Genomic DNA, 60948 nt, shown 5'->3' on the forward strand with positions numbered 1-60948 from the left:
ACACTGACATGATGATATGATATTATAAACATCATGAACGATTTAATTACATGTTTTCTACGGACCATCAATAACTTTCATTCGTCCACCAGCACCCTGAAACAACATTGATCTGTCGCTGAGTATAACGGCGATTGCTCTGTAATTAACACCACCGCCTGGTTTACACAACCTCGAAAATGGACATCAACAACAGACTGTCAAGTTAAATCAAGATGTCCAAAGAGAAGTAATAGATCGGATACCGATTTATGAAATCTATCTGTGATATTTGCAAAGCAGTATGTATCTTCTGATCACGTCCCGTAAATCATCAAACGATGATATGCGCGCGTTACCTGATTATTTTCAAAATTCAATAATATATTTTCAGATGGTTCCTGATGTCCGTTTATTCTTAATGAAACCTCACTTACTCCAAGATCATCAAATATGATTATGATCCGGGTCGTTAGAAGCATCTTTGGCGAACATCATTGACGGACCAGCTGATCTTGTATAATCATCTGAGTATCTTGCTAAACCTATTATTGTTGTAGCAACATCAATGTCTTTCTGTATCGTTTAAATACTCCTCCCATCAATCATATACGTAGTACTGTCAAACAGCGCGATAATACCATTATTGACAAAACCGATGCCATAATTAGCTTCGTATGCAGTATCATCTGTTTTTATAACGTCACCTTTTACTTCGATCAAAGCCTCAGCGGCTAGAAAGTATCTGCTTGTATCACGAACTTGAAATGTAATCCTTCCAAGCTGATCTTGTTGTAGTGCATCATGAGAATAGAATTGATAATCACGCACTGATTCTTCTTTAAGGACTGATGCGTCCATATCAAACGCTGGATCGGATATACGCTTAAGCATTTTTATTATATTTATTATCATCTAAAACGATGACGATCTCCTGAAATAAAACTTGTACTCATTTTTTTGTTGTTGGTGGTGTTGATATTCCTACTCCATCAGTCATCTCTGCTAGTTTTTGATTTGCGGCCTGATTTATTATTTTACTGGTCTTTGCAGGCATAACCTCAGTGCTGGCCATTTTCACTGGTAGCTGAGGTTTTCGTTGTACTAACCGTGATAGTCTATCCTTGATTGCCGAAAATGATTTACCGGCAACATTACTAATTGCGTCGGGAATTTGTTCACGAACAAAATAAACAGCTTTCGTTCCATGTTTTGCAATCGGTGTTGCTTTTGGGGCAATCCTTCTAAATAGACCTTGAACAACATCACCGAGTCCATCTCCGTAAATCGCTCTATAGACTGTTAATCGCGAATTTAACATTCTGACCATAATCGGTCTGTATTGAACATTATGTATAATCATCTTATTTGTTATTCATTTATCTAATCGCTGTGATAATCATCAGCAATTTCATCGATGAGAGATTGAAAAACATTAACGTCCATGATACCGCCTGTAAATAATCGTTGACAAATATCAAAGATTTCATTAATGATTTTTGAGAAATTTTTTCCAACACGTTTTCCTCCAATCACAATTTATAATCTATCTACGTCGGTAAGAACATTATTAACTGGGAGAAGCAATAACACCGCTTCCTCCTGGTGTGGTCGATGAAGAAAAACCCACTTCCAGTGGCGCCGAAAGAATCATCGCCATTATCTTTTCCTTAATAAGTTGTATAGTTAATAATGATTTAAGTTATCATTGTCTTTTTACATATTGGAAAAAGTCATGATAATCACGGCCATATGTGAAAGGTCAATTTTTAAGTATGTAATATACATCTTTAGTCCAATCATCTTCAATTTGCCAGGATTCAACAAATTTAGGTTTTACATATTTTGATATTTCATTATATCCCCATGCGGCAATCATTACTGCATCGTCATAATTTCTAATAAGATTAATCCCTTTAGTTGTAAATTTAGTCTTAATATTAATAAATTCTGGATGTTCTCCAGAATATTGTGGTTTTTGTTGTTGTGGTCGGGGAATTTTTGAAGGAGATTTTGTGGGTTTTTTTCTGTTGTGGAAGTTGTGCCACTGCCATATCATAAAGTCTTTTACTTCATTAACAAGATTTGTATACCTTAAATCATCAACATCATTAATTCTGGCTTGTTTTTTGTTGTAAAATACTCGATATATTCATTTAATAAGATTAGCATCAGTTACATTTTTGTGACCGGGTTTTAAGTATTTAGATTTATCTGAAAAACACTTTAACATTGTTATCGGTAATTTATTTTCCTTAATAGTTCTAAGTTTTTCAGTAAAGTTATCTCTAATTTTTTCAATCAGTTCAATATTTTCTTTTTTTACTGTGGGTTTAGCTGTAAGTTTTTTTTTAATTCAGCAATACCTTCAAGTATTTCTTCACCTACAGGAGGAGGTTGTGCGGCAGCTATCTCTGTTGGAAGATCTCGCAAAATCTTTTTTGTTTGGTTAGTTCTTTTTGCTATTTTTACAGTTTGCTCAGCAATTTTGTCTCACTAGTGGAAGAAGACCTTCAGTAGCTTCTGCAACTCTTTCAGTAATTTTTGTAACAGGTCTAAATAACTGTTCTGTATCTTCTGAAAATTCAGCTTTCGTTTCTTGTTGTTCTTGCAATTTTTGTTTGACAGAATCACGAACAGGAAGAAATTTCTTTATTGCCTCTAGTCGCTCTCGAACTAAACTAGCTGTATAAGATTCCGCAGCTGGTGTCATTATTATATCAATCAAAGCCATGTTTCATCACAAGAGAAAATCTTGCAAAAGGTTTCTGGTCACTCTGTTCACATTTGGTCAGTAACTGTCTGTCTGGTTTTGATTAGCCATCAATAATGTGATCACACTTGCACAAATCTTTCTGAGCTTTGAATGGTTCTTCAGTTTATTAAAAATAGCTGATAACAGAAATATCTTCCTCCGTATATCGGGCATTTCCATCATTTTTCTTTTTCACTTCAGCCATTTCCAGCTCGCCAATCGCAGTCAACGGTCATCGAGAACGTGCGTCATTTTCCATGGATTTGCAACCATCCTTATACCATGTCACCATCTCAAAATTGTAGGATATGACAGAGAATTAAAATGTATTCAAGTCGGTCTCGATATCAGCTTGGGATTAGTCTGAGAGCACATTGACTTTACAGTATGTTTTTGTTCAGTAGTTGATCTATTCTCCTCCGCTGACATTGTACGTCACTGACATTTACCTATGCTATTCACACACACACACACACACACACACAAATATATATATATATATATATATATATATATATATATATATATATATATATATATATATATATATATATATATATATATATATATATATATATATATATATATATATATATAAAGAGAGGGGGGAACGTGCTCGATTTGTAGCTACGGCTGATTTTATAGAACTTTTCATTTTGTCTATCAATCTGCATTAAAAGTTCTGACCTGCTAAAGGAAACAAAATTTTTCAAGAAAATATTCAAACCTGTTCGAATACCTCTCATAACGTTTACATAGTTTAAAGTGAAAATATTAACTGGTTAGATATCTGGATTGGGAAAGAGTTACGTTTTGCGGGATGGAATGGAAATATTACGTTTTTGAGACAAGGAGAGATTGACTCCTGTATTTGCTTGCGCAAAACATGATGAAGCAAACTAAATAGGAAAGAAAAATCTTATTATTTAATTGTTTTTCATTACATAAATCCCCCCAACCCCAACCCCCATGTCATTTTCATGATAATACATACCAATGAAATTACAAGAGTCACGAGTTTGGAAAAATACTACATTAATCATCTCTTCTGTATCGACTTATGGTTAGTTAATATCACGAATGACGTTACTGAGAACATTATGGATTTTAACATCTTCACTACTGGACATGCAGTTCTAGCCAATTTAAACGTCAGACTTTTGAATACATGTCAAATGCAGTTATACAGTTGATTCTACTTTTCCTTAGGATCTTGTGTGAAAAATACATTGTTATACGCAAGGGTTCCTCTACCGAGCGAATCAAACACCTGCAAGAGCGTGGACTGAAGTCCGTTGGTTCCCGCTGTTTCCAAGGATCTCAAGAAAACAATGGTTGTCAATCGAGATGTTCTTAAACGCGCAAATACTCCAGATTATTGTGCTCTAATCTTCTAATGAGCACTCATCAAGAAACTCCCATTTTTACGCTTGAGTATTTTTTATTTTCTTATTTCACATTTGTATGATTTACCAGTAAGTCTTTCCAAGCCGAATATTAGTAATTCACGCCAAGCAATACAAAAAACGACCCAAACACCTACTACAAAGAATTATTCCTATTTCAAATTACTAAACACATGTATATACAAATATCCAGATAATTTCCTTTATTAAGAAATTAGGGAGGGTTCATTTTAATCCATACCATTATAAAGTCTCTTGAATACTGTACATTTTGACGTCTGTTCCTTTGAAACTGTCTAATTACTCGGGCTGAGAAATATCTTCCAAGACCGACTTCAATCAACGAACAACAAAATCCTAAAATCTAACGAAGCGTTGAACGGATACGTAAATACAAATATCACATATTTTAGGTTAATTAAATTAATTTTAGAACACTAAATGACTACCTTTCAAAAATCTATTGAATTGATGTTCGATAACTTTCATATTAATTCTTTACATATTTCAGGTGAGTAAATTGCCAATGATTCGTAGCAAAAGATGTCAGTGTGGTGTCAAAAATAACAATAGCTGCTTTGCATGAAAATCTAATACGTGTTATCCATAAATCGCCCCACCAGTTACGTTCAAATTTTACTGTTACTGCCCTGGTCGTGCAGAGTTTTGCATTTATATACACGACGTAGAACTTTGGTTTTATATATTCGCCTATTTACAAAATGTCATTTCTCATTCACCGCCCCATCGTCACGTGCTTCCTAAGCCATTATATATGCTTTTTCAGACAGTTATGTGTGATCGCGTCTGTTATTTTGTAATTGTTACGCCTAAATATTCCATTATTCATTCACAAAAAAAACGTAGACTTGTTTCGATAGGCCTCATTGGAATGTTGATTCATGTGGAACACTTTTTTCCACGCTACGATGTGTTATCCACGTATGCTGTAAGAGAGGCATTTTTAACTGAATATCAACTTTATCACGCACCTTGTCTATTTACATCTTAAGTGTATGATGTCTTGAATATTTAACATTTCATTATTAGTCATTCATGTTTAATTTATATATAATTTATTCTAAAGTGAATCATGTTTTTAGGTCTTCGTGTTTATATGTTGCACAACGGCGACACCTAATCATTTGCTGTATTTGTACTCATGTCGAATTTTATCAGCAGCTGAAATTGGTAATTATTTACCAGGGATGGGCAAATAAATCTACCATTATTTTATTCGATTATACTGATGCAAACACGGTTAGATTTATCAATATGTGGTAACCTTGTTGTTCAAGCGTCGTGTGCAATTGAGCGTTGACCAACACCGCAAACACTTATTCATTTCACATTAAAGTAGGCTTAATATTATACAAATGGTATATTAATATTTACGGACGTTGCTGAGTCCCATGACATGGTGCTGATGTATGTCTGAGTCGGTTTGTCACCAGAGCGGATTAGACTGATTTTTCAAGTAGTCTAGTTAATTTTGGTGAGCTCGTAATGTTTGAAGAAAGAACTGGTAAACTGAAAACGTCTAACATGGGCATTCAAGATATTGTTTATAGGTTGAAAGGCACTGTCGCAGATATCTTGTTGTGATTAATGAAGTCGGAGGAATCAAAGAGTCTGGCGTGTAGGTTGCGTATATCAGACACTAAGTTGATTCAAATACGGTCTTGCCGGTTACTGAGATTACTGCCTATAATCTTGTATAACTATGTCCATTTTTTGGTCCACTTCACTTTTGTGCATTGTAATCGATTTGTTGCATATAGTATTTATCTGTAATGCTAAAATGAATACAAATCACGGGGAATAGAAGGTCGTGACCTTTATAGAAGCAAGAAAAGACAAAACAATTTAACACAATACTCCTTCTACCAAATTAACAATATACAGAGAAACAGTTGATATAGTCATACCTATTACAATGATAATTTATAACAAATATCTCGTTTTTCCCCCTCATGTTTTTACCGTAAACCCTGTATAGCTATGTTACATGTCCAATTATCTATGTGCCCTGTTTAATGCTTTCAGCATTGCATATGTTTGTGGTTTGGGACTATGGCTAACGCAGATAATGTTACATAATTTTCTTCGAGCAGTTGCAACCTTTCACCTAATGGTCATTTGGAACTATCTTTCTCATTCCAGCTGTGTTAGATATCCAACAAACAAATGCGCTTTCTTCATGTGCGTCCTCTGAATTTTCGGGGTGGGGTGGGTGATGGAAAAGGACAGCTTCTACACCATTTATCCCTAAACTGTCATTCTTGTGTAGTATATAATCTCTTCACTGCCAAATATTTCACTTCATGTAAAGAAATTCACCTAAATTCAAACTCAAAATGAGCGAATTAATGAATGCATGTTAATTTTATTCACATTCTGAAAAACGTTAATGGGCCAGTCTCTCCGTCATTTCATGCCATTCTCAAGTTGACATGGATTTAGGGAAAGAACCGTTTTTTGTTGAGGCTGACCCTGATACTTTATTTTACAGTGTACTCTACGTGTTGATCTGGGCAATGATTCAGTGAAACAATGTGACGACCGGATATAACCAGTTACTCTAATCCCACTAAGGCTACTGCTGCTAGTATTTGCGATGTATTAATAAATTGTCATATGGGAACATTTAGTCGCGACCATTGATTGAACTAATCGAATTGAGTACCATACTAGATTGATTTGACTGGTGAAGCACATTGTCTGGATAGATTAGGCGGGTTTAGTCTCAGAACTATGTTATTTTCAGTCAGTGGCTATTGCAACATAAGGAAGGACTTGTACATGTAATGATATAACATCCCTTGGGAGTGTTTTCTGGCTCTGGGATTTGTTTGATGCAAATTTGTTTAGGCTTTGTAGTATATAGTACACACACACACACACACACACACACACACACACACACACAAACTATCCTGCCACCTTTGCAAAGATATTCGGAGATCTCATGGGGGACCTTAGAAGGAAAGGTTACAGAAGGAGCTACATTGAGAAGGCTATTAACAAAACTAGACTCATGGACAGCGGAACCCTTCTGAAATATTAAACTAAGTAAACCAACAACAGTGTCCTTTCGTGCTAACTCTCCACCCTGATGCCCCAAAAATTACACGAGATCATACATTAGCATTGGCACCATACTGAATCCTCCGAACATCTCAATGGTGTATGTCAAGAAAAAGTTCCTATGGCTGGGTGCCAGAGACCTAAAAATGTCAAGGACCATCTGGTACTTGACAGGGTAACTTCAAACAAGACCACAGATTCAGGCACATGCAGCTGCAGAGACAAGCGTTGCCTAATTGGCAAATATTTGAACGTGACCGACGGTCCACTTTGTAGAAACGTTGCACAAAGTCCACTCTTCTTGCAAGAGGTTTGTGGGTTGGCGGATTGTACCTTCTTTCAAGGTGTCCGCTTAATTTGGTTTTCGTTATCTAGAGGTTGACCGCCCTCGATGTTATTGCCCGGTTCGAGTAAATATAAATATAAGTGGTGAAACTTATAGGTGGAATAGATAGAGATCTGAGCAGATATATAGAACAGACCAACACGAGTCCCCGTACATGTAAACGACAATTAAATAAATAACATAAAACAACTGTGAGAATTCATTACATCAGGAATATACTCTGATTGCTAGAAATAAAACTTTCACAGAATTACAAAACACAAATATATTTAAATAAAGTAACCGAACTGTTTTACTGATAGATTTAGTTCATCATAGGATCGAGTGAACAATGCCTTGTACAATTGCATAACCTGCTTATCCGGTTCACTCCACTTCCACTGTAGCTGTTCCTTCGACTTCCCTCTGTCTGGTCTCTTTCGGTCCTCAACTCTGTGCGTAGCACGTAGATTCACAGATACCTGATCTCAGGATAATACGTCTCACTATACGTCTCAGGATATGTCTCAGAATACGTCTCAGAGATAAGACGTCACAGGATACGTCTCAGAGTTAATACGTCACAGGAGCTATGTTCTCCTTTTAAAAATAAATAAATAGAGACAACCTAAATTTTCTGTTGTTTATGATACGGGAGTTTGCATTATTCCCTCTCATTATCAGCTGTTACTATCGGTGCTAAACAGATGTCAAGGCTATCAGTCGGCTCCACATGTCCTATAACGACCCTAGTTAGTGTAATGGCTAATTCATCACGCATTAACACCACACGAGGCATAACGGTTCCGAGCCAGCCTCAATTTACACAAGTGAATGATTGAAATACATTATATGAATTACTGCGTCATGTTCGGCGAATACACACTCAACCTTAATCATACGTGAAATCTAAATTCGGTGAATTCACACGGATTTTCGTAACTCATGCTAACTAATGTAATGCATGAAATTCTTAGAATCTAATTCTTATGTAAACAAGACGACAAATTTAAACAATTCGTCAAACTTATCTAAAGATTAATGTACGATTTCCTATGCATAAACTCAACACAGTTATACTTCATAAAGCAAATTGATATACGAATGTGGAAAATAGATTCATGCAAATATAAGTAAATAAATTCAGCAAAGCATTATATATGGGCATCAACAAATTACATGGAATTGTCACAAATACGTTAGAGCTTTCAGCGTTCCTCGCTTCTACCGCCAAATTTGTTCGTCCGTTTTTCCTCGACAACAGTTCTCTTTAACAACAGTTTTACGAGAGAATTTCTCCCAAATTTACTCTCGCAGTCTTCTTACACATGTTTTCTCTTGCAGAAAAGCTTAGACTAATTACATTTTCGATTTGGCGATATTAAAACTAGGAAATTTAGTGTGGGAAACACGCTTCTTATTTAGCGTAACCAATCAGGATTAAATATATTTGCCGCCTTTTTATAACTAGGCGCCAAAATCTGGGGTCAATTTGACCTTCTACGTTGCGACTACTGGTTCATGGAAATTTTCAATTTGTGACAGTTCCACTATGAAATCGAAGTTTACCGTGTCCCTATTAGTCCGTCTGGCTCCTATATAAACAAAAGTGTAATTAGGCTCATTACCGTCCCCGACCAGATATTTAGAAATTCTCGCAGTATAGCGATTTAACAAGCCGCCAGTCTCCATAAATCTAATTAATTGTTCTCTGGTCTCAAACTAATGTGTTCTGCATAGATTGCCAGAAATTTGCCCCTTCACACTATTTTCTCACATGCAGGATCTGTGCCATTCAAAATGTTGGCGAAACCATTGATTTCATATAGCTAATGAATAATCACAAATACTACACTCGCAGCAAAATCGTTACTGAAGTCCACGGGGCCCCGAGTGGCCGAGTGGTCTAAAACGCTCACCGTCCGGATCACTGCCATCTCACCACTGTCTGCGTGGGTTCGAGTCCAAGGCTCGGCTAGCGTGAGAACGTGGGAAAACCTGCCAGTATCTTCTCGTGGGTCGGTGGTTCTTCCCTGGGTTTTCCAGGATTCTTCCTCCACCAGTTATACTGGCCGCCATATATAGCCTATCTTGTGCTGAAAAATGGCGTTTAACCCTAGAACAACAACAACTAAAGTCGACAACAACTATCACTCGAATCAGTCGAGTCCCTCGTTACAGATTGAATCTAACCAGGGGTGGACAGACAGGATGCACACATAATGAGCAATACTGGATACTGCAATTGGAAACTTATGGTGAATTCGGGAGAACTGCGAAAATGTTACCTTCCCGTTGGGGTGTTATCAAAAATACACTCATCAATTTTGCACCGGACTCGAATTTTGCGCCAATATCTACCCAAGTAATTACATTTTTTATGACTGTATTGTCTTGTATTATTATTATAATTATTATTATCCTGATACACAATTATATTAACACTTTTCCATCAGAACCTCCTTGCAGAACTCTACGGGGATATAATTTATTTACCAAACCTTGTAGTTCGCATTGATCTCTCGCTACGATGTCTTTCCGTCCTTTGTTCACAACTTGGAATTAAGTCAAAACATACTGGTTTGCAGGGCTGTAGAGAGCGATCACGGGGTGTGGGGTATGAAACACCCGGGCCTCTCCTAGTTCTTGTTCAAACAAAACTTTTCTTTTATGAAATTAAAGTGTTTTTCGGCCCGGGCCACCTTACTGGCCCATGCGCTGGGGATATATCTCCAGGTGCCCCCCCCCCCTTGTTGGTCCTGCTGGTTTGTCTATTAATTTTGCACAAGTTGGTATTATTAAATGCTAGAACATGCACTACTCGATTCCCTGAAAGTACTTATCCACACCACATCCAGTCCTATTTCTCTGTTACAAAATCTCAGATAAATTGTACAAACTTGACATAGATTTAACAGTCATGGGGGCCCCGAGTGGCCGAGTGGTCTAAAGCGCTGACCGTTCCTGATCACTGCCATCTCACCTCTGTCTGCGTGGGTTCGAGTCCAAGGCTGGGCTAGCGTGGGAACGTGGGAAAGCCTGCCAGTAGCTTCTCGTGGGTCGGTGGTTCTTCCCTGGGTTTTCCAGGGTTCTTCCTCCACCAGCTATACTGGCCGCCATATATAGCCTATCTTGTGCTGAAAAATGGCGTTAAACCCTAGAACAACAATAAGAACAACAGTCATGACTTATACCCAGACAATGAAATATGCGAAGTCCGTTTTTCGTACTCCGTGTAACATAAAAACGGAACCACACTAAATGCTAAGCAATGCAATGAAGCCCAACATAACAGTAATATCGCACTATCCATTGGCGTATTTCTTTTTTAAATGAGGTTAAAACAAAAATCTTCTTTATACATTTAGTGGTGCCGTTCATTTGTTTACTACGGCAATTGAAACGCTCAAATACAGGAATGCACACAGTATTAAGGAGATATCACTTCAACTGTGTGTACTAGACACTGGCATAACGGCCATACCTTGTGATGTCTTATCTCGGTTCATGTGGCCTATGTATACAATATTACACCGTCATCAGTCGTCACGTGGTTTCGTACCTTAATTCACTCTATGTAATGACTGGTCTATAAAGAAAAACAATTTACAAGGGGAAAAGTGCATTTTCTCCAACGGAACTTATTTTGTTCCCTTGGTTTATATTGCACTAGTCATATGCCTGTTGAATATAACAGAGAGGAAGGAGATGGAGAATAAAAAAAAAATAAAGTGAATTCTCCAAAAAACGAAAGATTGAAATATATTTTGCATCCAGTATTGCATCGAAAGAAAACTTTATAGTCTGTCCACTGGCCCACTGAGGCCGACCTTGTTTATTATATGGTAACGAAGGTTCCTCAGTACATTAAACAGTGCTGAAACAATGTTATGAGGTGTGTTTTATGACGATTACTACAAAAGTTTATCATTACTGATGTCCTTTCCGCTAGTGGAAATTAGACTTCTATATCTCGCTTTCGATAAAATCATGCGAGACAGAAAAATCACTTCAGTGACGAAATGATAGATAAGAGGGTATAAATTCAATGTAAATTTCATGCTGTAAAACTTGCGAATACTGTAACTATTTTACGATAGCTTGTAATATTTCTTACCTTTCACATTACATGCAACAAGTTAAGGTTTTATTTCCTTGTCCGATTCTTTGGTTTATTTTCATACAGCTTTTCTATGCATACATGTTATGTGATAGTTTGTGTGTTCTTTTAAGCACCAGACTGTGTGATTTTTCTCAAAAGATCTCATACCACCAGCTCAGATTCTGGCTATCTGCCGCCGTTCTCTACACAGACTAATTTATACGTACATATTGATGCGCCGTGAAAAACAACCAGTGGACTAACGTTGTCATCGATAAAAATACACTTAGATGGTGAAGATGGAGGTGTTTGGGTTGTTCAGTGTGCCTAGCTGGCTAATGGTGATTTTGATGGTTATTGTCTTATTGCTGATGTGAGTTAATATCTTTATTATGAAACTTGTATTCAAATCTATATAACATTCATCCAGAGCGTGTAATATAACGTATTTGCTTTGAGTAGCGACATATATATCTGCCTAAAGTGCTTTGGTAGCCATTGTTTTTATGTGACACTACAAAGTGTTTTGTGCATATCTCTATCAAATACTCACTTTTCTGCGAAAGAGATACGGCGTTTAGAGATAAAGAAAGCGTTGTTAGTGATTTAGTACCACAGGAATGGGTTTCTGCCACTTAAATAGGGAAGCTATTGACGACATTGACTCCTGCATTGTGAATTACCACATTGTGGATAACGGTTTGAAACCTGTCCATCTACCTCACACCCCTTTTCCGTGTTAATTGTCGCATACAGTCGGAGTTTTCAGCCGCTCACAATTTGTATCACTTAAAGAGGACATTCCATACTTTTGCCTAAGTACGATTTAAGTATTTCACTGATCATTTAATGGTCACTGTTACTCAAAGTTATTCTGTTGTTTCTTGCCTAGTTGTATCGAGTTGGAGAGGATACCATATATAATTATGGAATGTCGCGCGGTGCATTGGTTACATTTAGTTTAAATTAGAAGCTAAGTTTTACCCTCGACTAGAACAAACAATAACCACTAATCAGAATTGAATGTAGTCTGTTCACCGTGTGAGTTAGTCATCTTATATTAACGAGTAGAATGAGAGTGTGTTATGTTGTCAGTAGAATGAGAGTGTGTGTTATGTTGTTAGTAGAATGAGAGTTGGTGTTATGTTGTCAGTAGAATGAGAGTTGGTGTTATGTTGTCAGTAGAATGAGAGTGGGTTTTATGTTGTCAGTTGAATGAGAGTGGGTGTTATGTTATCAGTAGAATGAGAGTGGGTGTTATGTTGTAAGTAGAATGAGAGTGGGTGTTATGTTGTCGATAGAATGAGAGTATGTGTTATGTTATCAGTAGAATGAGAGTGGGTGTTATGTTGTCTGTAGAATGAGAGTTGGTGTTATGTTGTCAGTAGTTTCCCTTTTCTTTTTTACGTACATAAAGAGTGCCTCTTGTTAGCAATAATGGTTCAGAGATGCTATTTGACATCGGGAAACTATATCACAAACAATAAACATTTTGTACCGTGTTATCTTTGTTATAAGAAAATCGTTTGCTTCATGTCGTTGACTTTGCATATCTTTAGCGTAGTGGTTTTTCATGAAGAACAGGTTTCACAAAATAATATCGTTTGCTGTTATCGTGACAAAGCTTCTTTCACAAGAAATTGTTTTCTTCAAGAAAACGTGTCTGTCTAAAACTGGTAAGCTCAACACGAAAAAGTTGTCACTTAAATAGTGTTTCACACTGAGATATTATGACAGATATGAGGATTTTTGCCAAAGAAAAGTATTTTGATCAATCCTCGTCGTTCACCTTAAAATCACACTTTCATGAAGATTGTTGCCTTTATATTTGGTTAACCTTTGCGTGTCCTCGAATAGGGTGTTTATAACTGATTCGATTGCATATTAGAAATGTTTATTGTCGTTGTTTTAGACATTAAGGTAAACACTTTTCTGTGATTCACCCAATCAGGCATAATGAGAAAAATACACAACAGTATCTTCGACAATCCTGAAATATTGATTTATTGTACTATAATTTCTTTAATATTTATTTCTCTAGCAGATATTCTCATTTATATGTTTTATAATTTGTGGGTTTTTTTCTACTGAGAAAATTGTATTAGGATCAAATTGTTTCGCTCTGTTACTGTCATTTAGTACTAAAAGTGACAGATAGTGAAATTAGTATGTTACTTCCTGTACTTTTATGTGGTAATTACTAAATCAAATTTTGACTCGTTTTGTAACTCCATTTTACTTACCTAGGTGGTAAATAATGCCTAAACAACACCCATATTGCCATGTGGAATTTAACAAATGCTTGTTAAAGGAAAATATCCAAACAATCTAGAAGGCTATAAAAGATTGTAACTGGCACGTCTTTCCACCAAAACAAGAGATGCACAATAACACGAGGGAAGAAAGGGAAAATAAAACAATCTGAAATGCAATGCCAGTGAGGAAGGTTTTACTAAATCAGATAACTCATTTCAATAAAAGCAGCTTAAAGTTTGTTTTCAAACGAATTAAAAATTTAGAAAGAGATAGGTGAATTAGAAGGAAGCATGAACCGACTCTGTGTAATGGAGAACATACTTACGCCATAGTGAATTAGAAGAGGATATCAAAGAGTCGGAAAATGAATAACTTTGGAAATTTTTCTTGAAAAAAATGATTGAGTAGTTAAGGGTCAACACAACCTTTACTATATTTAATTTTTTACACATTCGGTGGCAAAATGAAGATCATCTTCAATATATTGTATCATTTTTCACTCGATGCAGCTTTCATCGTATTCATCACTCGATAGTTTTCATCGTGTCATTTTATAGCATTCATCAATCGATACAGCTTTCATCGTGTTATATCTTTCGTCACTTGTTACAGCTATCATAGTGTCATATCATATCATTCATCACTCGATACAGTTTTCATCATGTAATTTTATATTAGTCATCACTCGATAGTTTTCATCGTGTCATCATATATCATTCATCACTCGATACAGTTTTCATCATATCAGCTTATTCATCACTCGATACAGCTTTCATCGTGTCATCTTATATCTTTCGTCACTTGTTACAGCTCTCATAGTGTCATCTTATATCATTCATCACTCGATACAGTTTTTATCGTGTCATCTTATATCATTTATCACTCAATACAGCTTTCATCGTGTCATCTTATATCATTCATCACTAGATACAGCTTTCATCGTGTCATATTATATTATTGATCACTCGATACAGCTCTCATGGTGTTATATTATATCATTCATCACTCGATACAGTTTTCATCGTGTCATTTTATAGCATTCATCATTCGATACAGCATTCATCTTGTGATCGTATATTATTCGTCACTTGTTACAGCTTGTTACGTTGCCTGTCCGCGATTACCTAAGTCAAGAACAAAAGAATTGGTTAGAAGCCATGTGTATATGTTAGACCCCGCGGCGACAGTGGTCCGGTTCGTATTTGCTACGAGAGCCCAGATTTGTTGGGTGTCAACAATCACACGTAGACGTTGAAAGCTTTGTTCAAGAACAAAGGACCCTTATTGGTGTCGTAAATATCACCACGCTGACAGACGGCCAGAGCATTGTCTGCTAAGTTGAATAGAACAGGGTAGAATCGATATCCAGTCAGAATTGAGAGAGGGTGTCGTCACCATTTCAACCCGAATTTAACTGAGTATGTTAGACTAGAAACCCCAGTCATTGTGAAACATCGTGCTGAGAAGTTGTAGCAATAACTCTGGGGATCCACTCGTGAATTGGCGGGAAAACTTAGGAAAATCTAAGGAAAGACAAAGCTTTGTAAAGGAAGGTTTTAGGGGACAGACTTCCGGTGTGGTTTAGTCCCAGTTCTCTAGGAGAGAGACGAAATAGAGGCTAGTGGAGAAATCGATTGTGAATTGAGGGCTAGTCGGAGATCAGAGTCAAGGAGGAGGAGGAAAAGGAGAAAGGAGTCGAGGAGGAAAAATTGGAGGAGGAGACATCAAGAAGAAGGAGTTAGGAGGGAAGTCGGAAGGAGATACGGAATTGGCGGGATAGGAGAGCTACAGATGAGTAGAAAGCAAGGACAGGTGGAAAAGCGATCTCACACTATAAATCACAGGATGCAATAGGCTATCACTTGGTCGAGAGGAAGAAGAATGATTGGGAAATTATTATCATTTGAATATTGAACTGTGTTAATGTGTTATTCCTTTGAATTTCACCTTTGTTTTCTCAATAATTTAACTGTCAGCCATGCTGACTGGGGACTCGGAGCTTTACCTCTCTCTATCACTAATATCACTTCCCACAAAATCGAGCCTGGGTGGGACTTGCATAGTAATTTAAATAATATATTGGGAGCACCACACCCCAACCATACCAAACGCCACAGTAGACGCTTCATCTGGGATATGAATTATACATAAATATTATCTTTATGACCTAAAGTTTTACATGTTAGGAAGTATTAGTGCGATTGTTGTGAGATATTTTCCGTACTGTGTTTTTTGAATTTTTATGATTTTTCATCTTGTGTATATTATATTTGATATTTGCATGCTTGGTAGATCTTTAATTACTTGTAGTAACTGTGAAGCAAATATCGGGCAAATTATCTCACCTGAGCGAAGTTAGTGGTGTCAACAGGTAAATATTTGGTTAGGAACGTGTAACATCTGTCAATTATTTAGTAAATTGAGACAATGTATCACTTACTGTTAGTATCATAATAAAATGGCTACAGAAAGACAGATGATTAAGGAGTACCGTGCCATAGGCTCGGAAGATTTCGGGCACGAGGGAGATCGCCTGGCAGCATTTATAGAGGAACAAATCAAGGAATGGAAGGCAGAAAAAGCAGCGGACAGAGAGCTGGCCAAGATAGCAGCGGACAAAGAAACACAGAAAAAGCTGGCCAAGATAGCAGCGGACAGAGAAAAACAGAAAGACCTAGCCCAGATAGCAGCGGACAGAGAAACACAAAAAGAGCTAGAGCTGGCCAAACTCGCTCACGCTATCGAAATGGAGAAGGTAAGGTTATCAGCTAGAATCACCGATAGGGACGACCCCAGTACGAACATTTATAGACCACCGAATAGTACAAATAAGTATTCCGCGGTTCAACGACAAAGAAGAGTCCATTGACGATGTCCTCGTGCAATTTGATAAACTCGCGAGCGCTCATAAAATTTCCTCGTAGCATTGGGCGATTATCGTCTCCGCCTTTTTGCAAGGTGCAGCTCACGAAGTTTACAAAAGCTTAGCTGCAGACGACGCTGACGACTACGGCGCGCTCAAAAAAGCCCTCCTTTGCCATTATTGGCTGACCGCCGAAATGTACCGTAAACATTTTCGGGATTCGACGAAAAAGACAACGGAAACCCACTCTCAGTTCCACACCAGTGTTTGAGGGTTAATTGAGAAGTGGATGAAGATGGCCGACGCCGAACGATCGTACGACGGGCTACGCGAGGTCATATTCAAGGACCATGTCCTGGGTACCTACCGTCGCGAGTTGACAGTCTTTCTAGCAAAGTAGGAACATCGGACGCTCGAAGAGATTACCAGCATGGCGGAGAGATGCGAGCAGGCAAACTGGAAGAGTGGAGGTTCCGGGGGTGCGGACCAACCCCGACCGACTGAGTCGCACCAGGTGGGTGAGGGAGTGCCGGCTGTCCGTAACCGTCAGGGCGACGGGAAGGTCGGAGGGGGATTCGCAGGTAAGGATGCCATCCATAGACCAGGACAGGCCTCACCCACGAGAACGGGCCTTGCAGGTCAATGAGGGCCGCCGACGTGTTACAATCGCAAGCGCCTGGGGCATTTTGCCAGGGACTGTCCCAAGGGCAGGCAGACCCATGTGAATGCCGCCGCTAGGAAAGAGTGCGAGCCGGAGACAAGCTGTAACACAGCAAACCTCGCGTCTGCAACTGTCAACGGAGAAGGTGCCACCATCTTGTATGATACTGGGTGTAGCGTTCCAGCCATTGTCAACAAGAAAGACGTGAAGCCTGAGGATTACACAGAGAAGGTAATTGAAGTCTAGTACGCGAACAGCGCGCGTGACTCGTTGCCAGTGGCAGTCATCGATTTCGATTCACCGTACGTAAAGGGGGAAAATTGAAGTTGCGTGCTTGGCTCGACTATCATATGACGTCATACTGGGATGTCGTTATGTGTTGCCACAACCGAACCCCGAAACCTGCACACCGAGAACCGAGAACATATGCGCTGGTTTCATGAGTAAGGGCACTGAAATGACATGGGTCGCTCTGTAGATAACCGTATGTTGTGTATATATTAGTGTCCGTAGTCAGCGAGTAGCATCATTATGATTTTGTTGTTTTATTTCGTGTAGTAACGCGTATTTGCATTTGAAGCAATTTTGGGGGAATAAAATCCCAATTGTTTCTAAAGCATGGGGAAGTTGTCACGTGCCCTTCCGCGATTACGTAACTCAAGAACAAAGGAAGTGGTTAGAAGCGATGTGTTTATGTTAGACCCCGTGGCTATAGTGGTCCGGTTCATATTTGTTACGAAAGCCCAGCTTGTTCGGTGTCAAAAATCACATGTGAACGTTGAAAGCTTTGTTCAAGAACAAAGGACACTTATTGACGTCGTAAATCCCACCACGCTGACAGACAGCCAGAGCATTGTCTGCTAAGTTGAATAGAACAGGGTAGAATCAATATCCAGTCGGAATTGAGAGAGGGTGTCGTCACCATTTCAACCCGAATTTAACTGAGTATGTTAGACTAGAAACCCCAGTCATTGTGAAACATCGTGCTAAGAAGTTGTAGCAATAACTCCGGGAGCCACTCCTGAATTGGCAGGAAAACTTCGGAAATTCTAAGGAAAGGCAAAGTTTCGTAAAGGAAGCTTTATGGGGACAGACTTCCGGTGTGATTTAGTTCCGAGTCTCTAGGAGAGAGACGGAGTATAGACTAGTGGAGAAGTCGATTGTGAATCGAGGGCTAGTCGGAGATCACAGTCAAGGAGGAGGAGGAAAAGGAGTCGAGGAGGAGAAATTGGAGAAGGAGCAGACAAGGAGAAGGATTTAGGAGGGAAGTCGGAAAGAGAGAAGGAATTGACGGGATGGGAGAGACACAGATGAGTAGAAAACAAGGACAAGTGGAAAAGCGATCTCACACTATAAATCACAGGATGCAATAGGCTATCACTTGGTTGAGAGGAAGAAGATCGATTGGGAAATTATTATCATTTGAATATTGAATTGTATTAAATTGTTATTCCTTTGAATTTCACCTTTGTGTTCTCAATAATTTAACTGTCGGGATTGCTGACTGGGGGCTCGGAGCTTTACCTCTCTCTATCACTAATATCACTTCTTACAAAATCAAGCCTGGGTGGGACTTGCATAGTAATTTAAATAATATATTGGGAGCACCCCACCCCAACCCTCCCTAACGCCACACAGCTATCATAGTGTCATATTATATCATTCATCACTCGATACAGTTTTCATCGTGTCATATTATATTATTCATCACTCGATACAGCTCTCATCGTGTCATCTTATATCATTCATCACTTGTTACAGCTATCATAGTGTCATTCGATATCATTTATCACTCGATACAGCTTACATCACTCGATACAGCTCTCATGGTGTCATATTATATCATTCATCAGTCGATGTAGCTTTTTGTCGTGTCATATTATAACATGCATCACTCGACACAGCTTTGGTTGTGTCATATATCATGTGTCACTTGATGCAATTTTCATCGAGTCAGAGTATTTCATTCATCACTCGATAGCTTTCATCATGTCATTTTACATCATTCATCACTCGGTACAGATTTCATCGTGTCATATTTATATATTTCATCACTCGATACAGCTTTCATCACGCCACACAGTATATTGCTATACAAAATTTTGGGATTTAACATAGCACCGCCCTACAGTCGAAGGTTTTCCAACCGCCCTACAATTGAAGGTTTGAAGAAATTTTAAAGTTATTTGTGGCAGTAGGTTTGGCTGATCAAAAGCTATCTAATTGGTGGTGGTTTGTTACCTCAAAAGATTCTGTCAAAGTAGGATAGAAATGGGGAGTGTCAACATACTACAGAGTAGGATTGCTAAATGCGAATTTACACTCGTCGGCCTATTTCTCAAAGAGAACAGCACTTACGCATTCTATATGTATTGATTAACCCTAATATCATATTTCTGGCGTCTACAGTGCATAGTCGTTGCTGTTATGGGTTTAACACTATTTTCCAGCACATAATGGGCTTTAAATGGCGGTCAGTATATTTGATGAAGGATGAAACCGGGAACCACCGATCCAAGGAAAGCTGCTGGCAAGCTTTCTCATATACCCATGTTAACCTAGCCCGAGACTCGAACTCGCATGGGTATGTTGACATATCGGTGATCTGTAAAGGTGAGCGCCTTAGACCACTCGGCCTCCCGGGGCGTAGGCAGTGCTTTGTACAAACACAGAAGTGAGAGAGATATTTTACCATTCATGCCATCATTAGCATTCTCTTGTATGTATTTAAAGTTTGCTTTATCTTATATGATTACAAAATGTGAACATATTCAGAAATTGGAGGAAATAAAGACAATTGATCAATTTAGTGCAGGCGAGATATCAGGAAGTATGGAGGTAACGAGTTGTAGATAGTACAGGTATTTGTTTTACTTTTTGTATAACATACACTAAGTTTGATGATAGATAAGGCACAGTTTTTACAGACTTCACAGGAACTCATTCAAAACTGTTCTTTTTTTTTATTTTAATAAAGGGAACATCGAGAGCATTGATGAAGTTAATTTTATTTGTTATCTCTGTACAATTTGAACACAGCTGACCCACCCGTTTAGGAAAAGCAAACCTTTCATTTTTTTGACACAGGGAGTTACTCCAGTTGTTTGTAGAGGACAGTACGTATCAGATTTAACAGACATGTTTGTTTTCGTGTTAGTGCGTTAAGGTATATCGAATATATACCAGTCGCTGTCGTCGTGTGTGTGTGTGTGTGTGTGTGTGTGTGTGTGAGAGAGAGAGAGAGACAGACAGACAGACAGATACAGATTCCTTATATACTAGTATTGCAAGGACGAGTAGGTGAGTTCGTTACATTTTCAGTCGCATATCATAAGACTCGTGAAAAAGAATAGGCCACTAACCTCCCATATTTCATGTAATTCATCATGTCTAACATCATTAAAAGTCACGTTGTCCTGTGTTGTGAAGGACATATGACCAGACAAATTAACCATGTCAAATGACACATTCTATCTGTGATCAAATTCTTAAATGGTATTGTGAAATGCGATTTAATATCCTTTGTCGAAGGCCTACTCACTCTTTCCTATATAAATAAGTGAAAGAAGCATCACATTACAACAATTTGTGTATACACTTAGATACGAAGAGACGTGAAAGAAAAACAGCATTAATAGAATTTATATATGGACTTACATACCAAAGCATGTCAAAGAAACACGATATGAATTTAATTTATAAATACACTTACATATAAAACACGTCACAGTAATGCAACATTAATAATATAATTTTTACATACAAAAACAAATCAAAGAAACAACACTTATAGAATTTGTATGTACATGTAGATATAAAACAAGAATTAGAAACATGTCATTATTAGAATTTGAATATACACTTACATATAAAACAAGTCAAGGACACGCACCATTAATATAAGTTATATATACCCATACATATAAAATAAGTCAAAGAAACACAGCATTAATATAATTTGTATCTTTTTTCACGCATATATTAACTTGTCTCTATCTTTTCAACCAGGCATAGACATTTGCATGATTTCGAGATAAAGGGAAATTGTTATGCATAAATATTTCTCATATCTTAAAAAAGCATAAAATGAAATATCAACACAAAATTTAATAAATAAAAAATTACAGAAGTAATCTCTGAGAGATGTAGTCTCGTATAAAAATGTGTAGACCCTAAACCATAGTCAGCAGCGGGATGGGCCAGTCCGACGCACTGGCAGAGTAAGGGAGTTAATTCAGTTACTCTTGGAGTGCCAAGCCCGATAAATCAAACCCCAAAATTATATTGGTACTGATGGACGATTTGTGGGTGTGATGTCACCTGTTTAGTAAACTGGGCAATTTTCCTGCATGTAAATCTTTTCGGAACACACCTGCGTACAGGGTGGACACTTTCCAGTATTTTCAAAATGGCCACAGGATATAGAGCTGTACTATTCCACTTGGGTTTACAAATCGTCAAAAATAGGATTTGATACCGAAATAATATGTATATATCACCAAAATAACCCTTCAACCTACGGTAAATCAATAGTCTCGAGAAATGCTGGTAAGTGTATAAAATGTACACCGATGGGTGCAGACGATAGTATTTGCATGGTCTAAGAGAGCAGCCGCTAAGCCTTCATTTTACAGGTGTGAGGCTAAATTTTTGGCCTATGGAGTGACATGCCTGAACCTTGTAAAAATTAACTTTTCATCTACGTTTTGATTATTTAATTAACAATAGCTTTGATAATTGTTATTATATATGTAGTTTAGCATATAATAGGGATTAATATATTTAAATGCATTATTATTACAATTTTATAGTGTAGTTATTATAAGGCAATAGTTTTTCCTTCAAAGAAATGAGTGAGATATATATCTCGTAATTTTGCCACAGGTACACCATTCACAAGCAGAGATACTTCAAGCGGCTAGAAATACCAGGGCCAACACCTATTCCCTTTCTGGGTCACTTACATCATGTAATAAGAAAGGTATATTTACGTTTTTATAATCTCGCTGCTTAAACTAGTAGAGTGGGAATATTGGCATAATAATCGACTGCGTCCGTTCACCTGTATGTGATTAGCTTCACTAACACCAGTTATGTACGGACCCAAGATGTATCCAGTTTGAGTATCGGTGTGGTATGAAATGCATTTTGTCCTGATGCTCAGAGTTATGGTCCTTTGTCGACATCGGCAACGTTTGGGTACACTTATATCGAAATGTTTGCTGCAATTTCAACTCAGATGCTTCAGAGGCTTAATCAGATAAGATTTCGGATGACATAGATGATGTGCGCTCCTCCATTTTAAAACAAAATAAAGTCTGCAACCATTAGATCACTCGAAATATGCGTAGTCCTGATATGGAATCACTCAAGCATTTAACTTTGTTTTGTTCTAATGTTCTATTTGATTTTTTTTAGTTTTGGTTTTTCTTTCTTCTTCTTCTTTATTTCTTTGGGGGGTGGGGGGCAACTTTCTTCCCAGATCAAATATTTAACATAATACGAAGCCTTTTGTTTTAAGGACACTGAAAAGCATTCACATCTTTATTCAACTTCAAGTGGAGTTGGTAATTTTCATCCCGTCAAACTATGGAATAAATTTGACACTGAACAAATTTGCAGATTTGGTCATATAACGTTAAAAATATCATTTTAAGTTAATCTGGCTCAATTCAAGAGAAAACTTTATCCGTATTCTCATGGGGGGAGAGTCTCGCATTTGCACGACAGGTCAAACAAAGATCAATATTATCAGGTTAGATATTTTAAAATTTTAATTAGCTATTATTTCTGTACTATTTTTCAGGGTTTTAAAGAAATGGATATGGAGATGACGCGAATATATGGAAATTGCTATGGGTAGCCCTACTCTCTCTCTCTCTCTCTCTCTCTCTCTCTCTCTCTCATATAAGAAGACACTTAGAAAGTGATTAGTATAGGTTTAAAGTTATGATGCAAAACTGTGACTCCTAAGTTTTTAATGGGAAATAGATGAGGGAGTAAAGCTAAGCTTGTACCTTTTTGGAAGAACTTTTGCACGACGTTTTTGATGGGTGGATGGAACAATAAAAACTCCAAGATTCATTCGTTTAATCTGTTAAACATTACACCAATGGGTCTTTTACTAAGCGAATCAAACACCTGCGTGAACGTGGATTGAGGTTCAATGTTTTCCCCGATTTCCAAGGACCTGAAGACAACAGTTGTTGTCAATTGAAAATTTCGTAAACGCGTGAACACTACAGTAATTTTATCCAATCACGAAACGAGCACACATCGCGAAACTCTAATTTCACACATGCATGACTTTCCTTTTTTCTTCAGATTTGCGTGTCTTATTAGTAGGTCTTTTCGAAACGAATACTTCGTGCCATGCAATACAAAAAGTTATCCAAACATCGAATACAAAGAATTAATAAACACGTATCGCTAAAAGTTTACATTGACTTCCATACGTTAAGAGAGTAGGGAGGGTCCATTTTACGAAACTGATCCATGCAGTCATAAAAGTCTCGTGAATACTGTATATTATGACGTCTGCTCCTAAAAATAAATAACTATTCAGTTTCATTAAATATCGTCCCAACACCGTCTCCCAATAATCAACAAGTCATCACTAAAATCTAACAATACTGTAAACAGACGCAGATGTAAATGGTATATCCCCTATGTTCATCATCATCATCGTCGTCGTTGTCTTCGTCATCGTCATCATCATCAGTCATTATTATTATTATTATTATTCAGGACGTTCTTTGGAAATATTCCCCAGCTAATGGTGACGGACCCAGAGATGATTAAACAGATGCTGGTCAAGCAATTTTCTGAGTTTACAGATAGACCGGTACGTTAGGGCTCTCATTGTGTCTAAAACAATAATCCAGTTCGATATACTTCTTTGCTTTTTGACCATTGAAGTTTTGGGTGTACCTGAAACTAATATACATTTATTTTATTTTTTCTTAAAATTATTTTTCAGTAGCAATACTCCCGGTTTGTATTGAAATTACGTTCGATCTAGTCGGTACGTGGGAAAGCCTGCCAGTAGCTTCTCGTGGGTCGGTGGTTCTTCCCTGCGTTTTCCAGGGTTCTTCCTCCACCAGTTATACTGGCCGCCATATATAGCCTATCTTGTGCTGAAAAATGACGTTAAACCCTAGAACAACAACAACAACAACAACGTTCGATCTACAGAGCAGTGAATTATCTATATCTTTACATGTATGCATATATTGGTAGATAAATGGGCATGAAACTAATGTATGATAGTGAATAGAAACTATGAGATACGTGGTTAAGCCTCTTGTCCAGTATGCGGCGTCTGGCGACAGTGGTACTGTGTTCATCATGAGTCCGACGTCTGGTAACATGGTTTGCTTTTTTCGAAATTTTATCAAAATACAGATTGACCCATTTGAACTAAAATGTATGTATTCATTAGGGTTTCAAGACCATTCGGGTCTGTAACAATAATGCGGATCTGTCATCAAATTAGGACTGCATTTACTAAAACCGATGGGGGGGGGGAGAAATCAAAAATACTTCTAAAAATCCCACGAAATTGCCATTTTGACATGGAGCATCGTGTCAAGAATTCGTACCATTGGTAAAATGTATGCCGATCCCAATCTTACCATCCTACAACACATGCGTTCAGATCAATTCGGGCTTTTTGTAATTAAGTTTTCAATCTATTTGGTTGAAACATTTAGTGAAGTATTGGAAATATATGCAGCCGATCAGACAAGAAAAGCAAATGAGATTAATAGCTTCTACTTAAGTGTATTCTGTTGCCCCGTACCAATTTCGTAAAATATTGCCTATGGCTAAATTAGAGACAAAAACCTTACCTTGAATTGAAGGAGCTTTTACACGTAGTTTTAGTAATCTGATAACACATACATCGCAAAAGCGATGCAGCAGAACAAAGAATTTTTAGCAAAAGTCATATACCTTGGCTGGTTATCTCCTCATAGCTGTTCTGATTTGTTAAAGCACTTGTAACAGGTGTAACGATCGACTGACACGTAAAACCATTGAAAAACTCTAGCCACATGCTTGTGACGTAAAATGGTCAGGCTGGATCTAAAGCTTTTGCAGGTAAGCGAACTCAATCCTTGTTGGACCTTTCTGTGTACCACACTGAATCTGATGGTCAGTCTTAGTAGACCACACTTTTATAACCGCGTCCTCTATGCTTGAAAGGAGATCATTTTACGAACCTGTTTACAGTGTTGGCTAATGCAGAGACGCTGTATTGTCCAATGCAAATAAACGTGATAACTCTATATAGACACCTCACCAAATGGGTTATGCTTGGAAACGTATCCAAGGAAAATATGGCCTCATCACGGATTTCGGTATTTTACAAATTCGGTGATTAAATTTTGATTTCAAGACCATGTTATTTATAAATCTCCCGCGTAAAAGATTATTTTCAGTGAATAATGAAACTGTAGCGTACCAGACAATTTTCAATGAAACTGTGAGCATATCCAGATACATCTTGTTTTTGCTTACATGTATACTCATATCTATATAAAGGACATATACCGCCAATCAATTAATAGTGTATTCACCAGCGTAGAACCGAAGACCGCACGGAACAAAGCATGTAGACATGAGAACAAAAGCAGGGATGCATTGTTTTCTAAGTCTCAATAGACTGCCGTCTATTCTCTGTCACATTAAGTATCACGACTGACGTCGCGCCATATAAACTATGTCTATTTGTCTTAAATTAAAATAAATATTTTGTTAACTGGACTTGAAGATCGTTCTGGCGACATAGATGTGTAGTGAGCATTTGCGTAGTTTGATGGAGAGGTCACAAAGACAATCATGTAAAACGACAGCCAAAGTCGAAATGATTTGAACAGTCAAATGCCTAACGCAACCAAAATATCTATATTCAAATATGCATCTTTTCACCAGCTATTATGAAGTTGTTGGGCCGGGATATTTTTGTTCTTGTCATTTGTTTTATTTGGGGTGGGTGGATTTTTAAAATTATGACTTTGAACGTCTAGTGATCGGATGCCATGTGCCTGACTAATCTTCCATACATGGGTGATTTACAAAGTTTTGAATATTTTCCTTTAACTTTTTGGTTTCTTTGAACCTGTCTATAAATTGAAATCCGATCGATAAACAAACTAATGTTCAATACAATGATCTACAGCTGGACGAAATACATGCCGGACACGTGTAGATAGATATAAGCTTGTGACATAACATAGTGTTATGTGTATTTGATTTAATTTAATTGGTTTTTTGTTAGTTTTAATTTTTTATATTCCATTACATGCTATTGTAATGTAACTATTTACTGGAATAGAGTTCAGTTCTGACTAATTTTATTTTTTATTTTTCAAGGTAAACCACTAATAATAGAAACTTTGTATCTAATGCTGACCTAGTTCCAGACCTTGAGAAATAGTTTTTTTTGATGTTTTTTATATTGTTTTTTTCTTGGAGGCGGGACGTGGTTGGGGTAGGGCGTCAGACTGCAAATGTTATTTCAAAGAAATGAAAGCCAGGCTGACATAAAAGTTTTAATTTGTCTGATGTCAACTCAGTCAAGAGGATCCACAAATGATCCACTCTTCTTTCTGGCTAAGAATCTCTGTTCAATCAATTGGTCGATGAAATGAAATCTCACACATGTTATTAATATGCTTGATCGACGAAATGAAATCTCACACATGTTATTAATATGCTATTCAAAACTAATGAATAAAACAATTTACAAAGAGTGAACCTAATAAAAAATAAAAACAGGAGGTCATATATGTTTTATCTTATTTTTATTGCACGGTGGTAAAGCTGTAGATTACAGTTATTAAACGTTCTGAGGTCGAGATCCTGAACAGTCACGTGTAAGATTAAGTTCTAGGACTTTTGTGGTTGCTCTGTTTACTCTATTTTCGACAAGTCAGTAACCACGCAAAGCCAAATCCCTGCTTTTAGAGATCTGTGTAATACGATAATTTAGTAGTAGATGTTCTGCAAACAGAGTAATGTGAAACTTTAGGCATTTAATCGTTTCTCATACATACATACATACATACATACATAACCGCTCCGGTGGCCTAGTGGTTAGAGCGTCCGCCTCGGATACGAGAGGTCGTGGGTTCAATCCCCGGCCGAGTCATACCAAAGACTTATAAAAATGTTACTAACAACTGCCTCGCTTGGCGCTCAGCATTAAGAGGTTAGTGTTAGGACTGGTCAGCCTGGTGTCAGGATAATATGCCTGGGTGGGACATCATGCTACATGTCTGTGGCGTGATGCCAAAGTGCTAAACGTCAATATAAACTGCCACACTGCAGACATCGTAGCGATATGACTGAAAATTTTTTAAAGCTACGTTAAAAATCCAAGTCACACACACACACACACACACACACACACACACACACACACATTTATACATTTATACATCTTTATCCATTCATACATACATACATACGTACATAATACATACATACATACATACATACATACATACATACATACATAACAATTCTTTTCTTTTTTGAACTTTGCTTAATTTCAGAGAACAATACGGGTCACAAAATTTTTCGACTCAGCTATCACAGTGGCGCAAGGGGATCACTGGAAGTTTCTTAGAGCCACTCTCAGCCCAACGTTCAGCTCTAGCAAAATGAGAAATGTGAGTATCACAACAGTAGAATTCCATATGCAAAGATAAAATATACAGTTAGAACAGAAGAAATGACCGACCACTAGTATTGAAATATCCGTGCAGCGGCATGTGAAAATCGTTGCAACGGTGTGCATAGCTCGGCACATATCTGATGGTTCATCCGGGTTCTTTGAAATATTTATGTTAGTTTAAAAAGAGTAATCACCTGCAAAAACAGAGAGAATCTTTTCTGAATATGTATTAAATCCCAAATATGCACCCTTCATGCACGTGCAGAAATAAACATCAGATGGAGTCAAGCAAATGTTGTGGGTACTAAAGACGATATTATCCCTAAATATAGGTTTTATGCTTATTAAGTAGGTAGGTATGTGAAAATTAATTACATAACATAAGAAGAGTGAGTTCCCCTTCACAAGCTGTCTGATGGCTAAATCCCCTATTTACAAAATATTAGTCTCGCCCGTCCTTTGAGGTATTTCCTATAGACCTCTAAATACCACTGCAACGACACCAGTATTACAAAATAGCATTGCAACGGTAAATTTTAACCTAACCACGGCAAAACGATAACTGGATACCGTTGCAACGATATTTGTAGACCCTTGTAGCGTTCGCTGACAACTGCTTCACACTTGCGGTGCTCGTGTGAGACCGTAATTACGAACATCCTTCATCTTGGTGAAAGTATGGAATAGCCGTACCTTTTTCCCATTATGCACAACACCCATTAGTTTGCTTCCCAGCTTCAACGCCCTCTTCTGCATAAATAATTAATTGGGAGACCATGATTTTACCTCGTACAATTCAGTGATATTGAATTACCAATTTGAGTCTGGTACCAGCGAATCTGGTACCTTACCAGTTCGCTCCGATCGGGACATCGCTCAATCATTTCATGCAAGAAGAGAAATAACCTCGGAAGTAGTTACAGGAAAATACATGGATTTGATCGATTTAGCGATACGCCTCTGGCGGGGTGCACCACATAATTATGTTACGAAAGAAGAGGCCGACAGTGTTCCCATTATGACTTTGCTGCAATAAACAACTAAGCGAGAAAAACCTATGATAATTAATGGGCATTAAAAAAATACCCTCAAGCCCGTGGTTGTCGTTGCGTCATAATAACTTCTCCGACAGAAATAAGATTATTATCGCCACTACACCGAGAGCCACTACACAAAACTGTTGCAAAGAATATTATCTGTAGCGAGGAGTATTTTATACTGGCAAAGGATACCTTCTAGCAGGGAATATCTTTGTTTTGAAGAATTACCACGGTATATAATGGATAAAAATTTAGGGATAGATGCGTATAGTGTTTGGAGCGAATTTATGAAGATCTTTAGTCGCGGTATTATTGTGCCAGCTCATTAAAGAGTAACAATACACGTTGCAATAAAAATTAAACCACTGTTGCGTTTGAAGGCATCATACATGCTTATCAAAGAGGCGTTTTGGAACATGTAACCGGAATATGTTGAAAAATTAATAAACTTAAGAATTATTTGCGAATAGTTAAGACTTGAGTTTGGTAAACCTTTTGAAAAAAAAAACAACACAAAAAGCTATTATTTAATTCTGTGCAAGAAATAAATAAAGACGCTGAGGTTGAGTACAGATCAATGCTGCAGTGGTGATGATCATGATGACGACAAGATTTATATATCAAGTGAATGTAGAATCTTGCATAATGAGATCACCAGTGGTAAATCAATTAGAGTGATGCTTTTGCCATTAATATACCAATGTCATCTACACTCACCAATCTTCAGAAGTGTTACGAAAGAATGTGCAACGTAATAGAAGCTGAACAGCACAGGAATTTTAGAAGCTATTACTAAAATCAATAAAGCATGAACATTTGAGGAAATTTACTGACGCTTCAAGACATTTGACTTTGTTAAATACAAACGTAGAAAGTCTAGTCGTATTCGATTAGGCACAATACTCAGTGATGGCTCATTTGAGCTCATTTGGTCTGTCGCAATATTGTAAGAAATTTTATTCAGTTTTGTAAAAGAATTTTATATTGCTACAAAGAACGAACTTGCATTTCGAATTATATTAAATTCCGTGAACGGTACAAGTTGGATATTGACGTCTATATCCATGTACCACATTATTCGATTAGGCACAATACTCAGTGATGGCTCATTTGAGCTCATTTGGTCTGTCGCAATATTGTAAGAAATTTTATTCAGTTTTATAAAAGAATTTTATATTGCTACAAAGAACGAACTTGCATTTCGAATTATATTAAATTCCGTGAACGGTACAAGTTGGATATTGACGTCTATATCCATGTACCACATTATGCAGAAGAGGTAATACACCAACGGATACTGAAAAACGAATGGCTGTGAGTGGGAAAAAAGTATACACCTGCGGCAGTTGAAAAAATCAACCAATTAGATAACACTGTATGTATATACAAAGCTCATAGGCATTTGGATGTAATAACTGCAGATGTGTATACCTTAGAAAATACGAACTGTGCGGCAGAACATGTTATTATAAATACTGAAAATCACATTTACTCGCTAATCGTGTTGGTATAGGTTCTCGACCATGTCTTCGATATGGCATCGGAATCAAATCATGTGATCAGCTTTGCTGGCCACGTGGATCGGTTTGCTAGTATTATCGTGCTCGTCAATAAAGATCTACTGAACTTATGCTTGTACAAACACCAGACGCTGTTGATACGCAAAGAAGTAAATAAAATTATAGCTAGGTGTTACACGGGGGGAGTGAATGTCCCTCCGTATTTGGTTTTCGTTATCTAGGGGTTGACCGCCCTCGATGTTGTTGCCCGGTTCGAGTAAATGGAAATATAAGTGGTGAAACTTATAGGTGGAATAGATAGAGATCTGAGCAGGTATATAGAACAAACCAACACGAGCCCCCGTACATGTAAACAAACAATTTAATCAATTACATACAAACACTGTGAAAATTCATTACATCAGGAATGTACTCTGCTTTTAGAAATTTAACTTTCACCGAAATACAAAGAAAACGCAAATAGATTAAAATAAGATAGTCGATCTGTTACTGATAGATTTAGTTCATCATAGGATCGAGTGAACAATCGAAGTCAACGTCTTGTACGGTTTCATAACCTGCTCGTCCTCAGTCTGTTTTTGCTTCCTCTGTCGCTGTTCAGACCCTTGGATCTCGGGATGATACTTTCTACCACCCGTCTCAGGACACTCTCAAAATACTTCTTCAGAAATTAATACGTCGCAGGGTTGCGTCACATGATTATATGTCTCACTGCACTCTTCTCTATGCTTCTCCGTATAGGTCTCAGAATAACATCACCTCATTCGTTCCATACGTCTCTGGAGCTATTTTCTCCCTTTTAGATAAATATAAATAGAGACAACCTAAATTTCCCGTTATTTATGAAACGGTTAGTTCTTCATTATTCTCCCTCGTTATCAGATTTCACTATCAGTGCTAACAGACGCTAAGGCTATCAATCGACTCCACATGTCCTATAATGACCCTAGTTAGTCAAATGGCTAATTCGTTACGCCTTGACCTTACACATTACCACATACACAGCGAATAAATAGGATACATCACGTCAATCAATTACTAGATCATTTCCGTCAATACACACTTATTCTTAATCATACGTGAAATCTTCTAAATTCGGCGAATTCACACGGATTCTTGAAATCATATTAACTAATGTAATGCATTAAATTTTTAGAACATAATCCTTATGCAAACAAGACGACAAATTCAAACAATTCGTCAAACTTATCTAAAGAAGATTAATGTACAACTTCCTATGCATAAACGCAACACAGTTATACTTCATAAAGCAAATTATTACACGAATGTAGAAAAAAGATTCATGCAGATACAGATAAATAACTTCAGCAAAGCATTATACATGGCATCAACAAATTACATGGAATTGTCACACTACCTTTGCTGTCAACGTTTTCTCCCTCTAATCGGTAAATTAGTTCGTCGGTTCCTTTCGACAATCGTCCCCTTTTTGGACAACAGTTTTACGGAAATTTCTTGCAAATTCCCGGAGTCGTAACCTTTGGGTCTCCTCTTGTAGGAAAAGCTTAGACTGATTAAAATTCGATGCGACGATATTAAAACCTATGAAATTTTGTGTTGGAACACGCCCTTTCATTTAACGTACCAATCAGAATCAAATATCTCTGCCGCCTTTTTCCAGAGGCGCCAGAGTCAGGGTCAACTTGACCCTGGTAGTTTCAGTAACAGAGTTTCTTGCGTTCTCTCAATTGTGACAACTTTACCATGAAAATGAAGTTTTCCTTGTCCTAAATTGTCCGCCTGGCTGCTGTATAAACAAATGTTTAATTACGAACAGAATTCTCCCTCTAAAGGACATTACCGTACACGGTAGTATGGCGATATGATACGCGCTTGTCTCCATAAATCTAATTAATGGTTGTCTGGTCTCAGCTAATGTATTCTTGTTAGATCGACATAAAATTTGCCACTTCACACTAGGTTTGTAGCGATTGTGGTTTCTGATATTGGTAGAGTATCGCGGATCGAGTTAAATACCAACATCAACGTATGTTCCGCGAAGTTCAGAGATAAGTTTAAAAACAGTGATGATAATGTTTTGATTGGGCGATCTTACCTGCGTCACATCTCGCTAGTGACAATAAAGACCATCCGTGTAAATATCAACAATACTTGGGCGAACTCAATTTTGGTGATATAGAATTTCCAGTGCAGGTTACTAAGGCCGCACTAAAAACTTTGAAACACTTAACCCGTATATCGTTGTTAGTGTGTATACAAGGGATAAAGGCTTTTATACGCTTCCACTATCCCTACATGGACAAAGCGAGCGGACCTAGTCTTATGGTCTTATTGCTTTGTTTAGGGTCGTTAGTTTATTCCATATGGATAAAGAATATTGCCTGGTGGCTTAACGGACACATCAAACACAAGAGTAAGATATTTCCACGATAGACCCAAATATAACATTTATTGCGGTGGATTCAGTTAAAAATCACAGCTTAAGATTATGCCAGAACCTGGCAAAACTTGTTCAGTTTACAGCAGTGCAACTAAAATTGAAAGTACCCTATCTCATGCATCTTGACCTCCTATGTCTCAACGTTCCATTGAATGATCAGGACTTAATAAATATAACACAAGTTGCTGAACAAGTCCCACGCGGGCCTTGTTACAATGTTGCCAGATGCGATAGGCAAAGTGAGCCGCTAATGTTGTATCGTGGCAAGGATTCGTTTGATGTGTTTCTTAAAGAGCTCAAGATTACGGTAAAATGGATTCGACAACAACTATATTCACCCGCCGACATGATTATAGCCAGTGATGATAATAATGAGTTTTATGTCGTCTTTCGTTCCGGATCTGTGAGGGTCCTTTTGATGGAACTGACAGTTCCAACGTTCACGAGAACTATCAAATCACTGCTGCGTCTAGCGTTGAACAGATTTCATACACTTTGCAATTACGAACAATTGTATTATTTAATGGCATCGCGAATATGGAAAATATTTGTCATAAATTTATCTACACAATCAACACCTAACCACCCCAGCATAGTTCTGATTGAACCAGTTCAATATTTTTAAATTCAGTTCGCGCATTAATCTTTGGTCCTGCTGGATCAGGGATAAACTGCTATTAAATATGATATTGAGATGGTTGACATGGGATCGGTTGTACTTGTTTGCACTGTCGGCTGATGATGTGATCGTTGTACTTGATTGCACCGTCGGCTGATGATGTGATTGGTTGTACTTGATTGCAGCGTCAGCTGATGATGTGATCGGTTGTCGGCTGATGACCGACCTTGTTATAATGTCTTCAAAGATAATCACAAAATCGTTAAGATACAAAGCGTCGTTGAGCGGCAAAGCGTCGTCCAACATTGATTTCTTTCCACATTCCATGAAGCACCTACATTGATAGTTTGGATGCAAGTGGAAATAATCTTGTTGTTTACGACGATATGAGTCTTGAAAACGAAGTTAATCCCTCAAAAATATTTTTCACGAGGTCCACAAACAACGATACTCTCACGTGCATAAAGTGATCCATGACAACTGTAACATGTTGATGATATTTCGTGATGACGCGCATGGTCTTACTGTGGGATCAGTTCGTGCCGGTAATAATGCACCAAAAGTCATTAATGAGGTCACATGGATTTCTCTGCCCCTTTTCACCAATGACATGATGGACATGAAAACATTTCGCTCATTATTGCATGAACGTCTTGAAGATATCAATGACGTATATTACGACACGAATAATGAGTTCTTCGATACAACGTTGTTGTTGTAAATACAACCCAGGGAGTTATTTCGATGATCACAATCTCACCAATAAAACTAGAACTTCATGTGACTTTTTATACACGTGTTATCGCTGGCGAATCACGTACACTTGATATCGAATTAACGTCATTGAGAGTTTATGACAGTTAGCCTAATGTTCGATTTCAGCCATTAGGTAGACTTGGTGCAAATAGCTCATTTGTGTTTTCATCAGACAGTGTTGCAGTCTGGAATAATATTGCACTCACTGCAGGCGCATATGACATAGAAACCATCAATGAAAAAATTCGACGAAGAATGAAATTGTTCAGCTTAAAATTTCTTTACGTGCTCATGAACCCACACTCAATTCTCTCATTTTCAATCCATTCAGCATTATATGCGGTCGATATCAAACGGTCGTCAATGGGTTGTCCTGAAGACATTCAAGATAACAAACGATTTGTATGCATGGGATATCATATTTCGCCTGACATTGTCAGGATTACTTCACCTATTCAAATCAATTTAACCTGTTTCCATCTGTGGAAGTTATGGAAGCAGGTCTGAAATGATCGATGTAGCTGTTAAGGGTTATATACTTTTTATGTTTTCACAAACTGTGGACAGGGTGATTTGATATAAATTACTCCAGCGTCGCCTATGTCTCTTTCATATAATATTCTGTTGAAATGTAGTCATGTTTCCCTTCTTAATCAAGTCGGGCATTTTGTAGATCTTCGCAAGAAACTATTAACATTACATCTGCACGTTATAGATCAATGTGATATTTAATATAATGCCAGTCGTGCGTTTGTATTTAATGCCAATACGTATTGTAAACGCGATGAACCCATGTATACGACATATTATGGAACTGATCTCGGTGTTGTTGTTGGTGAATTGTTTGCATGGCTACCTAAGGTTCTCACGGCATTATCACTGCGCGTTACGACAATCGCTAAACAAGTTTCAATGTTACCTGTTCAATTGATTACCATAATTAGTGACTCGATCACCATCAAACCTGTGATATTACCATTGATAGAAACAATGCCTCTTGCGGTTGGTAAAATTACTAATGAAGACATTCACAACGGTTGTCAGTTTCAGTAATTGCAAATATATATATAGTTTCACCATGGTCCATTTCAAAGATACATCTGATCCCGTGTTTTATATGGTTTCGCTAGTATTAGTGGATCAAAGCAAATAAGATCTTCAGCTTTATTCATAGCCGGCTAGGGTTCCTGATCAGCCGAAAGTAGAATTAGAAGTGCAGGACACCGAACGGTTTTTCTTCCATGTGAGGCATTCTTGGTAATTAAAGGAGAATTTGTATAGAATGACGTCAGTGGTACCAGTTATCCCGCCAATACCACAGCTGGATTTGATAACAATTGCATTATGACGTTGTTCAAAAGCGCACGTTATTTCATCGACAGAAAGGAAATTGAATAAATTCTTGATAATGCTGACATTGCCACAATGATTATTGGATTCACCAGGTGCATTGATGATGTTTATCAAGGACACATCTGATAATACGGATTCTCAAAAGCATTCAATTTGGCGACCGCGGAAAAAAAACCCTGTCCTGCTAATGTGTCTGATGTAAAAGCGTGATTACAACGCTTTTAACAACGGATTTACGCATTGTTACGGACAACGTCTTGGAGCCTCATTACATTTTTCAAACGCAATTTCCCTCATTTGTTTGGATTTCGCACAGATGTTAGCAAGGTTTGGTTATTTTTGGTGCTAAACACATATTCACATTAATCCTTAAGAATAACGTCAACAACGCAATTTTGCAGGTGCCGATGGTGGTACAGTTGTATTAGAAACCTTAACATTGTGGATGCCTGTTTTATCCTCATCATCGTCTACAGAGTGAGTTTGTTGTCCTTTATGTAGTTTGGAACTGCATCAATGTTGTCGTTTCTGGAAAATACCACATATGAGCACCTATGAAGTAATATTGTGGGACAGTTTACATGGCAAGTAAATACGCAACATGATCTTACTGCACCAATAATCGAGACAATGACCAAGGCCTACTGAGATGATATTTGACAGCTTAGAAGTGACTGTGGATTTATTGCTGCTAAGTAGTCATCAGGAACCCTCTGAAGAAATATTGCTTGACTATGCACACAATCCTATTGTACGTGCATATCACAATATGTGGTCGTACATGGACCGACATCAGAACATTCATAACGGTTCGCAAATGTCCCGCCTTCTTTCGTTACATTGTACTCGATTTATAACTTTTCCTTGGAACACCTCGAGTTGTATACACAGTCCAATGTCGATATACATTTTCCTGTACGTGTAGGTACCGCTGCAGCCGCTGGTTATCGATGTTATACTGTGAATAATTTCTGACAAGACTTTGCTGGTGGAAGGTGTGGATGGTCGAATGAAGGTTCTTGATGTGCCAATGGAAAATTCATATAGTAATTGAATCTGTTACGTTTTTAAATAATACTCTCACGTCACGATATGATGGTTGGCCTTAGCAAAAATCAGCGGGTTAAATAAAAAAAAACGTAATAAAAAAACTTGTGGGCTCACACTGAGACTTTCTCCAACAAAATTAACTTGAATTGTCCGAGTGTGGTTAATCCAATTCAAGCTTACAATTACAAATAATACCTCGGTGGCATTAAGCTCATCTATATCAGAGGTGATGAATTTGCAAAAGACAGATGTGGTATTTCCATTGCTTGTGGCGATTCAGCAATGTTACCTCAGCGTCTTCTGCAGCGGCATTATGGTCTGACGGAACTGCATTAGGAATGGCTCCAAAACAAGCAGTCGGGGAGAAAAGGCCTTCGCTTACCAGGAACAAGTTGTCCAATACCATCAGGCATCGATAAAAAGAACAATGACGAATTTCAGCATATTTAGTCGCTGTAGATGAAATTCGTTCCTTGCTGTTTGTGTTTAAAATTAGGTCTATCATTACATGTAAGTAATGGATTCTGACCGCGGTGATGAGGTTGGGGAAGTTAACAACAAGGTGATTGATGACCTATATAGGATGTCAGCATGGATGGTGATTTTTTTTTTCCACTTTTACCGAACATAGGATGCCGGCATGGATGGTGATTTTGTTCCACTTATCAAGATATATCTGCTTCAAAATGGTGTTACCTGACCCTCATATACACTGAAATAAAATCTTGTTCAAGGCCAAATAGAGGTTGACAGTTGGAACCTCCGTGATTTACAAACTTATAAATGCTATCGGTAGTCTTGCCCAGGCAACAACTATTAGTTATGGTGTGGCGGTCACTGCAACAAAAAACATAGGGACAATATCCATAGTATCGGCCGATTCTGATGGTGCTTGCCAATTAATTTCAATACGATTATGTTCACGAATACGTACTTATTCAGGACTTCTCGCGACAGCACAAAGTAGTCTGAATACAATTAGTAAACTGCATTCTGTGGCTATTGAGGATCAAATAATTAGCACTGTCAAGTTGAAGAGAGTGCTTTTCTTCCCCTTGAGCAAAAGATTAATATTTTAGACGTTCCGTGTGACTATTTTCAGCAGCAGCATTATTGTTTTCATTCAATTAAAACTAGGTCGAAAAAAAATCCTCTCAACGGCTCCCGCTTTTCCCTATTTGTCTTTGCCAATGCGTTCAGTTATAATTACTGGTTCGTTAACATTGACCAAATTCTGACCACCGCATGTATTTATGCGATACAAAATGTATGCATCGATCTAATTTAGGCGCAGGAATTTAGAATAGAAAGAATAATCCACTTTGCTCGTCAGAAGATTCTTCGCAGAGAAGAAACAAAAAACTTTTCAAACCACCTGGGCTGTTTCAACTATTGCATTGACCATAAGATTGACAAAGAATGTGAGAAGAAAAATGGCTCAACAGATTTGCAAATTCACGGTAAATCCCTGTGTCGTGAATATATGAGGTGGTACGAATGACAGCTCTCCGCATACATTCGAGGTATGACCCATATGACTGACCTAGAGGTTCGCATGCCGTTACTATTGTATTTACCCTAAGCAAAATTGACTTGATTGTATGAGACTGTGCTTATTATTCATAGCCAGTAGGGGAATTTGACGTCGAGTTACGTTCTCACCGATGGTAAATATGAAAATTTCAAGACAAAGGAAATTTCGGGTATTTTCAGCATGTACAAACTTCAAGACTTTGTTAGATAAAAGTAATGCAAAACATCATTTTGCGTGGCACCTAGTATATTTTACTAACAATCTGTGAAGGTCAAGGAATGCTTAATTTTTTTTTAATAAAAAAGGAAATTGTGGTAACAATACTCAGTCTATGAGTACGATTTTCATATTATCTTAAAATCTGACATGACACATGATCATAACCCCGTTAGAAATAAAAGAGATAAAAATATCTTATACTTACATGTACATATGAAGAAAGCAAATTATTGTTTTCAGATGACACCGCTCATCTCAAAGTGTCTGGATAGTTTGATTCAAAATGCGAGGACCCTGTCAGATGGAGGCAAGTCAGTAGAGATGAGGGAGTAAGTTATTAATGTCTTATTTAGTTTGCATGACATCGATTTTACTCGGATGTTACTTTTTCAGAGGGAAAGAAATTTTGATAAGCTGTTCTGTGTTCTGTTACTTTGCTACAAAGAAAACATTTAAATAAATATAATATAGGTCAACAAACTGAAAAGTCCACATTCATATTTACTGAAGACAATATATGTTCAAAACATATATTATTTAAGCTAAGCCCTAACTGTAAAAGATTCCCGGCCATAATATTTTTGTTTACACGCAACTTGAAAAACATAATGGAAACTTAACTAATGTAGATATGGCACATTTTCAAAAATGCTAAAATTATGTGACTAGTTATAAGGTAGATCATAAAGATGCAATATTTGGTCTTGTTCCAACCGTCCAATTGGAAATAAATACGTTTTGGTATTAATCAAACCGTGTAACTGGAAAGGAAAAAGCTTTTACTGTTATTGAAACCGTTTAAGTAATTGGAACGAATTAATTGTTACAGATTATTTGGAGCCTTTACTATGGACACTATCTGCTGCACAGGATTTGGACTGCAGGTCGAATCCCAGAATAACCCGGATGATCCATTTGTAAAGAATGCGAAGAAAGCCTTAAATATAAGCGTAGGAAATGTAAAGTTTTTACTTGCTGGTATGTTGAACTTTAGACACCTAGGGTGCAAGCCGGCGCTGCATCTCAAATAATTTGGAAAGTTTTTATCTCGTTTGAGATACGTAGGTATTACTTTATGCTGCCGTATCTGTTGTATTATGTTGGCGATATCTCAAACACACTGGAACACCTCGGTACATTAAAGATACCGTGGACAATGTACCTAACCACCAGTGGCACAGAACCAACGCAACCACGTATGACCAATTCTATCTGCCGAACTGTTACGATTCATGGCTTACTGGGCCCTGACCACAAACTAATGGCTTTCATATACAGGCTCATAAATCTCTCTCTCTCTCTCTCAGCGTGGCCGAGTGGTCTAAAGCGCTCTCCGTTACGGATCACTGCCATCTCACCTGTCTGCGTGGGTTCTAGTCTAGGATTCGGCCAATGTGGTTATGTGAGAAAGGTTACCAGTAGCTTCTCGTGGGTCGGTGGTTATTCCGTGGGTTTTCTCGGGTTCTTCCTCCACCATTAATACTGGCCGCCATGCATAGCCTATCGTGCGCTGAAAAATGGTGTCAAACCCCACAACAACTCTCTCTCTCTCTCTCTCTCTCTCTCTCTCTCCCCCCCCCCCCATAATAATCACTCACTAAGTGCAATAACCTATTCTGGTTCCTGAAAACTGTTCATAAAGGTGCAAGACCTGTGTTACCCGTGCTCTTAAGTTCAGTGAGACATTTTAAAATCCCGACCTCCGTCAAGGGAATTGCATTAATATTCGTCACCGGCAGTCAAAATTCTACTTTCAGCCATGTTTCCGGAGTTGCAGACTTTTATCAGAGAGATTCCCATATTGGATCAAGAAGCAATCGACTTTTTCATACAAGCAACAAAGTCAGCATTGGCGGATAGGCGAGAAACGAAATCGGGGGTAGGCAAAATATTAATAATTAGAAAAAACATGTTTGATATCGTCACGAAATGGGTGGATTTTTATTTATTGCAGCTCACCTGTAAAAGGGGAACACGTGAATATATGGTACTGCACTGCATCAATCATGCGGCATGCATTGTTTGTTTGGGCGTTATGTTGTGCTTTGATGGCTTCCTTAGCAAACATTTGACTTCAACAGCAACCAGAGGGAACATGTATTTTTAACACAAAATCTATTTCAAAGCACAGAATCATGTTGATCAGGTCTTGCGGGAGTGTTTCTAAATATACGCTCTTAAAAGCCTTGCTCTTTGGTGGCATCCCTGGCAATCGTTTGACTTCAGTATCAAGAGGAGATGAATGTGTTTTTGACATCCTCCTCCAAAGACCCTGAGCAACTGTTTGTCGACCAAACTCTGTAGCAGTGTTTTCTAAGACGTTTTTTACTAAAGTTATGTTTTCTGGGTTCTCTTGTAACCATGTGTATGTAGTGTACACTTTGTCAATCTCTACGAATTCTATTCATATCTCATCCGTAACTTAGGTATTCCATATCTAGCTTGTAACCTTGTTAACTCGAACATGTAGAAAATGATTGTGTCCAACGCTGCTATGTTGATCGTGTTCAGCTATATCTAAGCTGATGTCAATACACAGAAGTAAAAAGAAACAAAAGGATCGCTTCCTACATTCTTAAAATTCAAATCGGCCATTAGACTGTCATTCCCTTACCGGAACTGATTTCCAAATTGCAATGTGCCTGTATCTTACACTTAAGATTTTGTCGTGCAGAAGATATGGGTCGCTGTGTTACTGTAAATGGTCTACGCAGCATGGTGAAAAATTTCAAATTTTGCGATACAGGAGCCAAGATGAGTTCTTGCTCCTCAACAGCTATAGTTTCTTTTTATCAGAGCTACAACGACTTCCTCCAGCTAATGATAAACGCCCACCAAGAGGAACGAACAGATGCTGACGATGGCGAGGAAAGGAATTTTGGATTTGATGCCTACAAAAAGCGAGGTATCTTGTTTTCGTGTTTAATGCTCGTGTTATTTAACTTCTGGTTACCAAACTCTGCAAGCGAAATTCCTTTTAATTCTAAATTTATTGCATGCCCAAGTATATCGTGTATTTAAATGTTGAACATAAAAATGGTATATTAAAAAATAAACAGAACGACAGTTGTTCTTTAAATATCAAAGATTCATTTATATTTCTTATTAATGCGAGAGTGCTGCGACGATAAAATAAATATAAAATATAAGCAATAAGTCCAAAATACTTATAAAAGTTAGCAGAAACATGTACATAATGTACATGTTTCTGCTAACTTTTATAAGTATTTTGGACTTATTGCTTATATTTTATATGATACGTAATTAGTGTAGAACTTGCTCAATAGTATAGAGCCATGGTGTTTGGAGCATGCTAACTAAGTTATCATCTGTTTATTACTTCAGAGATTTAATGGATCATTGTCTTTATATGATAAGCCCAAATGTAAGCGATCTAAAGTTTAACTGTGTTCTGTAAATTCCATTAAAACTAGATGGAAAGCGTTAAAAATACATATACGTGAGCCATTATAGTTCATTCGGTGGAGCATTGGACTTTTAATCAGAGGTAGCGGGTTAGATACATGTCCAGGCCAGCCTGGGTCGGCTTCCTCGGTGTGTCCTTGGGAAAGGCACTTAGCTTTCATATCCTACGGATGATATAACAAATAACGTGCTGAAAATGTCATTAAAAAGCAAACAACAGCAACAACTATTTGAATGTATGCATCTTCTCTACTGAAAATCAGAAAATATGTCGAGGTGAAACGTCTAAATGTTGCAGCCGCAGTAGCTCCGTTGTCGGAGTAAAGGACTTCTCATTCAAGGGCCGTTGGTTGAATACATGCCTGGGACAGCCCGTGTCCGCTGCATTGGTATATCCTTGGAAAAAATATTCAATTCGCATTTCATTGGTATGATATGGTCAAAAATGTGTTAAAAGTGCCATTAAAACCAGCAAAAACAAAAACAAAGTACTTAATATTGCAACAAACTTTGAATGTAGCTGCATGTTCGCAGTGATTCACGTCAAATCGGCTGTAGTGTTTGTCGGCGGTACATTGGTGTGAAATATTTGGAAGTTAGACTGGCAGGTTGTGGAGCTGGCGGGACGTCAGTTTGTTGAACACATATCCTAATAAAATGTTTTCAACTACTGTTTTACTTGCAGGTATGACGGATGCGGAAGTTCTAGCTAATGCAATCATATTTTTCCTTGCTGCCTACGATACGACATCAAATTTTCTGACTTTTGCATCATATTGCCTGGCTACCAATCAAGACGTACAGGATCGCCTACGGACTGAAATCAACAAAGAACTTGGCAAGGTAAATTTCTTGATGAAGTGCAATATAGTCCGTGTTTGATTTATTGATTGACAGTATTAAACATTTAAAAAAATAAAAATTAGGAAACTTAAGTGTATAGAGACACTCGATCATTTTTTTCTAACCAAACTGCATAAAACCACATCTAACTTGAAGTAAGGTTATTTTTAGCAAAGGAGATAAAAATTTACAATCATCGTTATCCTATTGCACTTTCTGATTTTGACCAGATTTTATATGCTTCACATTTATGTAAAAACTTTACATAAAATAGATCAAATTACCTTATAAGAATTCTCTCTGAAAAATCTAGAGACTGATTTGAAACAAATTTGAGTGGGACTCATCCCAGCTAGGTCTTTCAACCCAGATTCACTGGTCAACTACTGCCACATTTACTTTTCTTAGGCGAACGTAAGCCAGACGAATGATCTCAGACTCACTTTGTGCCTGTTTAATTAACGCCTTTAGCTTCTTGCCCGTACATGGTTCGGGTAAAAAGGAATTATCCGTGTCGTGTGGTGGGACGTTCGTGTTCCCTGAACGCTTTTTTATCTCTCACATCATGACTGAGTTTTACAAAGCGTAACATTGAATGCATTTATTATTTCAGAGCAAACCAACCTACGACAACGTCTTCAATTTAACTTACCTGGATATGACTGTGAACGAGACTCTACGAATGTATTCTCCCGCACAGAGGTACGTTTATACATAGTCACTCCTTATATGATAATTAAAAACACTATAACCATTCTGCATTATAAGTTTGAAACACGGAATCGGACCCAATCTCGTAACTATTTTATTATAAACTCCAACTTAAACTCTGTGTCCTCTTTTTAAAATTTCTAATAATAGTTAGCGTAAAGATCATAAAATTCGTACCACATTAATGGTGTTTTCTGATTTTCGAGTCTGTAATTGCTTCCAATTATATATATAAACAGCGTAACATTCAAGAGAAGAACTGATTTCTAAATATTTACTGCAGAATCAATATGGATGGAATTAAGTTTCCTCAATATCAAATCTATAAACGTTCCTAGTTGACAGCAGTCATTGCCTTAAACTCTAATACCAGATCTATCTCAACTCACCTACGAGAACAAACTTCAACGAAATCAGTACTTCGAAGTCAATGTGAACTTATAGTAAATGGTTCTAATTACACTGATGATCTGGGTACTGCAATCCGACTAAACCTGGATGTTGTACTAGTATTTCCCAATCACGTGATAATTTTACTGAGTCTAACATTTATAAACTTATTGTTGCCAGAAATTGAAATGGCACCAGATCATTTTAATTTCAATATTCTCTGTCATTACCTTATCTGATACCGCTCCGGTGGCCCAGTAGTTAGAGCGTCCGCCCCGGATGTAGGAGGTCGTGTGTTCGAACCCCGGCCGAGTCATACCAAAGACTTCTAAAAATGATAATGTACTAACAGATGCCTCGCTATGCGCTCAGCATTAAGAGGTTAGTGTAAGGACTGGTAGGCCTGGTGTCAGGATAATGTACCTGGGTGGGACATCATGCTACATGTCTGCGGCATGATGCCCTAGTGCTAGACATCACTTTAAACTGACACACTGCAGACATAGCGATATGACTGGAAAATTGTTAAAGCTAGATTAAAAATCTAAGTCACACACATAAACACGCACAGACACCTCTTATCTGATACTATCAACATTATCAATGAAATTGACACTAATAAATTGGCTGTTCTTGATGGAATTGAATCCCCAGATGTTCAAACTTCGGCTTTTCAATCTATGACTCATTGAAAGAAATAATTAACTTTAGTAATAACAACAGATAGATTTCTAGTCATTCAGATTAGCCAACGTATTCCCATTTCATCAAGGAAATATAAAGAATGAAATTATCGACAATTTATTTGTTCTATCTGTGCTTTCAACAAGTACTGGAAAAAAAAAACATCAGTAATCATCTGTTCATATAGCCAAACTAATACCAACTCCTCCGTATGTCACAATCACGGTGCCGACAAATAATATTCATGGCAAACTGACTTGACGAAACATATAGTCAGTGACTTCTAGCGATTTAATACAGCGAACGTACCTGTTCATTCATCATTGATTTTAAAGAAACATTCCATTTAGTTGACCATTCGGTGCTCATTAAGAAACTATAAGACTACAAGTTTTCTCCAAAACTCATTTATTTGGTTCATGTCTAATCTCACAAACTACAGGTTGTTTGTACGGGTAAATATTTTAATAAATTTGGAGTATGCGCATTTTTTTATAGCGCCCCGTTTTAAGGATTTATTAGATGTTTGTGATTACTTGTTTGATTATGGGATGTAGGTTCTGAGGAAATATTCCCAGATCAAAATAGTTAGCCAGTTGATATAAGCAAACGTCACGAAGTGAAGTGTTAGTGAATTTCCGTGATGCCATGGTTTACTTTTGGTGAATTCAGGTCAGAGCCGCGTGAGTGTCCTCGTAGTTCAATAGTTCCTGTTAAAGTCTAGTTGTGTACAATTACAGGTGCAGTAGTTATGATTGGAATAAACGAGGACTGTTTCCATGGTGGTAAGTGTGATGCAAAGTTACAGGCGAAATGTAGATTAAAACCATGATTCGACTGACCTTACGTGACGTAGTAAAAAAAGTTCCCTGTATTAGTTGGTTGAGTAGTATAGTTTAATGCGTGAAATGCTGACGGTACGTTACGGATAGTTAATGAAAAGAAACCATTTAGTTGTGCGGTTGATAGAGAATCGGGAAGTTGTGATATCTGTCGTCTTGTATTGATTAGAGTAAAAATATTTATAGAGTGGACACGTTGGACTTTCCAGTTTACAACAGTAGTTCTATAGAGGTCTTTGGAATTAGGGGAAACGTATGACTTCTATTGGAATCGCGCCAGGGTTTGACATTGCTAGGTCAAGTAAACCACATGGATTGTTACAATATATTTCCAATTCAAGTCATATTTTAATTGATGTTCGTCAAGGCCCTATATTAGGGCCTCTTCGTTTCTGTTGTTTATCAATGACTTGGCATTGTATCAACTGCACTCCAATACTTTTCTTTTGGATGACGATTCTACACTTCACACATTTATCAAATCTTTCATCTCCACTGAAAATAGACTTCAAATCGACCTAACAAAATATATGAGGCTGGTATCAACAACACAGAATGCTTATTGATGCATTTATAATGAAGTTTATTACAATCGGAAAAAGGCAGCGCATGTACACTAATGGCTGCACATACAAAAATACATTTATTTTAAAGGAATCATGATATATACATCTCTAACGCATCTTCCTCCAGATTATAGATCTAACCTAATTCAAGCAAGATAATCATATGCTGAGTGTAATCTCTGATCTACAACTAATAACGAACTCCATATTCCGGGGTTGACAACCAAACATTTCAAAAGTTCTTTTACTGTATCAGCAACCACCTTTCGTAAATCCTTACTTTAGGGGAAGCCGAGTCAAATTCACCTTTCCTTCCAAGCCTTACTGTAGAATATCATTATATCATTTCTTCACTGAATGAAATTATTTTGTAAAGTTCCCCCCCCCCCCCGAATTATCGTATTGTATCCAGATAAGCTGAAACGTGTATACCTGTATTGTATGTTGTGTATATCTTTACTGTATGTTGTGTATACCAGTATTGTATGTTGTTCATATGTTGACCACTATAGTTTCATATATGTTTCCATGTCAATCTGTATGATAGTGACTTATTTATATCAATAGCGTGTAAAACGTTGAGGATCACTTGACAGATAGGTCTCTCGTGACAGAATGTGTTATCCTTGTTAAATAAAAATTATTATTTATTATTATATCCTTATATAAATATAAATGCACAATGCTTTGATCGTGGTGTCCAGGTGCAGTCCTTGGCCTTCTTGTTGCTTTCTATATTATAACAGCTCTTTAATAACTACGTTATATCACGATAACGATTAAACACAGCTCCTACGAGCTGTAAGATATGATTAGGCAAGATGTTTATTTATTACTCCTTAATATGTTTCTATTCATTAGAGAGTAAGTTTAGCTGGCCAATAATGTTTATACTTCTGGCACAAGTTCATCACGTGCCTTTGTATAAAAAAAACGTCGAGGTTTACTTATCTGTGCATCGTATGTCTGTACCTATTTTGTTTAACTTTTTGACATTGCACATTTCAACAAGGCTTTCATGATGGTCACTAATGAAGTCGTATAGGTACCGCTTTGGATAAGAAAGATTTGGGAGTTTGGTTGCTCTATGATAAATTAAGTATAAAGAAAAAAGAAAAGTCAGTAAAGCTGCACACATCTTTCAGCAAAGTATTAAATATCTGAGAATGAAATACATTTGAGAAACAAATTTTTTTTAGGTATTGATAAATTCAATTAAAGACGTAAGTAGACTTCGCGGAGCATATATGGGTTTGCAGTCCGTTGTAAGATCCAATTGACAGTTTATATGAGCAAGTCAAGAAGTACATCAAAAAAGTAATTTGGACCAAGTTAGGTTATGTGTCAAAGAGGTAATTGGGGCCAAGTACTTTTCTGAGAAAAGATTATCTCCTTACATGCATCAACATTATAGCCCTGAGTAGACCTGAGTTCTGTCTTTATTCAAGTTGGATACAAACCTCTATGCAACAAGTTCAAAACAAATGGCTTCAGCACAAATACGATGAATATGACAATGACCCCAGACAGTTTCAGGTCTATATTTGATCCAATGTGTGTTTCAATTCCAGACTTAGTAGAATGGCCATTCTGGACACCACCCTTTGCGGCGTCAAAATTCCAAAGGGGCTGGATGTTTCCGTCTCTATTCAAAGTCTGCATTATGATACGAAATATTGGGAAAATCCGCAAAAATTCGATCCGGAAAGGTAATTTAATAGAACCTTTTTAAGAAGTAATTGTATATCTGGACAGGTACTTTATTGTACTTTTTAAGACGTACTTGTCAATGCAGACAGATAAGCTATAGTACTTTTCAAGACGTATTTGCCGGCGCGACCAGTTATAGAACTTTTTAAGATGTAATTCTCTATCCAGTAAGATAACTAAAAGTACTTTTTGAAACGATATTGTTAAAAAAAATTCACGTTATGTCAGAAACGACGTTTTATTCTTGTTCTTATTGTTGTCGACAACGTTCACATCCACCTTCACTTTACGCTAATACTTCGCGCGAACATTCATGAAATGAAACTTAAGGTGACAGGTCTGTAAGTTGTTCACACTGTACTTGTACAGCCTGTAAGGATCTTTGTATATTACACATTGATGAGGTAGCTCAGAGTAGTGTAACTACAGGCCCGCGGGTCATTTTGTTTTTGTTTTTTTTTGTTGTCCACGCTTGGCCATGCAAAAGGTCAGGTCTATAATTATAGTATAATTATAATTAATATAATTAATTATAGTATAATTACTATCACACACACACACACACATATATAGGGCCCACGAACTTTACTTGTTTGGTCCATGTGGCCCACGGTGTTGAAGATGTTGGACTCCCCTGAAATAGGTTAATATTGACCCCACTACATATTAATTTTAATGACCGCTATGTATCACAGTTGGAGTAGATTACTGAGGACCACTACATATCACAGATTGAAGAAGTAGGTTACTGAGAATTACTTTTACGCCCTTGGTATATATAGTGATGACAATGCATTCTTTCATCTTAAATTCTTTTCTTAAGCAATGATGAAGTTAAAATTACTTGTTTTATTATTCTAATCAAGGCATAAAAATTTAGCGTTCATATCCATCTCTTCATCAAGTACAAGAATGAATCTTGATAGGTGCAATAGTCATAAGAACACTATATATATTCGAAAAGTAGGTCACAATAACTATGTCCACGTTCCACGATTGTTTGTGGTTTTTTTGTATCTGCTTATTGCCTGTCTTAAATTCAGTTTAGCTCATTTTGCATTCATATATTTTGTCAAATATTTTTTTCCATTCAAAAGCGTTCATAATGTTATTGGTTTGGATAATCCACATCACTTAAGTAGAATTATCTTGAATGGAAATAAAATTCATTTTGATAAAATGATTGCTTATTTGTCATACACATAAATCATGGAACTGCTCTTAGGGAAAAAAATGTTATATTCTTTTCGTGACCGCTCGAGGCATCTGATGTGTACGCTATATCCGTGAATCTTTACATTACTTTCCTTTTGAAAGTTGGTTTTCATAGGCGCATGTAGTGTGTTGAAATATGCAATGAATACATACACTAAAACAAACTTAAATTTAGGTTTTCCCCTGAAAACAAGGACAGACTCCATCCATTCACATTTTTGCCATTCGGTGGTGGACCAAGAAATTGTATCGGAATGAGGCTAGCTTTAATGGAAGCCAAGATGGCAATCGCTGCTCTTCTCCAGAACTTCCGCATTTTGACTTCCCCAGAGACAGAGGTAACCTTCCTACCTGCTTTCCCATTTATCTTCCTGTCTCTCTGTCTTGGTCCGTCTGTTTGTCTGAACTAATAGATCAGTCTGTCTGTCTGCCTCTATAAATGTATTGTCCTGCTAATGATACCTTCACTGGTAAATTGTCAATTCGTTTACTTTTTAAATTTGGTACGTTTGTTAAGGAAATACACACAAAGTTTGATACATGAAATTTTAATGAAAAAGATTAAATACTGCTGGATCCAACCACTCATTTGCGCCATCGCCCAAAACGCAGTGGAGGTGTGTTTTGGCGTGATGACGCATGCGCTCTTCGGCTTTGAGGTATTTCAAATCTCAGTACACACATTGACCTAAGCATCTGATTCCATAGAAACAGCCGTGCATAGACATTATTTCCAAAAAGCGTAAGCGGAGAAGCAGTTGGCTTTCGTTCTCCTGGATTTACCGAGTAGGAATCACGTTTTTAGCCCTGTCCATGTATGCGCAACAGCTATGACATCACAGATCGCAAATTGCAACTTAGGTCGCGCTCTAGATTCTCTGGAAACGCCAGTGCCACCAAAAGTTGAAATCAGTCAATTTCGTGCAGAAACGTCTGCTTTTGTTTTTACATCATTTTTCAAAAGGTCCTCAAAAGAAGTTGAAAAAAACGAATTTTCAGGACTTTAGCCAAAAATGTTGGCCCCGTATTTGAATTTCCTCAGAACTTAGTTTCAGTGTTCTGTAACTGCGTTGTCCTACACGACTACAGTGTAATAAAATATGTATATCGTGCTTTCCCAGACTGTCTCTTTATTTATTTCCCTGGTATAGCAGGAGTCCATGGCGTTGTTAACGCAGTTAACTGTTAATTTCTTTCTTTTCTTACTTTGTTAATTTAGAATTAACAATAACGACGAAGTGTTCTAAATGGAAGAAATTCAAAACAAGTTAACATTCATATGTGGAATCCAGTCTTCTTCCCTCAAAGGTTACCCGAGTTATAGGAAGGATGTTCAACGTTAACTCCGCCAGTTACCTATTCTCTTAACGTTGCTTATAGATGAATAAAGCACATTTTTCAGTAAATTAGGTTTTCCCTAAAATACTTACACAATCACATTACTTTAATAGTCTCCTCTCCTCCCCACAATTGAAATATCCCGTTACACGATGTTCCGCTCAGATAAAAACTAGCACCACCTTTCGGCGGCAATGGAAGTTAATGGGAAAGAATTATTGCCTCTTTTTTATATAATATAGACAAAAAAAGACAAATTTTCTTCTTTTGGGAGGGCTGGATTCGGAAGCTAGTGGGGCTTATATTCTTAACGTTAATTTGATCGGGTTAGTATTATAGGAGAGACATAATTTACTGACAGATTTGCTTTTTCCAGGTCCACAAACTATAACCCGTCTTGACATGTGACTATGTTTAAATTACTGAAGAGTCTGACTGTTTAATATTGTGCTCTACAGATATTACATACTTCGGACAGGTGTGTGGTGAAATTGTTTGCATTTGCAACATGTACAATAACGAGACTGTTGGCATACATTTCTGCTACTTGTATATGCTGTATTTGAAATTTATTTACAATTGTACTTGTGCAAACTGTACATGATTTAAGCACACAGCTGACAAAAATGGCTACTCTCATGCGCTCGAAAACTCAGGCAGAACTACTTCAAACTACACCAATTATAACAATTATTAAAATAGGAAAAACGTGTTTTGACTGAGTTGATAAAACAAGCCTATGAAAGTGTTATGAATGAATTACAAAATATGAAAAAGTAACTAAAAAGTTATCTGCTTAATTGTTTTAAAAGTAGCGTTTGAAGATGACATTGAGGAAGTGAAAGTGACCAAACGGAAATAACAGTTGTTTGATAGGTCCCTATCTGAAATATGAGCAAGTTGTATATTCTTCAATCCATGTTACACCCGTCAATCATACACCAAAATAAAAAGAATAAAAAGTTCTTTTAACAACACCGAACATATGCAAGTGTTTATTCGTTCAAATAACTAGGATACACAGTGAGGAAAACCTCTGAAATTCTTTGTTTTTTTAAATTTAAATCCTGTGCAAAGCACGAAACTGTAGAGAGAAACCTAATGTATACACTATTTCTGCTGAACCACTTTGAGAAATACTGCCAGTTTTTATCCTACAACTTCATTATAATGACCCGAAGATGGCACTCTAAAGTTTCTTATTTTGCATAGCTTTTGATTTTTAATGAAAAACATGTTTCCAGGTTTTCCTCACTGGTTGTACTTGCTATTTAAAGATAGACCTTGTGTATCTTTATTATTATTAAAAGAAATTTATATTCCATTTATTTTGGTATACGATTGATGTGTGTAATTTGGGTTATAGAGTATACAGCTTGACCTTACTACTCATGTGCACATATTTAAAAAAAATAATAATGCTATCGCCTTTGGTCATTTTCACTTCCTGGGCGTGAGAGGTAAATTGTAAAAAAAATGACTGTTTTTACGTTTTATATAGTTTGCAATTCACTTATTATACTTTCAGAAGCTGATATTGTATAGTCTGGACAAAATTCGTTTTCCCTATTTTAATAACTGTTCAAGATAGTTTATTTTATAGTAATTCAAGTTGGTTTTTCGAGTACATGGCAGCACCCATTTTGGTCAGCCGTGTGCTTAGATTATTTACAATTTCTACAAGTAAAAGATCCAAAGATATTTCAGCCACAATACATGAAAATATCATAAAGGCATGCCAACATTCTCTCCATTGTGCATGTTGCAAATGCAAACAACTTCACCTTAGTCCCCCGTCACTCTACCTTACACCTGTCACTCTCTCAGAAATATATAATATTTGTAGAGCGCCCCCGAAACAGTACATAAACCACCCTCTTATCTGACTGGTGCTTCTAAATGCAGTTTACTAGTTTCATTTAGTTTAGGAATATATGTACGAACTATAACATTCTAGTATATGCATGGTGTTTTCAGGCTTGAACTTTTATTCTGAAACAGCCAATCAGATAGCAAAATTCCAACAGTGAAGAAGCAGTGTCAGTAAAACGGTAATATTTAAGTGATAGCAAAATTGAGATTAGTTAGGTATTGTCTTTATAGTTATTGTTATTATTATTATTATTATTATTATTATTTCAGATCCCTCCTAAGATTGACAAAAGAAGAGGATTAACTAGACCCCTGAATGGCATGTATCTAAGACTGGAGGCATTGTAAAAGCAAATCATATCTACATGCAAAAGTCCAGACAAGATCAGGACACAAACAATATCATGACTTTACACTTCAATACAATCCTATAACAAATTTATACAAATTCGTTGTTTCCGTTCCTGTAAACAACAACAATAACAACCTCAATGAAAAATGTTTTAACAACATCACAAGAGAGATTAATTCCCTCGGCGGCTGACACGTCATGTGTTATAAACTATGTCCTGAGTTTTACAATATGTGAACTAAATATAGTTTTTTAATTTGATAAGAAGCAAATTATTTTTGAAGTTTTCATGTAAGTTTGACTTGATATTCGTGACGTGGTCTTAGTCGCTTATGTTTGCTTTCTTCAAGCTGGGTCAATTTTTAAAACGCTGGCGAGCAAGTGCTAATGATCATAAAAGGAATGATAAAGTCAAAAATAAAATAAAAATTCTACGCAGATGAACACAACGTATGCTTGGTGACTATACGATATGTTTGTGACAGAACACAGATCTAAACTCAGAAAAGGTCACATAGACGGCTAACAACATGTACCAGATAATATAAAACTCTAACCAAGCCGCTAAATCACTATATTTCGAGTATAGTGATCACAACAAAGTCAGCTCAAGTTCACATTTATATACCTTAGGGCATTTCCAAGACACTTGAATTCCATTTTTGTTCCTAAATTGGGATAGTCTTATTTTAACTTTATCCATTCTTTTTATTCCTAACGATTCCTTGCTTTTATTGTAAAAAGATTTATTGAAAACATCTACTGCAACGTACCAAAATGATAATGTACCCCCAGCCCCGAAAAACTATACACGTGTAAAGTTTCTCTGATATTTAATGGGAAGTCACAACAATTCCAACTCTGCTACAAATCAGTCGGTAAAATTCAACAAGTTTATACAGGCTGATTATATATGAATTGAAGGTTTCACTCTCAAGTTGTTACCGACAAAAAGTCACCAAGTCCTTGTGGTCGAGTTTTTTTTATGGAATGCAATTTAAATCCCATGCCTAAACTCATATGTTCAACATTTTCAAGACTGTGTAATAAAATATGTTCAAAACCTGATTTCTTTGCACAATTAAGAAGATTGCCAGAAGAGCAAAGTCAATAAGTCCATCAAATTTGCTTAATAATGGGAGACAGTAACTTGTGTAATGTCCATTTGAGCAAGGTTTACAAACAAAAACAATGTGCATTGTTTTGTCAAGACATGTTGATTTTATAAGAGACAGACATACCGATGAACAGGATGAACATATAATTCCACTTAATGCTTTCCCAGCAGAAAAGTAAAAATAATTAGATTTGTTGTTGTGTGTTTTTGATCAACAACTTCATTTAAATTGTATATCATCTACTCTTTAACCAGACCATGTGTATCCCGATATGTATTCAGATATGTATGTTATTATTTATAGTGTTTTTTTTATATATTTTTATCTGTATTATTCTGCTTCAGCAATGATTGTTTTAATATCCTTTAATTGAGTTCTCAGAAACTTTAAACACAATGTTTAATTAATGCCAGTATTTTTTATTTATTTACTTTGAACTAGCAAATTTCTAATAACTGTTTAGCATAATTTGATATGCATATTTTAATAACATAATGATAATGTCCTGCTGGAATAAACTTGTATATATGTCCTAAGTGCATTACCATTATTATTAATAATTTTATTACTCGATCAATTTATTTTTTGGAGGGGGGGGGGGGAGGAAATATCAGCAATGTATGATTCAGCCTTCCTGACGTGTATGGGTGTTGATAAATATGAGGATGATTAGCAATATGAATGTGCGCTGAACAAAAATATTTTAATTAGTGAACAGTACATCAGTGCATCCACTCAAAGTACTCCCCTGTATACCGCATAAGGAGATTAAGCCAATAATCACGTGGAACTAAATTAGAACTGTATGAAGGATCGGGCAAAATTTGGATGGTCTGCTCCTCAAGGAGTCTGTCACGACGGTGGATTTATGCACTAGTGCATTGCCATGGAGTAAATTGATATATCGTGTACCGGTGTGAAGACAGGTGGGTGGTCAGTACTCTACAACTTCTGGCAACACTCTGGAGGCATGCAAATGTCCAGTGATACTAGCCGATTTTAGCACAGGTAACTGGATGACCAGTTATTTGGTATCGAAAAGTAACGAGTAAAAAAACTCCATTGACATGCCAACTACGTAGAGGGATTTGTTGTCTCAGTTCGTTTCATCCGATCCCAGCGTTATTATTTGATCTTAAGTCGTGTTAAAAAGAATGTAAAGCCATGTTTGTCAGTTGTGAAAATCTTACAAAACGTCTCTGGTCACACTTCATATTTGGCGAGTAGCTGTTTGTAGATTTCGAGTCTATCTTTGATTAACCATCAACAATGCAGGACTCACCTGCACAAACCTTACTAACCTTCAAATGATTCTTCAATATATTAAAAAACAGCTGAAGAATTATTGCCTGTGTATCGGGCATCTGAATCAGCTTTCCTGTTGACAACAGCAACATCCCCATCACTTATCGCAGACAACTGTCTTCGAGAACGCGGGCCATCTTCATGGATTTGCGACCATCCTTAAACTAAGTTACCATTTCATAAGTGTAGGGTATGACAGAGAAGTACACCCATAAACTTTATTCAAGTCGGCCTTGATGTCAGCCAGGGATTACTCTAATAGTGCACGGATTTTACAGTATGTATTTTGCTAAGTAGCACAACTGTTCTCCTTTTCAGATATTTTACGTCACTGTCGCTTATCTATGTTATAACACACACACATAGATCTAGAGGTGTCCTGCGTGCTCCATTTGAAGCTGTGGCTCAATTTATAGAACCTAATATTGTCAGTCGGTTGGAATTAAATGTACTGATAGGTTAAAGGAAACATTAATTTTTAAAAAATGTTCAGACCTGTTCAAATAATTCGCGTAAGTTTAATATGGTTTAAAGTGAAGATTTCGAATGTGGGGTGGAGAGGAAATTGTATATTTTTGCGACAAAGGCGAGATTGACTCTTTATTTACCTTTGTAAAATAGGCATCTAATTACAAAAGGCATACACACAGATTCGATATCGATTAATGCACCACTAGATCTTAATCTACCCTGTTTTGGAACTTGTACGTTATATATGGATACCTCCTGTTCACAACAAAATTGGTGGCAATTTTTATGCTTTGCTGACGATTTCTAGGTAATTAACTGTTACTATTCATCTTACTTACTATTAGTATATACACCACAATGTAAATGTGTATATTAAAGTATTATAATATGCATTCTTACCATTATAAATACCTTCCTTTCTTCCCTTTCCTTCTGATTTATGTCCATGATATCAATATTATATCCTTATCTTCACATTATGTTTATATCTATTGTCACTTTTTGTGTTTATTTGTATTGAAGCCGTCATCCCATTCTGTAAGTATTCTTTATACGGAAGTATATTTATTGTCACTTTTCGTGTTTATTTGTATTGAAGCCTTCTTCCCGTTCTGTGAATATTCTTTATACGGAAGGATGTTTATTGAAGAATCAACTTTAGGTTCTGAGAGATTTCACTCTGTCTAAGTCGCTTTCTTTGAAAGAAATTAATACATGTTTAAACCAAAACGTTCCTATGCGTATTGAAATATTAAACACGCACATTGCATAAAATTTGTATCTTTGTGCCATACAAATCAATACATGTATTTCTTGCTACTGACATTAAAATTAACACACGTTTTGTTTGAAATTGTATGCACCGTATCTTTGATTTCTTTCAAGAATTCAACAAGGCTGTATCATTAACTTTCCTTGTTAACCATTCTAGTCTTTAGCAGGCCATGTGTGCTACTAAGGCCTCGACCAATTTTCTGTCCACTATCGTGCTTTCTCTCTTATTAATGTTAATAATATGTATTGCTTTAACATCGAGTTTGATGTTCTGTTTCCTGTTTGTGAAAACATTTGGTTTGCTTAAGCCTGATCCGTAGTCTAGTTTTAAAATTATCAACCTCAGTAATTCCGTATTACGGTCTGGAATAAAAGTTGTATTATTCAATTATTTTTTCACGGCACAGTAAACGTGTTCCAGTCACGTTGGAAAATAAAAAAATCCATCAGATTCCATTGCTTTTATTTAAGTTTGGTACTGACTTCTTTGAAGAAAAGTTCGTTGTTTTTTTTTTTTTTTTTTTTTTTTAAGGTTGTAGTCGGCTTTCCTTGATGAAATATGCGTGCGTTATTGAAGTCACCGCTGAAGGCATGTTTTGGAGAACCAAACAAATGCTCGTTTCTTATCGTGGCGGCAACATCAAATAATTGGATTGCATGATAGAGACTGATTTTTTTTCCATTTGCTTAGTACGTTTTCATAACAGTCGGTGCTTCAAAGGTAATATTTTCTTTGAAATTTCAGCAAACTGTTTTATCTGGCTACTTTTTAAGAAAGGAATTTGCCGTTGTTTGCTCGATTGTAGTTACAGTTCCCTCCTGCCTACTGAATAAACCAACAAGTAAGATTATTTAGTTTTACATCTGTGGTAGCGGAGTGATGCTGCCTTCCTCTCATGCGTCAGAAATTTAACAAAGGGTCAACGGACGATAGAGACTTACATGTTCTGGTCTGATGACAAGGATTAGTACAGAAAATGTGGGTGTTCTAAAGGATTTAATTCTGAGTGAAAAGAAGAGGAATTTTACTTACCATCGACATACAAATGTCAGTCTGTATAAATATATTAATTACTAGCGAGCGGCAGAACGTTTGACGAAAGATAGATTACGAGATAATGCCTCATGTGGTTGATCTCCGCTACCAGAAATGTCAACAACAAAAAAGCAGATATCTCACAACATACACTATTCATGCACGATGTCAGCGTAAGCGGATTATGATATAACAATGCCCTGTTAAGAGGTTTGTCAATATGGACAAAGAAATTGTTAATGTAACAATAGATAAATTTCAGTGCATTTTATATCGGGTTTGCGGCTTGCTTACATTGGGCCTCTGAATTCCTCCACTCCAAACCAATGGTTGTATATACAAGTTTAAACAGCCAGCAATGTCGCCAATAAAAAGAATTGTCAGATGGTATATTTTGCTGCCAATAAGGAAAACAAAATCGCAGTTTGCGACATTTTCGAAACTCTACGTGATCCTATAATAAACATTTTACACTTTATTTTTCGTACTTTTAAGAAGAAATAACAACTATTTTTTCGTGTACGAGACATATACATATAAAATTCCAGGATCGACTCCACGATCGTCTTGTATTATTCATCCGCGATCTCTTCCCCAAAATGATAATACACTTTTTACTTTTTTTCGTACGTTTCAGAAAGAATTTTTTTTTTCATTTGCGAGAAAATTACATGTATATAAAATTTCGGGAGCCACACCCCAACCGTGTTATATCCGAATTTGTGTTATAACGGAGCGTGCACTCGATTCGCTGAGATTACTAACCCACAGCACATCCGCTCTCATTTACCTTTTAAAAAGTCTCAAATAAATTCTACAAGTTATACATAGGTTTGACAGTTTTAACTTATACAATGAAATGTGCAAATTCCGTTTTTGGTACCCAGAAAAGCAACAGCACTAAATGCTGAGCAACGCAACGAAGCCCAACATACTGGTACTTTCCCTTGGCGTGTTTCTTTTTAAATTAGATAAAAACAAATCCTCCTTATGTATTGATTGCATTTGTTCACTACGGTATTTGAAACACATTTTTAGGACTGTACCTGATTTTAAGTCGATATTATTTAGTGCTCTTCAACTCCGCTTAGAGCCTACTTGATGTTTGCATAACGGTCTTAATTTGTGGTTACTTATCTATACATTCAATCTATGAACACAATGTATGACTTGCATCAAATGTCATGAGGTTTCATACCTTTATACATTCTATATAATAGTTGTTCTCTAAAAAGTTGAAACATTTAGAATTTAAAAGGAAAAGTATAATTTCTCCCGCTGGAACTACATTATTTTGTCATTGTTTTACATGGTCTAGTCACATGACTATTCAGTTTAACAGAGAAGGAGAAGATGGAGAAGGAAAATGCAGCTGAGGAGCAAAGGAGACGAACGGGGAGCAGAAAAAGAGGCAAAGTGAATATTCGAAAAAAGGAAAGAGTGAAATATATTTTGCACCCCATTACTTCGAAAGAAAGTATTACCCAGTCTGCCCACTGGCCGATTGAGCCGGACCTTGTTTATTTTCATGTTCACTAACCAAGGTTCCGATATGATGACCCTATCTACACCTTGGCGTAATAAGCATATATTTCTGTGCTTCGGGTCTGTGAATTTCATGGGATGTGGCGGCAAACCACCACATCCAATCTAAATTAAGTTGTTAAAATTTGAACACTGTTCGTGCATGATCTAGACAAAAGGAGCTCATAATTTGAATGGACTGATAAACAAGCAATTTTTCTTGCCGTCTGTGTTTGTACCAATACCTTGCACTCAAATACACTTGCAATGGCTTCTCTCTGGTACGTAGTCAAACCTTCGATGTTAAACTTACAAGTATCCTTTTTAATCCAATTGCCTCCACCATTTCCGGTCGATGTAAAATGCACCGCTGTTACACGCTATTGGTTAGTTGGCATTGCATACTAAGGGAGGCAACTCATAAAACCCAATAGACGTCGCTAGGACAAAGCACTCGAATATATGTTCGATCCGCCAAATTGTATATAGGGTTATCTTATCGGAACCTTGGCTAGCGACGATGGCTTATTGTATGGTAACGAAGGTTCCTCAGTGCATTAAGCAGTGCTTGCTAACAGATGTGTGTTCTGTGACGCTTACTACAATTTCACCATTGCTGATATCCTCTCCGCTAGTGGAAATTAGACTCCTATGTCTCGCTTTCAGCTTAAGCAGACCAGACAGAAAAAATCACTTCAGTGACAAGAGGGTCTAGGCGCATCAATCCTTACGTGTTCACACTGTTGACTTGTTCAATGATTTAAAAGTAATACTGAGATAGATAGTTTTTGGCACGAAAGATTATCAGCAGTTCGATATAATTTGTATATTCTATACCTGACGCTTGCTGTACTTGCCATACCTACATATGGTATACAGACACAAGAATTCTCTGCATAGGTCAAATAACATTTTTGTTAGATTCACTGTGCATTTTATGTGCGAACTTGTAAATACTGTAACTATTATTCCACAGCTTGTAATATCCATTGCTTATTATACCACAAACAAGAAATTCAGGTTGTATGTACATGTCCGATTCTTTTGTTTAATTTCAAACAGCATTTCTACGCATACATATTATCTGACTGTATGATCTTTTAGGTACCAGACTGAGAGATTTTTCTCAATATATCTCACACCACCAGCTCCGATTCTCGCTATCTGCCGTCGCTCTCTATATAGGTTGATTTTACAAGTACAGCTTGATGCGCAGTGAAAGCAACCCGCTAATTAACAGTGTAATCGATTAAAATATATTTACTGGGCAAAGAGGGAGGTGTTAGGGTTGTTCAGTGTGCCTAGCTGGCAAATGGTGATTTTGATGGTTATTACCTTATTGCTAATGTGAGTTAATATCTTTATTATGAAACTTGTATTCAAATGCATATACAATCATAACGTCACAAGAATTTGCATCTAGTAGAGACATCTGTGAACTATGTATATCTCTGCTTAAAGAGTTTTGGTACATATTGATGTTATTCTGTGACACCATAGAAAAAGTGTTTTGTGCATACCTGTATCAAATACTCACATTTTACGAAAATGGTATGGCGCTTAAAGATAACGAAATCATTGTTAGTGATTAAGTACCACGGGCACTGGTTTCTGCCACTAAAAAAGTGAAGCTACTGACAACATCCACTCCTGCCCTGTGAATTACCACATTGTGACTAACGGTTTGAAATCTGACCATCTACCTCCTACCCAACGTTTCATTGTTATTTTCTTGTACAGTCGGAGTTTTCAGCCGCTCACAATTTGTATCACGTAAAGAGGACATTCCATACTTTTTGCCCAAGTGCGATTTAAGTATTTCACTGATCATTTAATGGTCACTGTTACTCAAAGTTCTTCTGTTGTTTCTTATCTTGCCTAGTTGTATCGAGTTGGAGACTATACCACATAATTATTGAATGTCGCGCGGTGCATTGGTTACATTTAGTTTAAATTAGACGCTAATGTTTACCTTCAGCTAGAATAAACAATAACCACCAATCAGAATTGAATGTAGTATATTCACCGCGCGAGCTAACGGGTAGAATGAGAAGAGGGTGTTGTCGTTAATTTCTTTTTTCTCTTTTACTGACAAAAAGGAGTGCTCTTTGTTAGCAATGGTGGTTAAGAGATGTTATTGTGA

At 37.1% G+C, this 60948-nt stretch overlaps 1 protein-coding gene across 1 annotated transcript; it reads left to right on the top strand.

Annotated features, from left to right (window-relative positions):
• Window positions 1-11878: 11878 nt before the first annotated feature.
• LOC149785626 (cytochrome P450 3A24-like) lies at window positions 11879-56329 on the top strand. Its single transcript, XM_089979443.1, has 14 exons — window positions 11879-12027; window positions 22319-22415; window positions 23241-23293; window positions 24182-24278; window positions 27994-28110; window positions 38869-38957; window positions 39458-39606; window positions 40386-40507; window positions 41425-41533; window positions 42740-42897; window positions 43511-43599; window positions 47662-47799; window positions 49191-49353; window positions 52496-56329. Exons 1-14 carry the CDS (start codon window positions 11945-11947, stop codon window positions 52571-52573), a joined length of 1542 nt encoding a protein of 513 aa, XP_089835569.1. The 5' UTR covers window positions 11879-11944; the 3' UTR covers window positions 52574-56329.
• Window positions 56330-60948: the final 4619 nt, after the last annotated feature.

Source organism: Sinohyriopsis cumingii, chromosome 13 (genome assembly GCF_028554795.1).
Source record: "Sinohyriopsis cumingii isolate HCF-2022 chromosome 13, ASM2855479v2, whole genome shotgun sequence".
NCBI classification, from domain to species: domain Eukaryota; kingdom Metazoa; phylum Mollusca; class Bivalvia; order Unionida; family Unionidae; genus Sinohyriopsis; species Sinohyriopsis cumingii.

Excerpts from the sequence above, each read along its gene's own strand:
- LOC149785626 (XM_089979443.1), top strand. The coding sequence starts at position 11,945 with ATGGTGAAGATGGAGGTGTTTGGGTTGTTCAGTGTGCCTAGCTGGCTA. Across the intron at positions 23,294-24,181 it reads ATATATGGAAATTGCTATGG|GACGTTCTTTGGAAATATTC; the intron begins GTAGCCCTACTC and ends ATTATTATTCAG. Across the intron at positions 47,800-49,190 it reads CAAAAATTCGATCCGGAAAG|GTTTTCCCCTGAAAACAAGG; the intron begins GTAATTTAATAG and ends ACTTAAATTTAG.